This window comes from Saccostrea cucullata, unplaced genomic scaffold, assembly GCF_032062105.1.
Source record: "Saccostrea cucullata isolate Sc308-1 unplaced genomic scaffold, CSIRO_AGI_Scuc_v1 ctg542, whole genome shotgun sequence".
Lineage (NCBI taxonomy): Eukaryota > Metazoa > Mollusca > Bivalvia > Ostreida > Ostreidae > Saccostrea > Saccostrea cuccullata.
In genome coordinates this window covers 213,591-282,623 of record NW_026926534.1, presented here as the reverse complement: position 1 = coordinate 282,623, position 69,033 = coordinate 213,591, and the positions used below count along the sequence as shown (strand labels likewise).

General features: G+C 33.7%; 4 protein-coding genes across 4 annotated transcripts; 3 read left to right on the top strand and 1 right to left on the bottom strand.

The window, feature by feature from the left end:
• Positions 1-218: 218 nt before the first annotated feature.
• Positions 219-1,852, top strand: LOC134271962 (mucin-2-like; the record flags this gene model as incomplete). The annotated part of the gene is made up of 1 exon (XM_062754198.1): positions 219-1,852. A coding segment is annotated over one exon (1,634 nt), but the record flags the coding sequence as incomplete, so codon positions are not given.
• A 9,379-nt stretch (positions 1,853-11,231) lies between these two features.
• Positions 11,232-13,315, top strand: LOC134271958 (mucin-2-like). The gene is made up of 4 exons (XM_062754193.1): positions 11,232-11,304; positions 11,701-11,907; positions 12,495-12,656; positions 12,762-13,315. Exons 1-4 carry the CDS (start codon positions 11,244-11,246, stop codon positions 13,313-13,315), a joined length of 984 nt encoding a protein of 327 aa, XP_062610177.1. The 5' UTR covers positions 11,232-11,243.
• Positions 13,316-23,377: 10,062 nt separating this feature from the next.
• LOC134271959 (uncharacterized) lies at positions 23,378-30,321 on the top strand. Its single transcript, XM_062754194.1, has 8 exons — positions 23,378-23,513; positions 25,641-25,693; positions 26,065-26,114; positions 26,280-26,372; positions 26,696-26,863; positions 26,984-27,105; positions 27,894-28,095; positions 29,189-30,321. The coding sequence occupies exons 1-8, from the start codon at positions 23,454-23,456 to the stop codon at positions 29,317-29,319; spliced, it is 879 nt and encodes a 292-aa protein (XP_062610178.1). The 5' UTR covers positions 23,378-23,453; the 3' UTR covers positions 29,320-30,321.
• Positions 30,322-30,674: 353 nt separating this feature from the next.
• LOC134271961 (uncharacterized) lies at positions 30,675-35,837 on the bottom strand. The gene is made up of 2 exons (XM_062754197.1): positions 35,519-35,837; positions 30,675-32,471 (listed from the first exon to the last, which is right to left on the bottom strand). The coding sequence occupies exons 1-2, from the start codon at positions 35,835-35,837 to the stop codon at positions 30,769-30,771; spliced, it is 2,022 nt and encodes a 673-aa protein (XP_062610181.1). The 3' UTR covers positions 30,675-30,768.
• Between the last annotated feature and the right edge of the window lie 33,196 nt (positions 35,838-69,033).

Genomic DNA, 69,033 nt, shown 5'->3' with positions numbered 1-69,033 from the left:
GGTAAGATTTTCTTTCATTCATACAAATCGTAGAACTGTGTCAATATTAACTGGTATATGGATTATGCTGATCTAAGGTAAGGGCTACATGTGTCGATCAATTATTTATAAAGAGAGAGAAAAGAAATAAAATAACATTACAATATATTGTTTTAGAAATATAATTAGTCTTACCGAAAAAGCTCCAACTAAGTGCAGATACTGATTTTTTTTTCCAGAAACAACAACATTTATAACACCTTTGGATGCAATCACAACTTCGTATGCAGCAGCAGGTGAAACATCACCGGAAATAACATTCAGTGCTCAAAACACAGTCTCCATCATTGATTCTACCAATGAGTCAAGTAAAGAAGTAACATATCCACCAACTAACCCCTCTACTGAGACAAGTAAAGATGTAGCATATCCACCGACTAACCCCTCTACTGAGACAAGTAAAGATGTAACATATCCACCGACTAACCCCTCTACTGACTCAAGTATAGATGTATCATATCCACCGACTAACCCCTCTACTGAGACAAGTAAAGATGTATCATATCCACCGACTAACCCCTCTACTGAGACAAGTAAAGATGTAACATATCCACCAACAAACCCCTCTACTGAGACAAGTATAGATGTAACATATCCATCAACTAACCCCTCTACTGATCCAAGTATAGATGAAACATTAGAACCAACTAACCCCACTACTGAGACAAGTATAGATGTAACATATCCAACTACTAACCCCTCTACTGAGCCAAGTAAAGATGTATCATATCCACCAACTAACCCCTCTACTGAGACAAGTGGAGATGTAACATATCCCCCGACTAACCCCTCTACTGAAACAATTAAGGATGAATCATATCCACCAACTAACCCCACTACTGAGACAAGTATAGATGTAACATATCCAACTACTAACCCCTCTACTGAGACAAGTATAGATGTAACATATCCCCCAACTAACCCCTCTACTGACTCAATTATAGATGTTACATATCCACCAACAAACCTCTCTACTGAGACAAGTATAGATATCAGATATCTCCCAACTAACCCCCCTACTGAAACAAGTAAGGATGAATCATATCCCCCAACTAACCCCTCTACTGACTCAATTATAGATGTTACATATCCACCAACTAACCCCTCTACTGAGACAAGTGTAGATGTAACATATCCACCTACTAACCCCTCTACTGAGTCAATTATAGATGTAACATATCCACCTACTAACCCCTCTACTGAGACAAGTAAAGATGAATCATATCCCCAAACTAACCCTTCTACTGAAACAAGTAAAGATGTATCATATCCACCAACTAACCCCTCTACTGAGACAAGTGTAGATGTAACATATCCACCGACTAACCCCTCTACTGAGTCAAGTATAGATGTAACATATCCACCAACTAACCCCACTTCTGACTCAAGTATAGATGTATCATATCCACCAACTAACCCCACTACTGACTCAAGTATAGATGTAACATATCCACCAACTAACCCCACTACTGACTCAAGTATAGATGTATCATATCCACCAACTAATCCCTCTACTGAGACAAATAAAGATGAATCATATCCCCCAACTAACCCCTCTACTGAGCTAAGTACAGATGAATCATATCCACCTACTTACCCCTCTACTGAGCCAAGTAAAGATGAATCATATCCACCTACTTACGCCTCTTCTGAGACAAGTAAAGATGTATCGTATCCACCAACTAACCCCACTACTGAGACAAGTAAAGATGTAACATATCAACCAACTAACCCCACTACTGAGACAAGTAAAGATGTATCATATCTACCAACTAACCCTGCTACGCAGCGAAGTAAAGGTATGATATTTTGAACAAGTAGCCTTTCAATTACTATTAAGTAGTATAGATGTTACAGTACCGGAAATCAAGTCTATACATTGATTAAATAAAGATGAAATATTTTACTGTGATAAATCGACACATTTCGTATGCTCTTTTTGCCAGCAAATTATGTGTCTAAACGTGTTATTGAGAATTTTTTTATATTAAATTTAATATATAATATAAATTAAACTATAATATATATATATATATATTAAACTCGGAGTTAAACTTTTTTGTATATCCAACTCATCATAATGACATGGAAAATTATTTTAATGTTTATATTGCAATCAGTTTCAGAAAAAAACTTGACAAAATACTATATGCCAAGAACAATTAACATTTATACATGATTCAAGGTCACGCCTGTTTCTGATTTTAGCTGGAAGTCCAATCTTGTCCAGTGTCCAGTGCAGAGGTAAAGCATTGATATTGTGTTATCTTTTTATTGATTAAATATATGGAGATTACGAACAGTAATGTTGTTCAGAAGTCCATATTTAAAAACACAAATCAGGAGGAAAGCAAACACAGACCTCTAAACATCAGAATTTTAGTGGGATCAGGTGCCCTGCGTATAGGAGAAAACGTAAAATGTCTTTGTCTTAATTATTACGACCAAATTTTTGTGTCGGAATACTTTTCAGATGTGGATCACATTGACGTATTTAATGACCACTCTTGGGACATAAAGCTAGAGATGACAAGGGCGTTAGACGGAGACAACATGACCTGCTTTCAGCTACCCCTACAGGATGAACAAACCCCCTTCTTCCTGGTCCGGATATCCGTATCTGAAACCTTTGGGATTAAGGCTATTCCATATGAAATCACCATAACAGGAAATGGACTGTCATGTGATAGGCACTCCATCGCGAGGATGAGTCAGGCAAGATTTTAGGAATACAATACTGCGAAAGCTTAATCTTGTATTATAAAACTTGCTGTAACTCGGGCATCCTAAAGCAAAGCTTTCATTTTTTAATTATTTGTAAAAATGGTATTTCAAATCTAACTTTAAATATGCTTGAAAATAAATTACGCCAAACTAGTATAGTAATTCTTTGATGGATTTTTAATGTTATCAACAGAATTAGAACGTTGAAATTTTTTTTCACAAATGTAGGTCTTCTATCGCGTTGTGGGACAACCAACACAGTTTTGTTCGCTGCTCAGTGATGTTACAATAGCAGGACTTTCTGTCTGCAAGTACTATTGTGCATGTCCTAATCCCATTAGCTGCAGAGAACTAACCATCTACCTGGCAAGTGGTAAGAACCGCGAACCCTGGTCCTTATGTGAAGTGTTTGTGTCTACCTAGTATCCCGAGCCCGATCTCCTACTGAACCGGAAACCCTGGTCCTTATGTGAAGTGTTTGTATCTACCTAGTATCCCGAGCCCGATCTCCTACTGAACCGGGAACCCTGGTCCTTATGTGAAGTGTTTGTATCTACCTAGTATCCCGAGCCCGATCTCCTACTGAACCGGGAACCCTGGTCCTTATGTGAAGTGTTTGCATCCAATCGCTAACTGAACATTTCTTTTACTATAACAGAACGATGCTCCTATTAGAAGAAAACAAATCTCCTACTTCTAAATGAGAACAATTCTTCTACTGAAAAAAAACCAATGTCCCTGCTACTGGTGCTGAAAATTATTTTTTTTTATTTTGACAATCGACGATGTAGTTATACTATAAAACAATACGTGTCTTTTAAAAAACCTCAATGTTTATTAGGTAAATTTTACGGCTTATCTATCTGAATCATTTTCCTCTTTAACTTGGTTGTACACATTTTTGTTACTACATGCAGTTTCTGCCATAATTATCTTTAATGCAACGAATATAGAAAAGAGAAAATTCTGCTTTTTATCAACATGATCATTGTTGAGTAACGGTTTGTATACTACTGTTATTTTTATGGCTTAATTTTACATGATGACATTCTATGTTTATAAAAAAAAATGCATTGGCGGAGGCTGCACTAGTTTTTAAGTATTGAATGAATGTTGTTATTTTCACTCAGATCATGAACCCAAAGCAATTGTAACACATGTACACATTATTTTTGCATTTACCAGTTAACTCTCTCTTAAGGCATGATAGTTTTTATGTGTCTTGTGTATAATGGGTTATCAAAAGTTTCACAATATCTCTTGTACATAACCACAATTCGGAATGAAAAAAAAACTAAGGGTGTCCAAGGTGTGGACAATCCCTAGCTCTGAGACAGTCTTTATTTATTCTTATTCATTTAGCGCTAGATCTGATGTTAATAAAAAAAATATGTATCACGTATATATATTTGACTTTTTATCCGAAAGCATTCCAAGAGCTGGTATTTACATAAATAAAGGGCATAAAAATATGGGACTATCTATCAAGAGTGTTTGTCAAGGGCATTATACGCTTCTAGAAAATTAATGCATCAGTTATAATTAATATGTAAAATAAAAGTCTACATTGGGACGTCAATATAACCAAGCTATTCTTGACATCATTTTATGGCATATACACCTTACAAACACGTCATTTTCCTTTCACTCCTTTCCCCTCACTTCCCCTAATTACTATTTTACTTTCTCCTCCCTTTCCCCATTTCTCAAATCTCTATTAACGTCATAAACGACTCTTACGTCTATTAACCACTCTAGTTTAGAAAGGTGCTAAATTCACATTAAAGATTAAGGAAAAAGCAATTATGAAGAAAGAAATTTAGACAGTATAAATATAAGCAATGACTTCATATTTTGGATGTCTTCGGTCCTTTAACACATCTGGCTGTGCCAACAAATCATCATACCGCGCTAACGTATGAATTCAATGCTTAAAGATAACACATGCGATCCTTGTCACTTCGCGGTAGAAATACAATAGGAATTATATTATTTTCAATACTCTATGAACACCTTCAAGTGCGGTATATATTGTTTTGACCCACTTGAATAAAATAATTACCTTTTTGAATTAACGAAAAAATACAACATCTGTGTGTCAAAAATTAATAGTCATTTTCTTTCCTCACAATGCTTATTTGTGTATTTTAAAGCTTTCCAACGTCACAAACGGCTCTTGCGTCTATTAAGCACAAGAGTTCTGAAAGGCGCTAACGCGCGGTATTCAATTTATCGGCACATCCTGGGGTGGTATAGGACCGACAATATCAAAAAATAAAAAATCAATGTTTAAATATGAAGTGTCTGATTTTTAAATGAATTTTTCCATATTTAAATTTTTATTGTTAATATGCACAATTTTATTTGTTATACATATACAGCTCAACAAACCTTTTAAACTCACATGGTTTTTCGCACAAAATAAAGTCACATTTTTCTTGCAATAAAGCTTAAGATTATTCAGTTTCAGTAGGAGACATAACCCTTATACTATTAAATTGTTTGATGTTAAAGGTGCACATACTTTGAATTAATTATCTTTTATTTTAAAAGTCAATGTTTTAAAAGGAAATTTGTTTATAAATTGTATGATGTTATATTTGTATGATTCTATCATAGGTTTTTACAACTTAATTAATGGAACTTTCTTTGATACTATTTGGTTGAAATGTTCAAATTAACTTCTTAAAGATTAATATTTTTCGTGGTACTTTGCACATTTTCACTACTTGTCTTGGTGTTGTCGAAATTCAGCGCCGAAAAATGACAAAACTGCATAGAGAAAATGTGTAAAAGGATAGAATAATAATGTATTGTTTATCATTTAACAAAGTAAATTGTAAATATCGAATAGAGAATTCTTTTACATTTACGGTTTGAAACTTTTAAATTTTGCGTTGGAAGGTATCTTTCATGATGATGGATTTCAGGAAGTTAACCTGAAAAATGCCATCTTTTAACATGGGAAGCAGTCAAACAGATGAGAAGTACTTCTAGCATCTTGTGCCTTAGTGTTATATTTATGTTCAGAAAATACAGAAGTTACATGAACTGCACTCTTTCTGTATTAAGGCATGGCAAAAGTATGCTTTAAAATGAACGGATACAAAAACGGTTGCATTTGACGAGAGACGTGAAAAAAAAAACATTTAGAAACTCTTATAAGATATCAATTAAGAGCATATAAAAATTCTACCAATTATTATGTGTGAATTATGTTAAAAGTAGTTGGATATGATCAAAATTAAGTTATAAATCATTTTTAAAATATATTTTGTTGTCACATTAGACACTTTTTGCATTATAACAATGTGACCTTAATTTGTGCAAAAAACCATGTGAGTTTAAAAAGTTTGTTGAGCTGTATATCTGAAACATTGCAGAGTGAAACATACAACTAAAAATAAAAGAGATAGTCATTGAGTCAAATGCTGACTTACGTTTTTCATATTAATTGCTAGTCCATTATTTATACACTGAGTTACGACGGATTTTTTCTGCTAATTCCTGATCATGACAAGAAGCACACGGCGGGTGTGACCGGTCAGCATAGGATGCTCACTCCTCCATGGCACCTGAGCCCACCTCTGATGTCTCGGAGGTCCGTGTTTGTTCTGCTCATATTTTGTATTGTTTTATGGACTTTGATGTTGAATACTGTTCGTTATCTCCATATCTTTCTTTCACATGTATCAATGATTTATCTATTAAACAATCAAATTTTGGGGGTTTTTTTTCGGGGTTTGCAAAAATGCCCCTTGTAATGTGTATAAATTCTATAATGTATATGTTATTCAGCTTACTGATAAATATGGTTTTACTGGTTATGTTTCATAAATTATGCAATCCCCTTTTTTCTGTGTAATTTTAACTCGACAATAGCGAGGACTTTCCAGATAGGAACAGTATGAACGAGGCTTCCACTGACACTATTGACACGAATGTAAGGAAGACTTGCAGGTAAGGTTAATATGAGCTTTTTCAGTCTAGATTTTCTGTGTCTGTTTTCTGGTTGAGATGGGAGAAATGTCAGTCAAATCTTATCAGGGATAAATTTTCAGAATCCCATTTGAAATATTTCTATGTCCAATTTTTAAACCATTTCGACGTCTATCAATATTTTTAATTCCAAAATTTTAAAGAAGGCAAATGAAAAATGTTTGCTGAATATTTCAGCTGATTGAATCATTGTCGTAGAGAGATCAGATATAGTTTTTGGTCCCGTTCGATAATTTATCACCATGTGCCTCAAATTTTTATCTTTACTCGGTACTCATGGCAATTGAGCAGTGATTGAGGGTTCTTAATCATGCCATGTCTGTCGTGACACGGGGCCTCGGGCTTTAAGGTCTCATCCACAGCTTTCACTTTAAGAGCAGTTGCTTCCTCAATTTTATAGACTTTGGTCAGTCACTGTCGGGGATTATATGCAAAATCATCCAAACTTGAAGAAAGCGCTCCATCAATTAGCTTCTTAGGTGAGTCGCAGCCCTTATTTAAACTCACGAGCGTCCTTTGAAACACAAAAGATAAAATGATAAAATCAAAAGAAATGGCCAAAAAATGGCAAGATGATAAGCATGTTTTTTTTGTGTTTGACAAAATGTTAAGACTTTGAGACAGAGAGATTTTGATTTTCTTTATCCCAATGTACGATAAAAAATGCTAGAATATACCTGTATCAAGTAACAACTTGATGATGTCAGTTTGTTTTTCCTATCAGTAGGCTTTTTAATATGTGTGACATTCTATGTTACTGTGCTATTACTAATTTTCGTCGGGGGAGGGGGATTTCGTGGTTTTCAAGGTATGATGAGACCCAAAAATGTATGTCCACCACGAAATGCAATTTTACACATATGTAAGAACTGAACAATTCTTCAACAACGAAATCAAATCCCCATTTCCCAATATATTTTCCTCAAACCATGAAAATTTCCCCATCGAAAATTTAAGTCTTTTTACCAATATACATGTAAAATGAAAAAAAAAATAATGTGATGAAATACCCCAATATGGAGATAACGAACAGCATTCGTGCTCAAAAGTCAATATTTACATTTACCAATGTCTTTCCTTATATGACAATATGAATTAAATTGACATTCAGTTTTCAGTGAGATGCAGTAGGGAAAATCGCACGAGACAATTGGAAAGTCTTGACTGTGACGTCATATGACGACGTACACGTGCGTTATATTGCATTTCAGTAACAAGTCCAAATAGCGCTTATTTTTCATTGTAACCGGAAAAAAAGTGAAATATAAATATAAGAAATAAAATATAATTTTTTAGAGTTTCATTGGGGTAGGTCATGAAATCGGGCGTTATAGAATTTGATCACGCGACCGACTTCATGTCATATCCCAATGACACTCACATGGACTTTGATATGAATATTGTTTGTTATCTCCATATCCTTTAATGTAACCCACAGGTATGATGAAATGTTAGAAATTAAGTCAGAAACAACTTGATTTTCTTTTGATACTAAATGTATATAGTAATTGTTATGTCCCTCCATCTGTCCGTCTATCCGTTACGTTTTGGGGTACCCATCTTTTTTTCCATAACTCCTCTCATACCACTGAATGAAATTAGATGAAACTTTCACTGAATATTTATTACATATTGCCATTATGCACCTTCTATTTAACTTTTTGATCCGACACATATTTTTGATATCCCACAGCAAAACTTTAACACTGCCTTTATAATTCTATGAGAGGCGGGGGTATCATTTAGTGAGCTCATTCCTCACAGTACCTATAACTTAATGACTGTTTATAACATATTACAATTTGTTGAATGAAATGCCTCTATGACAAGGAAAATAAAACGGTTTTCCTTATGTCAGAAGAATACGATAAAAATTCAGTGTATTTTTTCTGCAAACGTTACATGATGCTGCATCATAATATAATAAAATGAAAGCGAGTCATTGTGTGTAAAACATTAAGACGACAAGATGGAATGTACTCTAGTTGAATCAAGAAAATAAATGATAACGAAAATCGAGCGAGTTAAACGTTTTAAAAAAATTAAAAATGTCTCAAGAATAAATGAAAAATATATTTACATCCCAAGATGCAGGATCGAGTTCAGAAAAGAGAATTCGCTATATTTTTTTTTTCCTGTTCTGTGAACATTTCTATATCAATTCAAAATAAACAGTGGAATGATCAAGTTAAAAACATAATGTTTACAATAGGAAATGGATAGAAGGTTATTGATTTTTTTAACAAATGCAATGATAGGTTTGACTTCTCAAAATTCTTTTTTTTATAATTAGTTATTAATGATGCCTCAGTAACATTGTAGGATTCAAAACAAATAAATTTTGTGATATGAAATGCCCACATGAGCATTTTATCATATATAATGCAGTGAAAATCGACACTAGTGAGTAAAGAATAAAAGGATATAATGACCAATATTAAAGATAAAAACTCCATTAAACAGTACAAATTAGGAGTAGAACAAACACGGACGACCAAAACATCAGAGGTGGGATCTGGTGCCCTGGAGGAGTGAGCATCCCCTGCCCATCGGTCACACCAGCCGAGTGCACCCTGTCATGATATAAAAAAAAGAAGAAAAACCGTCGATGATTTAGTATGTAAATAATGGAATAACAATTTGTACGAAGAACGTCCTTTATGCCAAACGTACTCTGCAACAATACAGTCTAGGTGTGGTGAAAATCTTATGTGAATGCTTAACCATTCCAAGGAACTTCTCATAAAAATTTGATATCATAAAATGTTACCAAAATAATGATATTGAAAAACTTTGGTACATTTTATCTTAAGCAGGTGAAGAAGTTATAAGGACAACTTTCTATAAGAAATTGAACAATATCTAATATATGTAAGTCAATCATACTATTAAATATGATACGAGATACGTTTTTAATGAGAAGAGAAAATCATTATTTTGCTTTTGAGGTCATAGAATTAAAAGCCAAAATAAAATGAAATGTAATTATATTTTCAACAAAATGAGTCTTTATTGAAAATCAATCACTGGTTGATAGGCAGATATTGACCAAAAATACATTTATTCTGAATATTTCATTTCAGTGGCATTTGTTGCTAAACAAGTTTATTCAGTCTATTGATTTCTGCAAAATATGTTTGAAAATTATCAAACATGCTCTTTAAAACTGTTAAATACTCAAAAAGTTCTAAATTTATGCATTGAAATTTAAACAGATGGGAGAATCTAAATGAATGAGATGTGTTACACATTTGCCATTTCATGAAATTTAAAGGTAACAATAGGGGTAAGGAAAATGGCACACAGAGACTTCTAAAATAGAGAGAGGTAGGATCAAATTTAATAATAAACATGGAAACTTTAATTTTTCAATTGTCAGCTTCCCTTATCTTGCAATACTGCACCCTACATACCTGTTGATGGATCTTATAGATTGTTAGTCTATGATTTAAACACTGAATCAACAGCGGATTTTTCCAATCATGACAAGGAATACAAGGAGAGTGTGCCCGGTTGGCAAGGGATGCTCACTCCTCCATGGCACCTGATCCTTCCTCTGATGTTGTGGAGGTCCTTGTTTGATCTGCACTTGTCATTTATTGTTTCTGTGGACTTTGATATTGAATACTGTTCGTTATCTCCATAACCTTCATCCAAATTAATTCGATAGGAAAGTGCATATAAACAGTTTCTAAAAGGTTGTAATCTTTTGACAAACATGTTTATGAAACAAGACTATGAACAGTATTGCTGAAATCTTAAATTTTATGATTTTCTTAAATTATATGGTCGATACAATGAACATTTTGTAAAACAAGCGTCAGACAGCATTCGATTTATAGATTGCATTTGCTAACATGATTATTTTATTGACGATAGACGTTCCCTTTTAAATGAGGTTGAAATATAATATAGAAACGGTTCTTTGTGCTTGCATTAGCAAACACATAACACAATTTTGTTGAGTGATGCATATTTATATTTTATGTGAATTCTTTTCTTTTGAGCACTTTTGTAAGTAACAGTAAGAATGTAAAATAAATAAAAAGCAGCTAAAATGTTCCAGATTAGGTAAACGGTTATGCGACTCTACTACAAAATACTTATGATTCAAGGATATAAATTTTGGTTTGTCATTTGAAAATAAGGAGCGGAACTTGGATATGCTTAATCTCTAATATTCTTACAATTTTTCATAAAGTCAGATGCTGATTGACGTTTTTCATAGTAATTGTTGAGCTATTCCTTACCCAATGAATTGTTGACCCATTTTTACCATTATTTCCCAGTCAGGACAAGGTGTAACCCATCGACAGGGGACGCTCTCTCCTCCATTACACATCATCACACCCTTGCTGTTTAGAGGTCCGAATTTGTTCTGCTCCTGATTTGTAGTAATAATGGACCTATATATCATACTTATATTTATCTCTGATATGAATTATCTTTTCAAGATCTCCCCTTTTTTGTCTCTTTTAGGGATGCAGCATTACCTGAAAGAAAACAGAAGGATACTGTTGATTATCTTATTAACTATTCATGGTAAATTTATTGTTAATTTCTATTCATAAGCAAACATAAATTAATCGTTCGTTTATAAGTTACGTCTGAATTTTTTCTTAATCATAATTTGATTGACATAGTTTTAGAAATGAAAGATTTCTTCTATACTTGCCTCAAATTTTTCTATGCACATCGATATTTTTTTCTTATCTAATTCTTTTTACTCCAAATATTTGTCAATTGATTTTCAAAGCAAAACCAGTTTTAGGCATCCTTAGATGAATAATTCCTCGAAATATGGTCTATATAGGGTACATGTACAATGCCTGTTAAAGGAAGGTTCTCAAAACAAGACCATTTATTGCAAACATGTTCTATAATTGCTTTATTTCTCTATATCAAAATGGAGTTATTTTTACTGATTTCTAAAAATAGATATACAGGCGCAGGACCCCTGTTTAGATGGAAACCACGGCACTCCATCTTCCTTGGAGAAGCGAAGCCCTCTGTACGTTATGGATTCATCGCCGATCTGTGACCGGTATATCCTAGAGGGTTGGTACGGGGCGAGGGGATACAATATGTCTACATCTCCTCCTGCTCTTACATATTGTGGCACACTGTATCCAGTCTGGTTAAATGGTAGGTGTTAGAATTCATATATCTAAACACATGTACTAACTAGTATTTACAAAGCGAATATATATTTGAAAAATGCATACTAAATGGCAGTGAAAGGATGCACATATATTGCACTACTTTCATTTAATTAAAAATGTCCCTTTTCAATTAATCTTTAACAAGAGTAACGCTTTCAGTACACTAATAAACTATATGGACATAACAAAAAGTATCCAAGTTCAAAAGTCAAATAAAAACAAATAGAAGCAGAGCAAATACGGACTTCCAAAACATCAAAGGTGAAACATCCTCTTCCAATCGGCCACACCCGTCGTTTTCTCCTTGTCATGATCGGAAAATAATGAAAAAAAATCCATCATGAATTCAGCGTGTATATAATGGCCTAACGATTAGTATGAAAAAATGTCAGTCAGCAACTAAGTTAAAAAAATTGTATCTTTATGTTTAACCTTTTTTACATTCATAATAATTGCACAAGATTTAAAAAAATGTCCTAATTGAACAATAATGGCACAATTTCTCACAATTATTCCTTATATCATCGTGCATCATGAATGCATGAAGTAAAATATTACTTGTTATATAAGATCAGCCACCCAGTGAAGGACAAACTGGATTGCTATCTGCCTGTCAGGTTGGATTTAGCGCTAACTGTGACAGAAGTTACAACATTGAAGTGAAGAACTGTGGGGAGTTCCTCGTCTACAAATTAAAGCCAGTGGATTTATGTAATTCTGCATATTGTTTTGGTATGTGCCTCAGTTGAACATTGTTTTCTTGTTGGAGTGATAATTTCCAGCGTTACACTCAACTACGGGCAGTATTTATATACACAAATTATAATATTTTTACAGAAACGCCAACGGTTATAACATCTTCGGTTGCAATCACAACTTTTAATGCAGCAGCAAGTGAAACTTCACCGGAAGTAACATTCAGTACTCACAACATAGCATCTACCAGAGTTTCTACAACTGCGTCAAGTAAAGATATATCATATCCACCGAATAACCCCTCTACTGAGACAAGTAAAGATGAAACATATCCACCGACTAACCCCTCTACTGAGACAAGCATAGATGTAACATATCCACCGACTAACCCCTCTACTGCCTCAAGTATAGATGTATCATATCCACCAACTAACCCCTCTACTGAGACAAGTATAGATGTAACATATCCACCGACTAACCCCTCTACTGCTTCAAGTATAGATGTATCATATCCACTAACTAACCCCTCTACTAAGACAAGTATAGATGTAACATATCCACCGACTAACCCCTCTACTGAGTCAATTATAGATGTAACATATCCACCGACTAACCCCTCTACTGTGACAAGTAAAGATGTTACTTATATACCAACTAAATCTACTACCGAGCAAAGTAAAGGTATAATATTTTAACCAAGTAGCCTTTCAATTACTATTAAGTAGTATAGCTGTTACAGAACCTGAAATTAAGTCTACACATTAATCAAATGAAAATTTTAATCTGATAAATCTACAATTATCTTATGCTCTTGTTTCAGAAAATTATACTTCTTAACTCGTTATTGGATTTATTCGAAAATTAAAAATGCAGAATTAAATTGTTAATCATTCACTCTGAGTATAAGCTTTCTTTGTATATCAAACTCATCATAATGGCATGGAACTCAATTTTAATGTTTACATAGCAATAAGCTTAAGAGAAAAAATGAAACAAAACACTGTTAGACAAGAACAATTAACATTTAAAAATGATTTAAAGACTCACCTGTATCTCATTTTAGACGGAAGTCCAGTCTTGTCCAGCGTACAGTGCAAAGGTAGAGCAATGAAATTATGTTATCGTTTAATAAATGATAAATAGATGATTACATTTTCAACAGTGAAATACTGTAATTTATCCATTGCATAAAAGTGTGATATCCTGTCACAGATTTACCTTCCCATAACGAAGAGTTGTAAAAATATTCCTTCGACTGTTATAATATATATATATATATATATATATATAGAGAGAGAGAGAGAGAGAGAGAGAGAGTAAATAAACCATTCTGGCAGATAATAATACTGCCATTTACCCCAATACATGTTGCTAAAATCTATGTTTACAATGTTTTCCATCTCGCATCATTTAGCTATGACGTCTCAACCGCTCAACTATGACATCATGTAACCTATGACTATATATAGAGCTTATATAAGGCCTACAAAAAGACAAATAGCGACTCATGAGACAAGATTTCTTTTTATATTTTCACTCGTGCTTCGCACTCGTGAAAATATCAAAAAAAAACCTGTCCCACTCGCGAAATGTATTCCATATTCAACAACATTGTACAAAACATTAAATATCCTCTATGTATTCAAGCTCAGAAGTCCATATCAAACAGCACAAATTTGAATCAGAACAAACACGGACTTCCAAATGACTAGAGATGGGATCAGGTGTCATACATAGAAGATTAAACTATGCCATGCATAGAGGAAGAAACATTATAGAAGATTAAACTTTGCCTTAATTATCACGACCAAATGTTTTTTCAGTCGAAACAGTATGAAAAATCCGTCGTCAATTCAGTGTATAAATAATGGACTCAGATTTTTATTGCAGGTGTCAATCATATTAATATATTTAATGACCAATCTGGGGACATGAAGCTAAAGATGACAAGAGCGTTAGACGGAGACAACATGACCTGCTTTCAGCTACCCCTCCAGGATGACCAAACGCCCTTCTTCCTGGTCTGGATATCCGTACCTGAAACCTTTGGGATTAAGGCTATCCCATATGACATTACCATAACAGGAAACGGACTATCATGTGATAGACAATCCATAGAGAGAATGAGTCAGGCAAGATTTTATGCATGAAGTACTGTCTGTAACTTAAGCACTGTACAGCAAAGCTTTCAAATTTTATATTCTTTTTTAAAAATATGAATTCAAATCTAAATCTTACTTTTATTATCATTTGTTTGACAAATTCTTAGTGTTTTCAACGGAATAAGAACGCCATTTTAATTTTTGTTTAACAAGTGTAGGTCTCCTATCGCGTTCTGGGACAACCAACGCAGTTTTGTTCGCTGCTCAGTGAAGTAACAATATCAGGACTTTCTGTCTGCAAGTACTATTGTGCATGTGCGAATCCCATTAGCTGCAGAGAAGTAACAATCTACCTGGCAAGTGGGAAGAACCGGGAACCCTGGTCCTTATGTGAAGTGTTTGTATCTACCTAGTATCCCGAGCCCGATCTCCTACTGAACCGAGAACAGTGGTCCTTATGCGAGGTGTTTGCATTCAATCGATAACTGTACATTGCTTTTCCTGAAACAGAACAGTGCTCCTATTGGAAGATTACAATTCTCCTACTTCTGAATTAGAACAATTCTTTTGCGGAAACAAAACTATGCCCGAGTAACTGGTGATGAAATTCTTTTTATACTTATTATTTTGAAAATCGACGTATGTAGTTACCTCATAAAACATGTAAAACAAAACGCATCTTTCAAAAAACCAATTTAACTCGTTTATTCGGTATATTGATACACACAAATGATTAAGTGTGCAAAAAAACATAGTCAAAAGTATTATCTAAATAGAAATAGAAATTATAAATTATTGATCTCAAAAGATCAGTTTGTAATTGAAATGGTTGTTTTAGCTAAGAAAAATAAATCGTTCAGTTTTATGTTACCAGAATAAAGACCGAGAAATAAAATTTTTATTTGCATATTTACTTAAATTAAAATTTTCTATATCAGAAAACTTTATTTAAAAAATATTTTCTATCATGTTCTATGTTCAATTTATGACAAGTCGATATATACGGTCTTTTTCTTTTTATCCAAAAGCATTCCAAGAACTGGAATATACTTGAATAAAGGATATAAAAATATAGGACCATCTATCAAGAATGTATGTCAACGACATTTAATGCTAAGAGAAAATGCATCACTTAATTAATATGTAAAATAATTGTCTACATTGGGACGTCAATAATAACGTTATATTATAAAACAAAACGCTTCTTAACAAAAACCATGTTTATTTGATAAATAGATCCACACAAATTAAAAAGGTTTATCCATGCATATTTACAGCTCATTTATCTGAATTATTTCCCTCCTTAACTTTGCTGTGTATATTTTTTTGGTGCATGTAGTTTCTGTAGTTATAATCTATAATGTAACGATTCCGCGAAATCAAATGTCCTACTTTGTATGACCCATTGAATAACAATCTGAAAACTTTAATCGTTTTCACGGCTTGAAATTTTAATGATGACATTCTATTCTTATAAAGAGATCCCTGGAGGAGGCTGCTATATTTTATGAGTAACTCTTATATTCTAAGTTTTGAATAAATGTTGCAAATTTCACTATAATTATGAAACCAAGGTAATTCTAACATATCAACACATTATTTTTGCATTTACGAGGTTTTCCCTGAAGGCATGTTAGTTTTTTTTGTGTGTGTTGTATATAATGGGTGATCAAAAGTTTCAAAATATCTTTTGAACATAAGCACCATTTGGCATGAAATATAAACTAAGTGTGTCAAATGTGAGGACAACCCCTCGCTCTGAATAATTCAATATTTTAACGAATTTATCACGCATAAGTTCTGGTTTAAATAAAAAAAAATGCTTTTGTTTCTGATTGAGAATATCAATTTATATTATGAAGGCCAGGTCTTTAAATAATTTGTCGGAAACTTATGGTCAATACAAATACCATCCATCATAAACTCAAATGCTGACTGACGTCCTTCTATTATATTGTTTGTCATTTTTACATACTAAATATTCAATGAATTTTTCCATTTTCTACGATCATGACAGGATCCACAAGCCTGTTACTGATAGGTCAGAAGGGGATGCTTACCCTCACATGGCACCTGATTCCACCTCTGATGTTTTAGAGGTCCGTGTTTGATTTGCTTTGAATTTCCTTTGTTTGAATGGTGTTTTAGTTGGCATAGTGCTTGTTATTTCTATACTCAATTTCAAAGTGTAAGAATTATGATTTTGTTTTTAATTTTCGTTAAGAATGAATAATATTGGAGGATTGATCTTCTTTTGTAGGCATCCAATCTTTTTAGTTCACATTGTTAACAGTATTATAATACTGTTATAGATTATATGATTTGGAAATACGATGTAATATTTTGTAGAGAGAGAGAGAGAGAGAGAGAGAGAGAGAGAGAGAGAGAGAGAGAGAGAGAGAGAGAGAGAGAGAGAGAGAGAGAGAGAGAGAGAGTGGAGAGAGAGAGAGAGAGAGAGAGAGAGAGAGAGAGAGAGAGAGAGAAATTCTGACTTATTGATCTCAAAAGATCAGTTTGTAATTGAAATGGTTGTTTTAGTTCAGAAATATGAATCGTTCTGTTTTATGTTACTGGAAGAAAGACCGAGAAATAAAATTTTTATTTGCATGTTTACTGAAATTCAATTTTATTATGTCAGGTAACTTTATAATATTATATTTTTTTTCTGTCTCGTAAAACGTATCTATATCTTGTTCTATGTTCAACTTATGATAAGTCGATATATATGGTCTTTTTTTCTTTTATCCGAAAGCATTCCAAGAACTAGTATTTACCTAAATAAAGGGCATAAAAATATGGGACTATCAATCAAGAATGTGTGTCAAGGTCATTTCTCGCTACGAGGAAATGCATCAGTTAATTAATTTGTAAAATAAAAGCCTACATTGAACGTCAATATAACCAAGCTATTCTTGACACTATTTATTGGCTATACAAATTCATTAACCTGTAAAAGCATATGAACCACCAGCATTTTCGATTACATCAATATAGGTGCGAGAACTCCTTTACCTTGTGGCTGTAGCTTATTCCCCACTGCATTTTATTAAAAATTGATATTAAATATCAACAAAATGAGGCATTTTTAATATTTGAGGACTAAATTAAATAGCAACCCAAATTATACTGAATAATCTGGGTTGGGACAGTATAGTTATAGCAGTATAGTTTGGGTTGCTATTAAATTCATTCCTTATAATTTAATTTTCAATCATTAAGGAGGAATGCCACACCAACTTTTTATTTTATAGATCTCTGAGTCAACCTTTTTAAACAATGGTTTCAGCAGTGAAAGGTCGACATTAGCTCTTAATTATTTTATATTATTTTTTGTATTTTTTCAAAGAAAATGAAAAAAATTATTTACATCCAAATTACATGCTTTCTTGTAAAAATTTTGCTGTAAATGAATGCATCACATGAATACCAAATAAAATATGTAAAGAAAGTCTGGTTAGACTTTTTAATTTTTTTATAAAAAATATCTATGAAAATAAAACACATAATTTGTTAATAATTTTTAAATTTGTGGTTAAAATCTTCTAAAAACCAGCCACAACTGGGGAGAATATGTTCATTAATCATATTTATAAAAGAAATTGAAACGAAATAGCAAAATTTTAGAGAAATTTTTTTTTTTTTAATTTTGGCCAATCTCGATCAAAATTAAACCGATCCCGACCATAATTGTACAATTATTGGAAATAAATAACATTTTCCTAAGAACACTAGTCTGATTAGGTGTTATAAGAGTTAAAACATTACAGAACTTGACAATAAAACAGATTTCTTCATTGTAAATACATGAAGAGGCAATAAATTAGCATTTTATTCATTTTGTGTTAATTTTGATCGGGATCAGTTTATTTTTGATCGGGTTAGGTCCAAATATTAAAAAAATTAATTTTTCTAAAATTTCTCATTTCGTTTCAATTTCTTTTAAAAATATGATTAACAAACATGTTCTCCTTAGTTGTGACTAGTTTTATGGTGTTTTTAACCATAGGTTTAAAAAATATTCACAACTAATTTGTTTTATTTTCATAAATAATTTTTTATAAAAAAAAATTTTAAAGTCTAACCAGACTTTCTTTACATATTTTATAAGGGATTCATGTGATGCATTCATTTACAGCAAATTTTTTACAAGAAAGCATCTAATTCGGATGTAAATAATTTTTTTTCATTTTCTTTGATAAAATACAAAAATTCATATAAAATAATTTAGAGCTAATATTGGCCTTTCAATGCTGAAACCATTGTTTAAAAAGGAGGGCTCAAAGATCTATAAAATAAAAAATTGGTGTGGCATTCTACCTTAAGTATATGAAACAGGACAATGTCTACCTTAAAAACGACTTCAAATTGTTCATATTAAAAAAAGTTGCGTCAAGCGGATTGATACGTTTTTAAAGTAAGTCATCGTGATGTAGGCAAAGCAGATAATACAATTTAGATGAATTTTTTATCCGATTAAATGACGCGTTACAAACAAAATTAATTTATTGGTATTTGTAATATATCTGTGCAGTATTAACGCCTGTCGTGGATAAGTTTAAATACATGTATGACAATATTCAAGCGTTACTATTTGCTCATTGGGGTACTTAGTGAGGCTTATAAATGAAGAAAGACAACGAGTTTTTCTTAATAATTCATGATTTATCACTTTATACGAAAATGGGCACATCTTATATTATTAGAACCCCTCTGTCCATCCGAGTATATTTTAACACAAACAGACGTTTTGTATTGAAGGCTTGCAGTCGAGTATTATTTGTATTACAAATTCAGAATTCAATAAAACTACAGGATGTTGAACATTTTTTTCTAAAATGTTGGTACATGTAGAATTATGTTATACATGTTTTATTTGCTTTATTATGAGGGCAAGCGCTGATTACAATCAATTTTGAAACCGATCCAGTCTACTGTCCTTTCTGACATAATTCATTTTATCAAATAAATTCTGCAATATAACTACTTTTTATCAACAACCTTACTAAAAGTCGGAATTTCGTGAATGAAATACAAGGAGATAACGAACAGTTCTTATGGTCAATATTATTGCCTTATTAATAAATGTTACCTACATGTATCATTGGTTCGTATTTTTACCATGTTCTATAGTAAATACAAAATTTGATTACGGAATGTTCCGTCTACTAGATTCATGCGTGGAGCTCACGGCAGGTATAACCAGTCAACAGGAATCCTTAATCCTCTAAGACACCTGATTCCACCCTTGGGATTTCATCATTTCCTGTTTTTGCTCTTTCCATCAATTTGTATTCTTTGGAGATTTTGAAGATCGATCAGTATTTGTCATCTTCATTTTTATGCCATCGAAGGATCCGGGAGGTATTTTATTTTTCGTCCTGTATGTCTGTTTGTAAACCTAGCTCAAACCTATTGCGCTGTCAAGGATACGTTTATACTAAGCTAGTCTACGTCCCATTCCAGAATTGTGTTACCATCGGGAGCATAGTGTTATTATTCATATTTGTTGTGAGAGGACAGGGTGTTTTCGTTGAATACAGAAATTTGTTGTCAATTCAAATGTTCCGTCTTCCGTCAACACTGTTTATAAATGATCATGAATAATTATAATGCAGACTGACGATTTTCATACTAAATTTTAGATCACCGGCAATGGTGACGTCTCCATAACATTGAAATATTCTGGAGAGGGACGTTAAACAGTATACAATCAATCAATCACATTGAGTTGTCGCTAGAATTTCCAATACTGTGAAATCACTTATTTTCGTGGCGGTTTAATTTTCGTTGTTTTCGGGGTTTGAAGAGTCCTAGGAATTTATTACTACCACGAAGGGTACAATTTCGATCACTATACTGCAAAATAATTCTTTCGCCACCAATTTTAATCCCCATTTTTTTCTCAAACCACGAAAATATTACTCCTCGAAAATACGTTATTATACTGTACTTGTCGATCATTGCAAGAAGTACATAGTGGGTGAGGCCGATCGGCAGAGGATGCTCACTTCTCTATGACACCCGATCCCGCCTCTGATTTGTATGAATCTAACCCTAACCCTAACCCCGAGTATGAGATTTGTATCGTCTACGTTTGCTATGCCACTGATTTGTATTGTTTAAATGAATTTTCCGACCGAATACAGCTTGTGCATTTAAAAACCATAATTTCGTAAGTTCTATAGACGATACAATGACGTCAGCAAATAATATTTATTTTTGAGTCAAATGCTGGCTGACGTTTTTCATACTAATTATTAGCCTTATATTTATACAGTGAATCGTGGGTTTTTTTTTAAAGCTATTTCCCGATCATGACAAGGAGCACATGGTCAATGTGACTGGTCGACAGGGGATGCTCACTCCTTTATGGCACATTATCGCACCCCTGATATTTCTGAAGTCCATATTTACTGTGCTCCTTTTTTGTATTATTTTATGGACTTTTGACTTTAAATATTGTATGTTACCTCCAGATGTTTCCTCTGCATATATTTATCCTTTTATTGTGCATTTAAGAGCCTTGTGATTTTATTCAGTCATGAAGAAAGTCATTATAATGAAAAATGTCTTAAAATCAATATTAAAGATGAAATTAAATCTCCATATACTTAATTATCCACTTTTTTCGTTATTTAAAGCAATATGAGCTGCAACTTTGATGTCGGAATTTTTTGTTGCAAAATTGTATAGAACTACATGTATTTCAATGACAGAAAAAAATAATGTCAATAAACTACTCCTGTTCATATTTACGATGCAAGAACTATTTATAGGCTTCGATTGAATCAAAATTACATTATTGTCGTCCTGTACAATAAAGAATTCTTATATAAAACTGTATATTGTATTTTATAAAGAAGTCGTTCTTCTCATTTATTTTAGCCCAATTGATCACAAACGTTTAAGTTACATACAAATTAATCATAATAACATATTTTAGCATCAAAATAAAATTTTCAAAAATGCAGCTCATATTGCTTTAAGCAATGAATCACTATGACTTGAAAGATATAGTCTCATTACTGCAACGGTGTGTACAAACAAATTGAGTAACGAACGTTAGCGCGTTGTGAAAATTTGTTTGCACACATGTACACCGTTTCAGTTATGAAACTATTATCTTTCAAACAATAATGTATTGCTTATATTTACTTTTTTCATCTCTCTGCATTGACTGCAAATGTGATTTGGATTTTAAAATCCCAGTAGTATACTTCCTGTAAGCTACTATTTAATCAGGAGGCAACCCGACAGCTTCAGCTCAATTTGATTTTTTTTTTTTTTTTTTTTTTTTTGCTTATGACATTGAATTTGTTCGGCGTTCAACGATTAGGACGCCAAAATAAATGTATGCTGTATCCTTTTGACACCTTTTCCATGTTATGGTGTTTTGAATGTAATATTTTCATTTCACTTTAGATGAAAAACACACGTGTAATGTAAATATATATTAATATAATGGTTTAAAATGTATAGAATAAAACGGAATTAGCGTTTAATTCTAATCCTGAATTAAACTTACTGGGTTTTTTTTTTAGCTCTACTGGTCAGAGACCAGAAGAGCTTATGCGATAGTAATGCATCCGGCGTCCGTCCGTCTGTCCGTCTGTCTGTCTGTCTGTAAACAATTTTTCAAAATGCTACTCCTCCTACAGTTTTGGTCTGATTTCAACATAACTTGGCAAACAAGTAGACTACACTAAGATACATAATTCTGTGTATCGGTTTTTGATTTCGAAAAACGGTGTTGCCATGGTCACTAAAAATAGAAATTTCTGTGAAATTCTTTCAAAATGCTACCCCTCCTTCAGTTTTGGTCTGATGTCAATATAACTTGGCACACAAGTAGACTACACTAAGATACATAATTCTGTGTATCTGTTTTTGATTTCGAAGAACTGTGTTGCCGAGGTTACTAAATATAGAAATTTCTGTGAAATTCTTTCAAAATGCCACTCCTCCTATAGTTTTGATCTGATTTCAATATAACTTGGCACACAAGTAGACTTTACTTAGATACATAATTCTTAGTATCGGTTTTTGATTTCGATGAATGGTGTTGCCGTTGTCACTTAAAATAGACATTCCTGTGAAATTCTTTTAAAATGCTACGTCTACTACAGATTTGATATGATTTCAATTTAACTTGGTACAGAGTAGACTACTTTAAGGTACTTAATTCTGTGTATCGGTTTTTTGATTAAGATGAATGGTGTTGCCGTGGTTACTAAAAAATACAAAAAGTACAAACCAGTAGATCTTCAGTCTCGACAGAGACTTCTGGTTTTTCAAAAAAAATATCGAAATATAAATGAATTTTATAGCTTTTTCGTGTATAAAATTTTAAGTATATTGTATAATTTTTAGAATTCCTCAAAATGATTAAACAATCGTTTAATATGCAGTGAACTGTAGTTTGTGACGAAACTTTAATTATTAAAAAGGCCACTTAAAAGGTAACGTATTTAAATACAACTCACGTGTTTTATATTTTCTAAAATCTCCAGGTAAACAACACCGAGCAATGGTAAGTAGGACATCTCTAGAATTCTGACAGAGTTTTGACAATCGTGTGAAAAATATGCAACATAACAATGCATGTGGCGGCAAAAATAGGGGAATGCATGTAAACATAATAAACTTTAAAAGGTGAATAATTTTTACAATGATGTTTTGTGGATGAATCTGAATCTTTACAGAATTCTTTTCTTTTGATATTTGTCTTAAGATGGACGTCTGGTTACTCTGTGGATTCGCTGTTCTGGCCTCACTGAGTCTCAGCATTCAGGTATGTATTACGTTTTATCCCATGTTTACCCCTTTATCCCGTGGATATGACTCATTGGATAAATTTTTCATATCCCACACTTAAGTGCAGTTATGACGTCACAATGGTTTTTGCGTTAGCGTGATGAAGTAAAATATAGCGGAGTCCCTTATAAAAACAGTGTAAAACATCAGTTGTGAAGTATTAAACATGGGATAAAAAGAATCTCCCATGATTTGTAGTTGGATATGATTTTTATCCAACTCGTTGTGTGTTTTTATCCCCTCGCCAAGGCTCGGGGATAAAAATCACACAACTCGTTGGATAAAAATCATATCCAACTACAAATCATGGGAGATCCTATATATATATATATCAAGCTTTGTTTAAAAAGGGACAAACTATTTATTAAAACTTTGATGAATACAGGATATCAACAGTTATGTTTGAAGTCATCAAGAGCGATACATGTACACATATTTTGTGTGCAAATGTTGCCTATCACTATCTCAAATGCTTACTTACAATTTTAATAGTAATTAATAGGCCATTATTTACATCTGAGATTTTTGATACCTATATCCGTTTACCCAGGAGCATACGTGGGGTGTGATTGGAATACATTGGATAATTACGCTTTTTTGCATCTGATCTCATTTTTCATGTGTTTAGACCCTCCTGTTTTATTTTTTAAAATTGGCTTTAAAAATGATAATTATTTTTTATCTCTATTCGTCATTTTTAAAGATATTACATTTTTTATCTTTGTCCAACAAAATAAAAAGATATTATTTCTGTTTAATAGAATTTAAAAGAATATGTCATGTTTAGCAAAATTTTGAAAATTAAGTTAAAGACTAAAGTCAAAAGTTTGAATAAGCATCAGATACATTTAATAAATGTCATTTATATAACTATATTTTAATTTGACATTTTCAGTCAGTCGGTTAAATATGTTTAAATGCTTCCATTTTTTACCTTTTACAGCAATGTACCAAGTATTCTAATTTATGTATTATTACTTTTGCATAGCAAAAATGAAAGGTCGAAGAAAAATAGGCAACGTCGTCCTAAATCTTAAAGAAATGACATCTTCTAAAAAAAAATCAGAAAGTTTCGCAACGTTAAGATTTAATTGGAGTTTCTCTGACAATGATTAAATACATGAAAAAAAGGACATCTTGATACCATATGAATTTCAGTTTTTTATTTGTAAACATATAATATATTTGCACGGAAAATTAATAAAATATCAATTTCCCAGACAACTGTCTGGCATTTTCTTGACTCTACTGTCGATATATCGATATGATGAACCGTTTAGTACGTTACACATATTGCTGGGTCGTAGGTTGTCGGATTTTATACTTATTGCAACGCACTTGCCTTTATGTTTATTTAAAAACCGATTTTTCTGTCTGCCTGATCAATATTCTAAAATGATGTACATTATTGACAAAACAATTGATGAAACAAGAGTATCAGCAGTCTCGTTAAAAGTCATAATTTTGTTAGTTCTATGGTCGATACAATGACCTTGTCAGCAAATACAATTTATCATTGAGTCAAATGCGTCTGATGTTTTTCATACTAATAGTTAGTCCATTATATATACACGGAATTGGCGATGGATTTTTCCATTATTTCCCGATCATGACAAGAAGCGCACGGCGGGTGTGACCGGTCGGCAGGGGATGCTCACTCCTCCATGGCATCTGATCCAACCACTGATGTTTTGGAGGTTTTTGTTTGATTTGCTCCTATTTTATATTGATCTGTAATACTATTCGTTTTCTCCATTTGTTTTATGTACAACTCACGAGGAATGCCTAATCAAAACATGACATATTTATTCCACTTAGGCATACAATCCCATTTCCAGTGTTTCTAGAGGTCACGGTTAAATGACCTGTTGCCCTATATAACATTAAATATTTACTATCAGTAATAATTTTTTTTTAAATGTTGCGAAAATGATATTTTTCAGAACTCTTTGGACATATGTTGCAAGGAATTTGATGAAAAAATTAATATTTTTTTATTTATTTTTTTTTTACAATACTTACATTTACAGATTATTCGTCTTAAAAAGTAAATGATATCATAAGAGAAATAACAATAAACAACCAACCTTAATCAATGTTACAGGCTAAAACCTGGGTATTTGCAGTAAGTGGAAATAGAAGACCGTGGAATTTTATGTAAGTAAACATAAACTTGTATATATTTTATATATATTCTAAGATAATTAATAAGAATGAATCATTTTTGTATAATCTATATGGCGTTCAAAATAATTTGATTGTTTGAAATATATTTTTAATGTGCTTAAATAGTTAGCCAAGCCTGTAATCTGCAAATAAATGTTGCATTTTTTATTTTGCACTCTTAAATTATTTTTCTGTTGGTTGCCTACCAGAGATCATTCAACTCAATTAGGCTCTTTTAATGAAAGAGGTTGCACATGTGTCTAATTACATAATAAATCAAATGCAGCAATCCTGACACAAAATTTCTAAATATATATAATAAATTGCGAATAATTCATTTCTTTTTTATTTCCTTTAAAAAGTGACAGTGATGGGATATTAAAAGGCGCGGATCTGGACCTGGTGCAGGCAGGTAAGTCAAAGGTTTTAGTATCATATACAATTTCGAAAAATTCATGTCTATCCTGACAAAATATTTATATTCTTATATAAATATATAAAATATTATTTGAATAAAATCATTTGCCTTGGCATAAAACAATCCTAAAAAGTCTTTGACTCAATCCTTTTTTTTCAGTATGTGACATTGCCGATCAGAAATGTGCGATGACTGTAGCTCCTATCGGTGCATGTGTAGAAACACTAGAAGGTCGATTTTTTCCAGGCGAGGGTAAGAAGCTAAGGAATGAAATTTGGAATAAGGAAATACAAAAAACCTCTACGACTCACCTTAAAACTACATGTACCTCAACAAAGAGAACATTAAGTTAATATTATATATTTTTTTTTAATTTCTGAATTTTTTTTAAAGTGTTGCTTGCTATAAAAACAAATCAATCACACAGAAGAACTCGTCCTGGAAAAGAAAAATGTCAACTGCTTGGATTTTGTGAATCAGATGTTCGATATATTTTTTTTAAAAAATCTGTTGACAACAAAATTCTAAGAAATGCCCAACATATGTCTTTTTAAAAGTCTAATTACATTTGCCAGGTTTAATGGAACGATGGTTTGATGCATGTACTGGATATGTAAGTTCAGTGGAGCGTGTCAATGCGTTACAGTTTACTGATCCTATACGAATTACCACCTCCACATTCACGGTTCTAAAGGGAAACCCCAGGAATTTTCATCCACGAAATTTACAGAGCGCAGTAATAGGTCAGTAAGACTTTTACCTGATTGGTTTAATAGGAAAGAAGATGCTTATCCTTCTAAAAAACAAAATATGCTTAAAACGGTATGAATTTGTCCAAATTTAACAACGATTATTTGTTTTAGTGCATCTGAATGGAGCTTTTACAAATGAGCAGTGTGCTGTTAGGATCGGGCTCGGGAAGCCTAAACAGGTTGTGGTTGCTTCCGGAATAGCAGAAGCCAAAGAACTGCTGCGAAACTATACTGTAAGTTCAAGTACCGCAGTCAGGTTTGTCATTCACATTTACTTTATTTTGGAAAAGTATTTTTGAAAAATACAAAGAAATTAAATCAATAAGACAAAAAGGAAAAATTAAAGAGTCAAAAATTATTTAACAAATTTCTTCGATGAATACATTTAATTTAAAACGTTAGGAGAGATGAAATTAAAAAAAAAATGCAGCTCATGCTTTGCAGTTTAAGAAAAAACAGTTTTCAAAACACTATGTATTAATTTGAATTTTCAAATGATCTAAGAAATTTTGTGAGTTAGAATCCTTGGATGAGTAGGTACTAAGGTTTGTTCGGATGAAGGTCTGATAACAAGGGCTTTAAAATTAAATTAGCAAAAGTAACATTGTTGTTTTGGGGAAAATAACGTGGATAAAATCTAAAAGTCCTAATTTTGTTTCATTTATAAGACGGAGTAATTACTTATTAAATTAAACAAGAGAATATTATCTAAGGGAGCCGATTGATGTTTCATTGCGTTTAAACTACTTTAAGAAAATCCCTAGAATATTGACTTCAGTGTACATTACAAGTTTAAGGAATATTTAATGTCTGATTATTTCGAGTAACATCTCAAAATCTCAATCCCAATCTCAAAAGGGACCCTAAAAACAGCAGACAAGGAAAGATAAACTAAAACATTTTTCCGAAAAACTTTTTGTTGGACAAGAATATATTATATTATTGTGTTAAATGTCACTTGCTTTAATTGCTACACACAAATTACTCATGTCTTTAATCTGACATCAATGTTTGTGTTAAGGCAGACGCCCTGTTTTCCCTGCGGACTCGTTTTGACGATTTGGAGGTTCTCCCAGGGAGGTATAAATGTGACGTCAGCGGTGTGGGAATGATGGTCAAGAAGGAGAGTGACCTCCCTTTTTGGTGGAATCCCGCCTTCCAAAAATATTATCTGTCTGGAAAATACAACGACGACTGTGAAAAAATTACACAAAGATACGGCGGTAAGACTTTAAAGGGGCATGGACACCTGCAATGTTGCACAGTTTCAACTGAATTTTTCAATCAATTTTAATATTTAAAAGTTCTAAGTAAGGCATCATCAAATGATTAGCAAAAATTTGAACATCATTTGTTGATTAACAAATGAGATACAGATTTTAAAGTTCTTCATATTGTAAATAAGACCCGTGCCTTGTTTTTGTTCACATATAAAAATATATTATTCATAACAGAATAAAATTCGGCAGATCAATAGAAACTGTCGATTTGTATTTAAAATGACCTTTTTATTGAAATTATCTACTTTGAACGACCACATATTATTATATACACTTATTCAAACAAAAAACATGACACGGACCTTGTTTACATAACAAACGTTTGGAACTCTAAATCTGTCTTATATCTTGCCAACTGACATTCGATTTTTTATGATAATTAGAAAGACCCTCATAAATATTTGTAAAAATGGACAAATAAAGTTTCAACTTTATGTTGAAATTGTGCCCATGCCCGTTTAAGGACAGATGATACAAACAAACTCTTGTCCTAGAATTTGACAATAACAACTTGCTTCATGTTTAAATGAGCAAAATGAATAAATTTCACCGCGTAGTTTTAATTTTTTTATTCAAATTTGCACAAAAATTGAATTTGAAGTGAAAAGTATTTGTATAGATTAATAAGGATGGTTTCAGAAGGGCAGACTTTTGAACATCACAGAGAGTTGACAATTTCTTTATATTCTAGAAAGTTATTATTTACATTATTTGCAATGAAATTAGGCCAAATCAATGAAATTAAATGTCACCATGTTCTTAATTCAACAAAGAACTGAAGACTAACATCTTATATTGTAGCATTATAAATACAAAATTTGAAGAAAAAATAATAAAATTATTAATTTCAAATGTAGTATTTAAAAGAAAATACATGTATTTTGAATGAATATAATAACATTTTCCTGAAGGATATTGTATATGTAATATTTTAGAACATACGAAATACGTATAAGAATTCGTATAAGAAAAAAAACGGCATGAACAAGGTCAGGAAAATCAAGTTTTATTTTAAGCAAACATTTTCTTTTGACAGCGGACGATTCAGAAACGTGTGTTCCTCGTGAACTACAGGCGAACTCTGCAGGCCACAAGCCTACGATCTACTCCCCTGGCTATTTCTTCATACTCTGTCTGAAAACTCTTGTTATTTTCTTGCTTTGTTGAAGTATAGGTTAATACAAATGTAACCAAATTCTTTAATAGCGGATGCATAGTATTTTCGTATACATTCTGTAAGTACATGTGTATATGAGTAAGTAATTTTTGCTATACATACCTTTTTCATATATTCTTGGGTAAAGTCTTTTTGCATGTTTTCAGGTTTTATATGGAAAGGATGTTAGATATCTTCATAACTGATACAGCTTGATGTAAATGTAAACTGAGTCTGTGTATATATGATTATATATTTATATATTAACTTCACCTGACCCTATGATAGAAATATAAAGGTTGGTTTTATATAGATATATCGGTATGCTTGCCAGTTTGTATTTTTCGTTGCGTGTTTTCAATATTTCTTATATATTTTTGAATAATTTTTTATATGTTTGATTTTGTCTACTTTGTGGGAAATGAGTACCAAATGTTCTTAATAAAAAAAACACAAAAAGAATTGAAATACAATGTTGGTGTAACCAAATCAAATTAATTAATTTTCAAACAGGAAAATACCTGTTTTTAATTTTAATAATAAATTGCATAGAAGGGCCACTGAGTAGTGCCAACCGGAAATGTGGTCATTACAGGAAGTACTAGAAAATGCTTTGTCTTATGCATTATCTGTCAACAAAATGTTTATAATATGAGTTTTATACCTTTAATATCGCTTAAAACAAATATTTACTAGAAAGGTATATCATATCCATGAAATATTAAATTACTATGAGTTTTTTTTTTCTTTTTAAATTTTTCTTTCATTTTTTTATGCTAAAGTATGGAAGGATAAAGAGGAAATATGAAGTTTTCTTTATGAGATTATCCTCTGCCTTTGACACAGTTGCGTTGTCCAATTGTAAGTCGTTTTCATGCTTAAATATAAAATTGTTTATATGTCATTTCATATATACGCTGTATTATTCGTTCTTGACATTTGGGGGATTTATATATCCATGTATTAAATAGACATGCATGTACATACGATTTCTTAACAAAACATTTATTATACCAAAGATAAAGTGAATTTACAATCGATCGTTTGTTTTTGTTTTTAACTCCTCCTCGATTTTTTCCGAGATCTTTAACGAAGTATATTAATGACAAACAAGCTCATAAATAAGAATATCAGCAGTCTCGATTAAAATAATCATATCGTAAGTTCTACGGTCGATACAATGACATTGTCATCATGTACATTTTATCACGGAGTTAATTGCAGAATTACATTTATCACACCAATTGTTTGACTATTATTTACACACTGAATTGTCGATGGCTTTTTCCGTTATTTTTCCAATAATAACAAGGAATAAACGGCGGGTTTAAACAGAGATGCTCGCTCCTCCATGGCACCTGATCCTACCACTAAGGTCCGTGTTTGCTCTGACCAAATTTGTTTTTTAATCATTTTCAAAATTGTTCTTGCATCTTACTTCTTTGGGAAATGTTCTTTACTCAGATATGCTTAACTTCATGTCTGCTAATGTGTCTGTAAACACATATGCTGTTGTTGTTGATTGATCCTACCCAAAGAAGATGAGTTATATCATCATAATCGAGACTACATGGTTTGTTTATCCCGTCTTCTTGTGTCAGTATCACTGACAGAAAGTTACCATCTTTGTCGATCATCTGAACCGTGTTAGAGAATTGATCACAAATAAGAATATGTGACAGCGCATCTGTACATACTCCGTACGGTGATATTATTACTCCTAGTTCAGGACCTGTGTAGGAGAAGCGATGTCTTCCTCCGTAGTCTACCACCACTACGGCACGACGGAGAAAGTCAGACACAATAATATCTCCATTCCAGTTCTCTGTTATGTATCTAGGAAAACTGTATATTTCGTGACCATTGCTGTTGTGTTGTATTGTCTGTATGTGTTGGATAGTGTGGCTATACCGCACTACTTTCCCTCCTTGAAATGTGTCAGTATTCCACATCCCAACCAGAAGATCTCCATTGGAAGCGGAGCAGTAAACACACTGTGGTTCCCAAGATTCGGTTTTCTTTATTAATGTCTTGGATCTGTTATCTTTAGATATTTTGATAATGTGATGATTTTTGCCTATATAAATAAGGTCAGAGGTCATGCTCACTGTGTGTACTCCCCAATAACTACTTATATCTGGCACATGACATAGTATGTCTCCTACTATGTTTGTTAGGTTAAGGTTGTTAATATCATTAATCCATATTTGGCCTGATGTCTTTATGGTGATATGTTTTACACAACTAACACCTTTTGCTGTCAAAGATCTTTGCAATACTAGGGAAGACATCGGTTTTAGCAGATATTTATTATTTACTTGTCTTTTTCCCGTCCCCACCATTTCTGTTCCTTTTATCATTTGGAAACTACTCATCAGAGTTATAATCAGATCCTCGAAATTGATTTCCTTCGTCAGTATAGGCAGGACATGCTGGGTAAGTCTGGGAGTGTTCCTTCTCTTGGAGACACAGAATTTCTTAATAAATAATAAGAATTTTACAGGTCTCCTTTCTGACTGCTCAGACCTGTATTGATATTTCTCCATTATGGCAAGATACGCGTTTATGTTCCACATTACGATTTGTAACCTTTGAGGGTAACTCCTATTTCTGATTTGAGCATCATTTATTTCTATGTTAATGATGCTCTTCAGTCTCTGGGCTCTCTTTAAAATCCATGATTGACGGTTGTACACTTCCGAGTGCCAGGTTTTCATATCAGATTTGATTCCTACTAGGAGACACAAGCTTTTATATATAGTTTCACTTCTGATGTTGTGAATAATTTGTCTGTATGTAAAGCGATTCATCTTATACGCTGTTCCAATGTCCATTAATGCGTGGTTTACGTGTCCTCTACATTTAAAACAGAAAGGAAGTTTACACGAGTAACAGAAAAATATGTAGATGCTTTCTGGATGTTTTACACAGGTCTCTTGACTGTAGATGTATTTGTATTTCTCGCGGTAAATAACAACATCATGATTTTTGGTATCTAGATCAATGACGTGTCTCTCTTTACACAGTAGACACAGGTCATATTCACACGTGTTGCAGTAAAATTCTGTGTCCCCTTGACATTGGAAACACTGTCGTTCTTTACACTGGGTGCTGAATTTCAGTGTGTCCATGTTGTTAGCATTCACAAACGTGATGAACAAAGCTAAATAAAAGTATCATGTATAATATTTATAAAGTATGAAAGTAATTCAATAAACCATTTCATACGATCTTTTAGAGTGAAAGCATCTTGAAAAGATTATCATGATATTTCAAATTAAATTACAATAACTTTGATATTGGTATTATGAACATGGTGAAAACGAACAGTAGTCCAACTCAAAAGTTAACTGAAACAATACAAAACAAAAAAAAAAGAGCAAAGACGGACCTCTGACAAGATCAGAGATGGGATCAGGTGCCACGGAGAAGTAAGAATCACTTGTAGACATGATACAGCTACCGTTTGTCAAACTTAGAAATTAGAACAAACAGGCACCTCCAACGAGAGGGGGTAAGGTGGAGGAGTAGGTAAATCCTGTCGACTGGTCACAGTTGACCTGTGTTCCTTGTCATGATAGGGAAATCACGGGAAAATCATCATCAATTCAGTGTGTAAATAATGGTTTAACAATTAATTTTCAGTCAGCATTTGACTTAACGATAGGTTTTAGTGTTGAACGTCTCCATTGTGTGGACCATAAAACTTGCAAAATGATTTTTTTCTCCTCATTTTGAGATGAATTGATATTTATTTTAATTCTACTTTATTAATTTTGGCCTGACTGGTAAAACAACAAAAAAGGCTGGTTAATTTTATACAAAAAGGATAAAACCTTCAACAATAATTACAAAGGAGATTGGAAAAATTCAGATGGTATTCCTATTACTATTTCTATCGGTGTATAATATTAAAGCGAGGATATACATGTATAAAGCTTGAATTTAAATGCATGAGACAAAAACAGTATTATTTGAAATACAAAACATACATGAGCCTACAACTATTAATGAATAATTCAAACATTATATCTCTCCCACCCTTTTTTATTAATTCATCATACAGATTGACACATACTTTGTGATTCATGGAAATTATAAATGGCTGCAAATGACTGAATTTAGTCTGTTTTTAATAAGAGTCATTAGTTATACATACCTGTAAACCTAATATGAGTTCAACCATCTAAATTCCACACATTTGAACATGTTTTTGTCTCAGTTATGAACGCAAATCTCAAGCTAAATAATATCTATCTATTTAAATATATTCCTATTGCCTATTGTTGACGATGATTACTGGGTACAATGGAATATACAGAGCACTCAGGGTGCGCATAGAAGAGACTGTATATAATATTGGCAAATATTCCGAATAGTAAACAAAAAGTTAAAGGAAAAGAAAGACAAAAATAATGCATCGTCGATTTAAAAGGACTTGGATCGAATGAAAAAATAAAGCATTAGTTAAAGTTTTATTTGTGTACTGGAGGCTCGTGAATCAGGTTTTGAATTGTGATATTTCTATTAGCTTTAACATTTTTCACGATTCTATATAAAATATTATATGACGTGCATTCAAAAGTTTAATTAGTAAGTTGTCCCTCAAATCAAAACACATCAAGTTTCCGTGGTTAAAATCTCAAGGTAGCATGTCAGAATCGTTTTCCGGCAAAATGCGTCGCTGCGTGAACCTCTGAAAGTGAAAATAATCGAAGGAAAATTAGAGACTTTCCAATGGCGTTAAACAACACAAAATATTTTGTAAGGGAACAAGTATGAGTATCAATTTATTACAGTTTCACTTTTTTATGAAAGTCTACAAATTAAGGAACTTGTAATTTACTCTGTACTGCTTTCTTCTCATACTGATTTTAAAAATCATATATTTTTGTTATACCCTTCTAAATATCATTCTATATATTTATTACTTATAAAAAGTCCAACAAAAGAACTGTTTATTACATCGGTCTAACAATTTCACTATTGACCGGTCTTACATAAGAATTGTTAGACCGCAACGTCACTCGTCTGTTACGTCACAAGTAATTAATCATCGTTCAATATCGGCGACGCGAAAATAGCCGAGGTTAAGAGCTACAAGAGTCGTTGCTAACAGCCAGGTAAGGAAGAAGGGAAGAGGATGTTTTGTGTTAAATAATTTTTGTGATACAATTAATATATAATTGATTTTGTTCTTTCTCAGCTTAATGTTTTATATTTACTGAAGAAGCCATAATTTTCCATGTAAATATGATGATATAGCGTGTATTGATTTAATTGATCAATCTTAATTGAGCAGTGAAGGGTATAACAAAACAGTTATAGACTGGGATTCGGGCAACATATGATTTGTTGGACCTGAAGGTGAAAATGTTGCCTTTGGCCTGCGGCCTCAAACATTTTTTTAGGTCCAACATATATATGTTATATACCCAGTCAATAACTGTATAATATAACATGTATAAAGCCGGGCAACATTTGACTTAATCATAGATTGTTTTTGCTTTCAAAGTCAGTGTAGGGCCCATAGAATTTACGAAATTTTGACCAACCAGTTTGTCCATAACTAACCTCTTTTTAGAAATTATTCATACATGTGCGTATAGCATGTCCTTGCTAATCGAATCGTCTGAGATATATAAACTCCGTAAGCAGGCGATGAAGCTTTTTTCCTGCATATGTGAGAGAAGTTGACGATTGAAAAGTTAAAGTCTTTACGTTTATTATTACACTTTGTAGTAAGATAACTATCAACGTTTTTTCTAAAAAAAAATATCTAAGTTTGAAACAGATGTTTCAGCCTCTAATGAATGTTTAATTTTAAACTTACATAAGTTTATTTTGTCGACACTAGAATATACTTAGTAAAAAAACATTGTTAATTGACGATACGTTGTCGACATCTGAATGCACACCAAGCGTTTTCTTTATTTCATGTGAAAGATTTTGAACACATCTTGCTTCATATGAATACAATAACAGATCTTTTTTTAAAGGGGCGCAATTAGTACCCATTGGAATTCCAATCGAATTTTGGAAGACCTAGTCTTCAAAAATCATGCAGATATTGTCAACCAGAAACTTTAGCAACATTTTTAATATCAGCGTCAGAGCATCTGCATACTCAGATTGTTTTTCAACAATTAATGTATATTTGTATATATATATATAAATATAAAATTAACCTTTTTAATAAGAATGGCATACCTGTGAAGGATGTTTGTCTCTCTATAAATCTGTAAACACCCACTGTGTTGTTTTTACACGATCCCACACAGAGGAGGTGATACTTGTCATCATAACTTACACCTCTTGGTCCATTTAACCCTTGTTGTTGTGTGTGTAACTGTAACATGAAGTTGCCGTCTTTATCAATCATCTGTAATGTCTCATCATCACAAATTAAAATGTTCGACAGCGCACCTGTGCGGATTCCACGTGGCGTTAGATTTGATCCAGATGGAGGACCTGTATAGGTGAAGCGATATCTCCCTGTACGATCTGTCACAACTACAGCTCCTGACATATAATCTGTCACAATGCAGGGGCGTAGTATCCGGGGGGGCCAGGGGGGGCCTGGCCCCCCCACTTTTTTTCCCAACTTTACTTACACTATAGGAAATGTTAATTGAAAGCGTGGTTGGCCCCCTCCACTTTTAGAAATGTACCGAAAATGTAGTATAAGAATTGGTACTAAAAGTAGTTGAAACTGGATTTTACCTACCCCCCTCCCCCCCCCCCCCCCCCCACGAAATAGGATTTTCGACTTTGGGCAACTTTTACCTTTTTTTTTTTCTTCTTTTTTTATCCTTGTCAACTTGTTCAGGTAAGTAAAAAAAAAATTTCTCTGCCTGCCCCCCCCCCCACTTTCAAAAACGATGCTACGCCACTGCAATGATATCACCATTGCGGTTCTCTGTGATGTAGCTAGGTACATAAAATATTTCCTCGCCTCTGTAGCTGTTTTCTATTGTCAGTATGTATTGTCCTGATTCGTTATATCGTACAATCTTTAATTTATCTGTTTCACAATTATATATCCCTACCAGTAAATCTCCATTAGAGGGGGTGCAGTATACACACCAGGGAATATTTCGTTCTTTTTTCGAGATCAATGTACATTCTGTTCTGTTATCTTTAGAAAGTTTCTTTATTTTAAATTCCCTGTCTATATAAATAAGATCGCAGGTATTATTTGTTGTGTGTACGCCGAACCCAATAATTATATCTGTCAAATGATGTAGTGTATCACGTCTGGTGTTTGTCAAAATGAGATTGTTTTCTTCATCACAGACCCAGACCTGATCTGATGTCACAAATGAAATGTGTCTTACATTACTAACCCCTGTTATTCTAACGGATTTGTGTAATATGGGTGTAGAATTCAGTTTCAGCATATATTCATTTTTAACTTGTCTATTTCCTATCTCTAGGATTTGGATTTCTTTCAATAATTCCATCACATTTTCTACTTTGATTTCCTTGGTTAAGGAAAGGAAGACATTTTGAGTAAGATTTATAGATCTAGTGTCTTTTTTCCTGTGAACACGGGTTTTCCTTAGGAAATAAAGGAATTTAATTGGTATGTTGGCTGACTGTTCAGTGTTCACAATTCTCTATGCGGGCAAGGTGTCTCTTCATTTTTCTCCTCTGTTTTTGTATTCTATGAATCATTATGATATGTTTGTGTATTATTTTAATATTACATATCTCCATGTCCATCAGATATTTCAGTCTTTTGGCTTTTTAGACATCTCTGATTTACGATGAGAGATTTCTCTGTGACAAGTTTCTCTATCAGCTTTGATTCCTGTTAGGAAAAAATAACTGTTATAAAGAATATCACTTCTGATGTTACAGATGACTTCTCTGTGTTGCTGATGGTTTGTTTTGTATGCTGTTCTAATGTCCAGTATTTGGTGTTTTCTGTGTTCTGTACATTTGAAACATACAGGCAAATCACATGACTTGCAGAACATTTCATATATTTTGTCTTGATGTTTCACACAAGTCTCTTGTTTTGGGATGTATTCATATATCTCGCGGTAAATGACAACATCGTGGTTTATGGTATCAAGGTCAATAACATGCCTCTCTTTACACTGGAGACACGGGTCATGTATACACGTATTACAGTAGTATTCTGTGCCTTCATTACATTGAGAACACTGTCGTACTTTACAGTGGATGTTGAATCTTAGCGGGTATATGATATGAAGGTTATCCGTCATAAGCAGCACAATATCCTTTCTAGTCAGGATGAAAGTATCTTCAAAATAAATTTTTAAGAAAACATGTGTCTTCTTTTTCGCAGAATTTTATAGAATTTTTGTTCAGGTTTCTCCACAAATTATCAGTTTATATTATAATATTAATAAGCATCACTTTTAAAAAGTTATTAATTTTTAAAATTGGTTGGTATTTCAGTGTAAACTGACTAGACCAGATTACATATACTCGAATAATTTGGCCAAAAATAAGAGTCATTCCTTATGATTTAATGTAAAAAACAATTAAAAAAAAACTGTAAGTGTAAGATCAGATTTACCTTAAATAATACAACCGTAGTAACGGAAGTGATGAGAAGGGGGGAGGTAAAAACTGATACATACATCTAGTCTAGTTGCCATATTGTTTGTTCACATTTGGTAAGATCGAGTTACTATTTGAAGTTGAAGGTGTATTTATTAAATTTGCACTCTTCCATGAATCCCAAGGACTGGATATGAGGGGATTACATGGATACAAATGATTCAAATCGTTGTCAAGGGGTATGTTTCCATACCAAACTAGGTTATACAGAAATGATGTGTGTTCCTTTTTGGAGTATAGAATACAAACAAAATGAAATTATTTATCAAAAAACATTTTTTTTTCACCAGCATATCCGGTTTTTATCTACCAGTTGATTCGATATGCAAGAGAATAGTTTTCGTACGAACAATTTCTGAAACAAGGCAAACTATTGACAAGCAAATTGATGAGACAAGGTCTCAACAGTCTCTTTTTGAGTTAATTCTATGAATCCATACAATGACCTTGACAGCAAATACAAGTTGAATCTATCATTAAATTGAATGATGAATGACGTTTTTACTTTTTGTTTGGTCATTACTTCAGCAATATTAAAATTCCAATGTCTTTGTCCGAGATAAAATTACAAATGATAAATGTACTTTATTTTCCCATCAGTGTATTGGTTCATCAATAGGCGCGGTTAAAAAAAATCACGTGCAGGGCGGGACAAACAGCTACACAGAAGCAGGGCTTGGAGCACGTGGATTGGCGGAATCAAAAGCATGTAAATATAAGGAATAGCTGTCAGATTTTTCAATTCAATTTTTCTATTTCATGAACGATGATCAATCGATTGGCTTGTGTGATAATTTTATGCATAAACGGCTTCGTTAATGATAATGAATTATCTACGGATTTTTTTTTTATTTGCCCAATTATAATAATGAGCAGAAGGATGGCCTTTCTCTTTCATGGCACCTTATTTTTACTTTTGATGTTTTAGTGGTGCTGGATGCTGTGTTCCCGATTTGTACTTGTTACAATGGACTTCGGAGCTTGACTACTGATTGTGAAGCCCTTATTTCCGAAGCACTAAACCAATTAACATTTCAGTCACATACTTTGAAGAAACTGAAATAAGTTTTTATTAAACTGATATCAAAATAACTCATTTTAAATCAAATTTATTAATATAGAAACGTTTATTTAAAAATCCTTGGTATCAAACTTTCTTGACGAGTAATCTCTTATGTTATATGTACTTTGGACCCAAAAGCACTGGTAAGATTCTACATGAAATATATGGAGACAACGAACAGTAATCGAGATTTTAAAAATCCATTAAACATAAAATAAAGCAAAATCGGACCTATAAGCATCAGAAGTGGGATAAGGCGCCATGGAGTAGTAAGCATCCCTAGTCAATCGGTGACAACCGATGTGTTCTCCTTTGCATGGTTGGGAAATAAGTTTTTTCATACAGAGTCAGACCAGTATATCTGTTACTAGTATTTACAAATTATTATGCTTTAAAATTGTAAAGGTACGTGGTCCTTTTATACAGAAGATCTTACGACTTTTAAATTAAAAAAAAAATGACACCTCTGTAATTTCTGTTTCATGAATATATTATTTTTTTTTCTAAAATAATATAAGACTTTTGTGACATAACTCATCTTAGATAATTGCTGGAGAATAGATTATTTGTGAACTGGTTACTTTTCTTCGGTCAGACGATGATCTTGTCGTGAGTTCTATTTTTTAAGATTGGGATGTTGCTTTCAGCTTACTGTTCTCTCTTTCCTAACAAACAAAATATCATCTCAGATGCGTTTATAAGACTCTCGAGCTCTCAAATGCGATTCCAAAGAAGGTGGAAATAATTGTTGTCGTAGGTATAATTGAGGACCCTATCAGGTTATCAACATGTATTTTACGTATTATCATCAATCTGATTAAAATCAGGCCTGGGGGCCATAAAAGTTAGACGAGCTCACTTTTGGTCTCACTCTGATTTTTACAAAAAGGAATATATAGTGGAAAAGTGAGGCTGAGATCAAAAGTGAGCTCGTCTAACTTTTATGGCCCCCAGGCCAGATCTTTGTTACGCTCCGAAATTCTGATAGGCTTTGTACAGCGACTATCAGAATTTCGGAGCGTAACAAAGATCTGATTTTAATCAGATTGGTATTATCATAGAATCATAAGTACAATATACATACATTTATCATCTAACACATAAACATTAAAATAAATAAATAATGATTGATACAAAATTTGTCACCTACAAAAAAAATTAGGATTTGGAAAATTTGTTCTAGTCACTGTTTTCATGGTAGTAAAGATATCAATACAATAGTTTGTCAGAATTGAGCCCACGAATCTACTAGTACCCCATAGACGGCGCACACCAGCTTCCCTTACTTTTGGAGCTATATTGAAATTTATGCAGTATCAACACCACCCACCATAACTTGTCTACGAAGCTCAAAAATAAAATTATTTTGATTCTACTTAAATTGCATCACTTTAGTGGCTAAAAATGACATATACAGTAGTATAGCATGTTGCTAACGTCACAATATGACTAACGTCAAAATGTATCATTCTGTTCGACGCAGCATTATAATTTTTGATTGACCGATTGATTGTATACTGTTTAACGTCCCTCTCCAGAATATTTCACTGATATGGAGACGTCACCATTGCCGGTGAAGGGCTGCAAATTTAGGCTTATGCTCGGCACTTACGACCTTTGAGCAGGGAGGGATCTTTATCGTGCCACACCTGCTGTGACACTGGGCCTCGGTTTATACGGTCTCATCCGAAGGACCGCCCCATTTAGTCGCCTTTTACGACAAGCAAGGGGGTACTGAGGACCTATTCTAACCCGGATCCCCACGGGGTTATAATTTTGAAAGATTAGGCAGAATAGCAGCCGTTCTATGAGGCAGAATTGTTTTCAATTTTACAATGCACATTAGATAATTAATTACGTTTGCAATTACAGCTATACATTTTATTACATGTAGTAATTAGTAAATTCACCTAATAATGTATACTTTTCTTAAGAAAGGTCCATAATTCGTTAGATCCGGTTTTAATTTTGAACACCTATTTTGAGATTCTGGTGATCAATTTCTATCAAAATGGTTTTTTTCATAACTGTTGATAATACAAGTACGATGTTTGTAAGAAAAGTTCGCTGACACATTTTTTCGGCATATAATTGTGTACTTTAAATAATGACGTATGTCTAAGTAAAGTACTATCCTTTGTTTAGTAGAATGTAAAAAAAAATCAAGTTTTTTTCCAAAATAATGATACTATACATTGATTTTGTGCAGTGGTAGGATTCACGGAGCAATCGCTTTATGTATTTTGATGTTAAGTGATGTAATAATCTGATTCTCAGGCTTTTTTTCAATGGAATTTGTTCCGTGTAATTTTATTGAAAAAGCAGTACGTCTGAATGGTCTGATCATGGTAATATCACTGTTGTTCTATTTCCGAAAACTAAACAGTACACCAACTCCGGGTTTTCCACAAATCATTTTTAAGTTTCGTTTTAAAATGGATGTCAGAAAATCAATATTGACATTACAATTTGTTCGTTTCCTTTTCCATCTGTCCGAATAAGGAAGCCACCACTTGTTTGAGTCAGATTAAACCTTGTTTTCGCCGGAAACCAGAAAGTGTGGACAGGATAGAGGGAATCAAATATAACTATAAAAATCATAAATCATAATAATAAAAGTGGTCAATTGGATCACAGTAAGCATATATTAATTTGTAGCAAAAAGTGTTAGAAGAAATGTTTACCACTGATGCACATGTAACACTAAGAGTTGCTGTTAAAGCCATTGTTTCGGTAGACTTCGACAGTTTACAAGTTTTAAAATCACACAATGTGAAACTAACATCGGTTAAGGGTAATTCGAAACACTGAAATATATCTATCTAACCCTAATTCTAAAAAAGTAGAAACGAAAGTTGTTACGTTTATTTGTTGACAACACGATACAGTATTGGCGTTACAAATATCAGCGGGCAATTGTAAGAAGACCTGAAAGTATTTAAATGGTATGTGTCGTATAATGCATTTATTTATGACCACGGGTTTCTTAAGAAACTTTTTTTCAAAATGCATCGATGTTTTTTAACATGTTGCAAACCCCAGTGAAGTATGGTTTTAGAAAAACTTGTAAAGATATAATATTGCCTTGAAATTTACAACATTTTAAGTTGTTAGTAGTTAAAGGCAATGTATTACTACATATTACAATATTTCTTCCATTTCACTACTTCAGTCAAATTTCGGTTGTTTCCGTCCTTCAATATTTCCTGTATTTAGGTGTCCTAACAATATTTTAATTGTGCTAGTCGTTGTTAACTAAATTGTATTCCTAACTGAAAACGTCTAGGATAAATTTTATATTATGTTTATTTTCTACTTCACTTCAATCACCCGCAAAAAAATTCTTTTCTGATCTATAATAAAATCAAGAACATAAAGAATAAGGATTTTTAAGCCTCTTTCTTTACGTCTCTCTAAGATATTAACAGAAGTGAAGGAGAAACTTCAAGAGTACTGTGCAACAATATATTCAAGAAGTGATGTAAATCAGATGTGGATACTTAAAAGCTCCAAGGAACTTTTGGACAATTTGAAATCACAAGATTTCACCAAAATCAACAGCTTGAAAACTTACGACTTTTCTCTTCATACACAACCATTCCTAACGATAAACTCAAGTCCAGGCTTTTTGATATCATTGAGAGCTGATTTTTCAATAAAATGGAACTCGTAAATTTACTTACATGTACCTTGTCATTGGTCATTTGCAAAAGTATTTTGTTTAAAACATTCTTGGTTGTACACACAAGTACTCTGAAGTTGACATCAAAAAGATGCTTGAGTTTCAGATTGACAATATCTATGTCATTTTGAGACCAGGTCTTCCAACAATCTGTTGGAATTTCCTTGGGTACAAATCTCCCCCCGTTATTAGCAGACCAATTTTGGATTCATTTGAAACAGAATTTGTGCAAAATTTAATGTGTGAAAAGAAGAAAACACTTTCTGTGGTCTTCAACTCGACATTTAGATATATATTAGATATATTGACGTCCTGTCAATTAACAATGGTCATTTCTGTTCTTATGTCAATACGACATATCTGGTGAGATTGAAATAAAAGATACCACCGACACATCTGTTTCATTATTTGGATATTTCACTTGAAAACGACGTTAATGATAATCTAACAACCAAACTCTAAACGTGATTCTATGGTCAACTTCCCCCACTTGTCCAGAAATATACCTTCAACACCTGCATACGGAGTTTATATCTCTCAGTTGATTCGATACGCAAGAGCATGCTCTACGTATGAACAATTCCTAAAACGAGGTAGATTATTGACAAACAAGTTGATGAAACAAGAATTTCAGTCATCATTTTGTAAGTTCTATGGTCGATACAATGACCTTTTCAGCAAGTACAATTTCTTATTGAAGTCAAATGCTGACTAATGTTTTTTATACTAATGTTAGTCCATAATTTATACACTGAATTGAGAACGGATTTTCCCGTTATTTCGCTAACATTACAGGGAACATACGGGCAAGAGATGTCCTCTGTCTAACTTTTTTCCAATGATAAGACCTTTGTTTTTACAGTTAAATTAGCTGAAGTTTAACCGTTTCCTAGGGGGTTAAGGCAGGTGTAACCAGTCAGCAGAGGATGCGTTATCCTCCGAGGCACCTGATCCCACCTCTGGAATTTCCAGGGTCCGTGTTTTAGGCCCTATTCACACGTTTGTGATTTTTTTTTTTTTTTTTTTTTTGTTAATTGATCGCAGTTCATTTTCACCTTTTTCATATTTGTGTGCAAACCAGAAGGAGTGGCGGAATAAATAGGACAAATGGAGATGAACTCCACTAAGATAAATGTGTCAGTATCAAAAATAAAAATCTTTTCAAATATTTCACAAGTCTCCATAGTTAGTGTAGCCTGCAAAATGTTTTGCTATAGTAATTTAGTAAACATTAAGTTGTATGAAAAAATTTCCCAAAATATATAACATAAATGTCAGTAAACATCACGTGTATGCTTCCATGACTCTTTTTGGAACAGTATTCTATATTAACTTTTTTGTTTCATTAATTGTCTAGCCTTAAAATAATTTAAAGGTTATCATTATTTTTTTGTGAAACATCATAAATTGGGTTTTTATTAGAGTTCTCTTTCTTTGCCCAGATTATCTTTACTTGAGCTCTCGAAATGCACTACTAGTATGCTTGTCACATCTTTAAAATCACATTGTTCATATTGGTGATATTGTGTTTTACAATTAAGGACCGATGAAACAAACAATTTTTTTTTTCTTTGAAAGAGACTTAATATCATCTCACAGATTGAGAGAAGTGGATAATTATTACATTTTTTTCCCTTAGACTTGGGAAATGAAATAGAATTGGAAAATGTTAGTTAATACTTCAACAAAATGACAAATATGGACAAATCATTCTCATTATATTAAAATTTTACAGATGAAAACAAATTTCAGAATATGTTAGCTTAGTGCTAAAAGTGCAATATGAACTTTTCAAAAAATATACCAAGCCAGGTTAATTTAACGAGGAAACGCAAAGTTATCTCCTTTTCTAAACCTGGGACATGATTTTAAGTCCTCAAAAGAAAAAAAATATTGTATCATTTGTCCTTAATACAATTTTTATATAATTCATTGAATTCAACCTTTATCCACAGGGACGTAGCATCGTTTTGAAAGTGGAGGTTCAGTCAGACAAAAAACAATTTTATCTAAACAAAGGACAATTATCCTTATTTGACTGATGCAATAAAAAGTGTGGGGCGGGGGGGGGGGGGGGGACTCTACTGAATATTTTTAAAGTAAAAGTTATGTTTGGAAAAAGCCCCCCCACCCCCGCCATGTTTAATGCCTGATTCAATACCCAAACAAATGCTGAAATTGAAAGCGATTGAGAACAAGCTTTCAGATGCTTGAAGTCTTCTTTTTTTTAAGATTATTTTGTATTCGAATTTTTGGTAAATGTCAGTGGTGAACATGCATGTTTCTTTCTTTGCAAACTTATTTTGATTTCTTTTCTTTTCTTTTTTTTTTTTTTTTTTTTTTTTGTCATTTGAAAAGCGCGTATAAATCAATATAAGTCATTAAACGTTAGATGTGGTGTATTTGAGAAGTGATTGATACATCATATTGCATTATACACCTAATATTTTTTAATCAATTGACTGATTTCTAGTCATTTCAAATCTGCTTTTTTTTTAGTACCGAACATTTCATTTTCTGATATAAACATGTCAGAATGTATTATAGTATTTATGTCATTATAATTATAATTATATATTACTCTACAGAAACTTATATTTGATGTCATGGCAAGACTCGTTTACTTCCAAACGACTGTGTGTGGATGGGTGTGTGAGTGTAATTCTGTATTTTTTTAACTTGATTTCTGTATGTAATACAATGGATAACAATAAAAATAAATATTCCCAAATGACTTTCTTTTTCCTATCGATAAAAATTAGTTCATACGAAAGCCTATTAGGATCAATATAGAGAGAAAAAAATTTTAAAAGGCGTTATAACGCGAAAAAACGCGTTACTACGCCTTTCCATTCCAAAAGGCGTTATAACGCCTTTTTAAGAGGCGTTATTACGCCTTTCTAAAAGGCGTTATTACGCCTTTCCATTCTAGAAGGCGTTGTTACGCCTTTCCAAAAGGCGTTATTACGCCTTTCTAATAGGCGTTATAACGCCTTTCCAAAAGGCGTTATTACGCCTTTCTAATAGGCGTTATAACGCCTTTCTAATAGGCGTAATAACGCCTTTCTAAAAGGCGTTATTATGCATTTCCAAAAATGATACCCCCCCCCCCACACACACACACACTCTACTGGCCAAATTCGTGAGGGAACTTCTCGGTAAAACTTTATTTAAATGCAATAATTTGCCACAGTTTTTCATACTGCAACAAAATGTTCAGGAACCAAGAGCTTTTCTTGCCATGTATTAACATTTTTGTCATTTGAAGATATTTTTCTCTCTTCTTGGAAAAAAGCAACTATTTGCATGGGTATAATGAACAATTGAAATTAATGACCCTTGGTAGAGGTGTGTCTGGTATGAAAGAAGGACTTAGTTGGTTCAACATTGAAAATATTTGACACATTTAAAAATCTTTTTCCTGGAAATCTAATTGCTATCTGTTTAAATTATTCTTTGAGAAATTAGTCCTATATCTAATTGTAAGATTCATGTCCCAAAGGTACGATTTCTGCACCCCCCCCCCCCTCGGTTGGTTTAAATATGTTTAGTTATGTATTGAAAGTAAAAGGCGTAATAACGCCTTTTGGAAAGGCGTAATAATGCCTTTTAAAAAGGCGTAATAACGCCTTTTAGAAAGGCGTATTAACGCCTTTTAGAAAGGCGTAATAACGCCTTTTAAAAAGGCGTAATAACGCCTTTTGGAAAGGCGTAATAATGCCTTTTAAAAAGGCGTAATAACGCCTTTTGGAAAGGCGTAATAACGCCTTGGAAAGGCGTAATAACGCCTTCTAGAATGGAAAGGCGTAATAACGCCTTTTAAAAAGGCGTAATAACGCCTTTTCAAATGGAAAGGCGTAATAACGCCTTTTCAAAAGGCGTTATAATGCCTTTTTTCGCGTTATTACGCCCTTTCGAAAGGCGTTATAACGCCTTTTAATTTTTTTTTCTCTCTAGATTGATCCTAATAGGATTTCGTAAGTTCATAAACATAAACTGAAGAGAAAATAAATAGACCAGCTACATAACATATTTAGATCCATGGCAAGGAGATGTGAAAATTTAAGAAGTTTCTATATCGCTAAATAAAGGAAATTTATACTAGTTAAAAAAATAAATCTGCTGACCAACGATAAAACTTATTTTTATTAGAACACTTCATTAACATGTACACATTAATTATTTGTACTGTCATTTCTTCGTCTGACATTGTCACAGACACTTTACCTGAAGAGTTCAATAGACCTCACACTAACTGGAACCGACTGGTACAAAAATTTAATGATAATGAGTACCAATTATTTAAACAGAAGAGCACGTGTCGTGCAAAGCTCATAAAGATATAACCGAAACACTTATCAAAATTGTATTTTGGACTTTGAGAAAATTAAATCATAAAAAATGTATGTAGTGAGTTTATCTAGTTTATGTTCAAATGTTTCTCCGAGACAATGGTGAAGAACAATACAGATTACAAAGAACAGACAACAGAATTCTTTATTCATATGCACATTAGGGTTATACATGCAAATAATAATTTTTAAATAAAAATCAACGAGCCTTCAGAAATAAAAACGAAATATGATAGGATGTATCTTAAATAAAATCTATATAGTGTTACTTTCAAATTGTAATTATTTCATTTGATTTTAGCATAGAATTAAGTTTCTCAGGGATAGTAAAGTGAGTTTTTCTGTTATTTAATTTTTTTTTAATACATTGATTTTGTTGCACGTTGTACTCCATAATAGAATTCAAAATTCAATATATTCTCCTTTTTGGATGTCTCTTAACATCCGAATTTATTTAAACATAAACAAGACCAAGGACCACTTTTACAAAAGAACTTACACCTAAGACAAAAATTTAACTCTGCTCCTAACTTTCTTATTAAACTGATCATCAATTGAAATTGGTTTGAAACTCGATTTTTTTAAAAGATTTTAACAAGTTATTTCTATGCTAGCAATTTCAAGCAGAATCATTAAATTTTTTCTATCAACTTAACGTTCTTGGTCTTAGTCTTAAGCTCTTTCGTAAAACAGACCATATGTACAGAGTTTTTGATACTGTATTGTGAAGTGCGTCGTTGATATTGGATTTTTTTCTGCACGTTGTTTTTACAATAAATACAAAAAATTGATGAAAATCAGACTTTGAGAAAAGCTCTTTTCAGGATGATTATCACGTGACATTTAAAATAACTAATAAGACAAAAACATATTAATTTAATCTTAATAAGTTGAAAACTAGCACATCAATAATTTATTTTCTGTCTATGGTAGTTTATTATCATGAACTTTACTTTAGAATTCTTTTACTATTTATAATTTAAAAGTTAAATCTACTGGTGGGATAAAATCTTATTCAAAAGATTTGACTGTTAAAACAAAACATTTATTATATGAAAATTCATGAATTTCTAAACGTACCGCCAGGTACAATTTCGGCGATAACACCTTCTAGTTTGAACTGACTGCCCTTAGTTTGGAGTTCCTTGATTGTTTTGGACCAGACAACAGATAGAATCAGGGAAACCTGAGGTCATTGTCCGCGATCTGCCTTTGTCGTCTGCACTTCATCTAAAACCCCCCAAAAAGGTCACGCCCTCGGTCACAGCAACACGTGTTTGTATCAAAGTCATCAGAGCGTTTGTAGTAATGAGGACTGTCTCCTCTAAAAAAAAAAAACAGAGTGAGTTTTTTAACTTCAATCTTTGAATTTAAGTAAAACACCCTCTTGGTTAGGGAGGGTCAGACACTTGACCGCGGGAATTAGGACGCGTCAATCTCGGGTTCGAGATGACGGGCTGTCACTTGGTCAGTGGGGAAAGAGGGGTCAAGTGGCGATCGATGTCCGGCGAAACAGGGGCTGTTCTAATTATAGCCCCTCACCCAGTGACTTCTTTTCTCAACATTTTTGTAACTTTACATACAAAGGAAGCATAAAGGCTTAAGAGACGTACGTTATATTACTACATGTATATCAATTATTCAATTAAAACGTGGAGGGAACTTTTTTTTTTTTAAATGTTGCATATGGAAATAGTTGACTAATTTTATTGATTAAGATTGAATTTCTTATTCATGGACTACTATATCTAAATATCATTTCCCTTGTTTTTACCTTTTCAAGGTTGGATAAGATGAATGAAATTTTGAGAGGGCTATTGTATCCTTACGATTGAGCAAGATTAAGATTTTTATTACCATTTTAAGTCACAAGTAACTTAAAATTTTATAGTTTATTCTTGACATCTTGTACTTTTAAGTGCGACTAAATAAAAAATGCAAAGTAAGTTATTGTTATCCTGCAGCACTGTACATCATTTCTTGCTTAATGTCAAGCAAATGAAATTGAAAAACCTGTATTATTGACTTATTGTTTAGCATTTAAAATTATAAAGCTAAAATACCTGTAACATTTTCTTCACAATGAATAAGGACTGAAATCAAAATTGTCCCCCTTTACAAATTCAGAAAGACAGAAGAGAAAGAGAGAGGAGAAAGAGACAGATAGGGAAAAAGGAGAGAGAGGAAAGTAGGGGAAAGAGAGAAAAGAGAGAGAGGGTCGCTGTCGTTTATAATTATAGGATTCCGATACAGCTTAAGAAGTCAAAGCTGACGGAGGTTGAAGACATGCGATCTCTCGGGTTCAGATTAAGACGTTCACCCTTCCGCTTATTTCACGGTCGGGCTCGCGCTCCTTAAGAAACTAACTATCGATCCTGGAGAAATTGAATTGCTACTGGAGGTGAGTGTTCCTTCACATACGGGTCCTTAAACTCTGTGTCGAGTCAAATGGAGGACAAGCAGCAACCGACAACTTCTCTGACCACTGCTTAGGTATCCGCTGTCAATTTTATCTGACCACTGCTTAGGTATCCGCTGTCAATTTTATCTGACCACTGCTTAGGTATCCGCTGTCAATTTTATCTGACCACTACCTCAGCCCTGTAGACACTACACATGATAGCTGTCAATTTTATCTGACCACTGCTTAAGTATCTGCTGTCTATTTTATATAATTATCTCACCACTGCTTTGATATCGGCGGTCAATTTTATACAATTATCTGGCCAGTGCTTTGTTATCCGCTGTCAATTTATATGTAATTATCTGACCAGTGCTTTGATATCCGCTGTCAATTCTATCTGACCACTGCTTCGATGTCCGCTGTCAATTTTATCTGACTACTGCTGAGTTATCCGCTGTCAATTTTATATAATTATCTGACCACTGCTTAGGTATCTGCTGTCAATTTTATATAATTATCTCACCACTGCTTTGATATCCGCTGTCAATTTTATATAATTATCTCACCACTGCTTTGATATCCGCTGTCAATTTTATAAAATTATCTGACCACTTATATTCGCTGTCAATTTTATATAATTATCTCACCACTACTTTGATATCCGCTGTCAATTTTACATAATTATCTGACCACTGCTTCGATGTCCGCTGTCAATTTTATCTGACTACTGATTTGATATCCGCTGTCAATTTTATATGATTATCTCACCACTGCTTTGATATCCGCTGTCAATTTTATATAATTATCTGATCACTTCTTTGATATCCGCTGTCAATTTTATATAATTATCTCACCACTGCTTTGATATCCGCTGTCAATTTTATATAATTATCTGACCACTGCTTTGATATCCGCTGTCAATTTTGTAAAATTATCTGACCACTGCTTTGATATCCGCTGTCAATTTTATAAAATTATCTCACCACTGCTTTGATATCCGCTGTCAATTTTATATAATTATCTCACCACTGCTTTGATATCTGCTGTCAATTTTATATAATTATCTGACCACTGCTTTGATATCTGCTGTCAATTTTATATAATTATCTGACCTCTGCTTCGATGTCCGCTGTCAATTTTTTCTGACTACTGCTTTGCTATCCGCTGTCAATTTTATATAATTATCTGACCACTGCTTTGATATCCGCTGTTAATTTTATATAATTATCCCACCAATGCTTTGATATCCGCTGTCAATATTATATAATTATCTCACCACTGCTTTGATATCCGCTGTTTTATCTGCCTATTGCCACAGCCCTGTACAGTCTATCAGTCTGTAGCTACTTCTCTAACCATTAACATTTGACCATTAATTAAATCAAAGTCAGACTCCATTAAGTGATGACCAATAAAAGCTGACCACTGTGTACCACTGCTGTAGTGACCACTATCAGTCTGTCTACAGTCTGTCAGTCTATCAGTCTATCTCTCAGTCTACAGTCTATCAATATGTCTACAGTCTATCATTATGTCTATCAGTCTATCAATATGTCTATCAGTCTGTCTACAGTCTCTCAATATGTCTATCAGTCTGTATACAGTCTATCAGTATGTCTACAGTCTATCAATATGTCTATCAGTATGTCTCCAGTTTATCAGTATGTCTAGACTACAGTGTATCAGTCTGTTTACAGTGTATCAGTCTGTCTACAGTCTATCAGTCTGTCTACAGACTATCAGTATGTCTACAGTCTATCAGTCTGTCTATAGTCTGTCAGTATTTCTAAAGTCTATCAATATCAATATGTCTATCAGTATGTCTACAGTTTATCAGTATGTCTACAGTGTATCAGTCTGTCTACAGTCTATCAGTCTGTCTACAGTCTATCAGTATGTCTACAGTCTATCAGTATGTCTACAGTCTATCAATCTGTCTACAGTCTATCAGTATGTCTACAGTCTATCAGTATGTCTACAGTCTATCAGTCTGTCTACAGTCTATCAGTCTGTCTACAATGTATCAGTCTGTCTACAGTCTATCAGTCTGTCTACAGTCTATCAGTATGTCTACAGGGTATCAATATGTCTACTGTCTATCAGTACCTACAGTCTATCAGTCTGTCTACAGTTTATCAGTATTTCTACAGTCTGTCAGTATGTCTACAGTCTATCAGTATGTCCAGTCTATTAGTCTGTGTACAGTCTATCAGTCTGTCAACTATCTATCAGTATGTCAACAGTCTCTCAGTCTGTCTACAGTCTATCAGTATGTCTACAGTCTATCAGTATATGTATTAGTCTACAGTCTATCTCTCAGTCTATCACTATGCCTACAGTCTATCACTATGCCTACAGTCTATCACAGTCTACAGTTTATCAGTCTACAGTCTATCAGTATGTCTACAGTCTATCAGTATGTCTACAGTCTATCAGTCTGTCTACAGTCTATCAGTTTGTCTACAGTCTATCAGTATGTCTACAGTCTATCAGTATGTCTACAGTCTATCAGTCTGTCTACTCTCTATCAGTATGTCCACAGTCTATCAGTATGTCTACAGTCTATCAGTATATCAGTCTACAGTTTAACAGTGTCTACAGTCTATCAGTCTGTCTACAGTCTATCAGATTAGTCTGTCCACAGTCTATCAGTCTGTCTACAGTCTGTCTACAGTCTATCAGTATGTCTACAGTCTATCAGTATGTCTACAGTCTGTCAGGATGCCTTCAGTTTATCAGTATGTCTACAGTCTATCAGTCTGTCTACAGTCTATCAGTATGTCTACAGTCTATCAGTATGTCTACAGTTTATCAGTATGACTACAGTCTATCAATCAGTCTGTCTATCAGTCTGTCAGTATATCAGTCTACAGTCTATCAGTATGTCTATAGTTTATCAGTATGTCTATCAGTATGTCTACAGTTTATAGTCAGTCTGTCTGTCTATCAGTATGTCTACAGTCTATCAGTCTGTCTACAGTCTATCAGTCTGTCTACAGTCTATCAGTCTGTCTACAGTCTATCAGTATGTCTACAGTCCATCAGTATGCCTACAGTGTATCAATGTATCTACAGTGTATCAATGTGTCTACAGTCTATCAGTATGTCTACAGTCCATCAGTATGCCTACAGTCCATCAGTATGCCTACAGTGTATCAATGTATCTACAGTGTATCAATGTGTCTACAGTCTATCAGTCTGTCTACAGTCTATCAGTATGTCTACAGTCTATCAGTATGTCTACAGTCTATCAGTATGTCTACAGTCTATCAGTATGTCTACAGTCTATCAATCTGTTTATCAGTATGTCTACAGTGTATCAGTCTGTCTTCTGTAGATCACTTTGTCTACAGTCTATCAGTCTGTCTACTAGTCTATCAGTATGTCTACTATCTATCAGTATGTCCACAGTCTATCAGTATGTCTACAGTGTATCAGTTTTTCTATAGTCTATCAGTCTGTCTACAGTATATCAGTATGTCTACAGTCTATCAGTATGTCTACAGTCTGTCAGTATGCCTACAGTTTATCAGTATGTCTACAGTCTGTCAGTATGCCTACAGTTTATCAGTCTGCCTACAGTCTATCAGTCTGTCTACAGTTTATCAGTATGTTACTGTCTATCAGTATGTCTATAGTTTATTAGTATGTCTACAGTCTCTCAGTATGTCTACAGTCTTTCAGTCTGTCTACAGTCTATCAGTATGTCTATCAGTCTATCAGTGTCTCTACTGTCTATCAATATGTCTAAGGTCTATCAGTCTGTCTACAGTCTATCAGTATGCCTACAGACTATCAGTATGTTTTCAGTCTATCAGTATGTCTACAGTGTATCAGTCTGTCTATTGTCTATCAGTATGTCTACAGTCTATCAGTTTGTCTACAGTTTATCAGTCTGTCTATAGTTTATCAGTATGTCTACAGTTTATCAGTATGACTACAGTCTATCAGTCTGTCTACAGTCTATCACTATGCCTACAGTCTATAACTATGCCTACAGTCTATCACTATGCCTACATTTTATCAGTATGTCTACAGTGTATCAGTCTGTCTTCTGTAGATCACTATATGTACAGTCTTTCAGTCTGTCTACAGTCTATCTGTATGTCTATCAGTCTATCAGTGTATCTACTATCTATCAGTATGTCTACAGTCTATCAGTATGTCTACAGTGTATTAGTCTGTCTACTGTCTATCAGTATGTCTACAGTCTCTCAGTATGTCTACAGTCTATCACTATGCCTACAGTCTATCACTATGCCTACAGTCTATCACTATGTCTACAGTTTATCAGTATGTCTACAGTTTATCAGTATGACTACAGTCTATCAGTTTGTCTACAGTCTATCAGTATGTCTACTATCTATCAGTTTGTCTACAGTCTATCAGTATGTCTACAGTTTATCAGTCTGTCTACAGTTTATCAGTCTGTCTACAGTTTATCAGTATGTCTACAGTTTATCAGTATGTCTACAGTCTATCAGTCTGCCTACAGTCTGTCAGTATGTCTACTATCTATCAGTATGTCTACAGTCTATCAGTATGTCTACAGTCTATCAGTCTGCCTACAGTCTATCAGTATGTCTGCAGTTTCTCAGTATGCTTACAGCCTTTCGGTCTGTCTACAGTCTATCAGTCTGTCTACTATCTTTCAGTATGCTTACAGTCTATCAGTATGTCTACAGTTTCTCAGTCTTTCTTAAGTCTATCAGTATGTCTACAGTCTATCAGTCTGTCTAGAGTTAATCAGCATGTCTACAGTTTAACAGTCTGTCTACAGTCTATCAGTCTGTCTACAGTATATCAGTATGTCTACTGTCTATCAGTATGTCTATAGTTCATCAGTATGTCTACAGTCTGTCAGACTGTCTACTGTCTATCACTATGTTTATAGTCTTTCAGTCTGTCTACAGTCTATCAGTATGTTTATCAGTCTATCAGTGTGTCTACTGTCTATCAGTATGTCTACAGTCTATCAGTATGTCTACAGTTTCTCAGTCTGTCTTAAGTCTATCAGTATGTCTACAGTCTGTCAGGATGCCTTCAGTTTATCAGTATGCCTACAGTTTATCAGTCAGTCTACAGTCTATCAGTCTGTCTACAGTATATCAGTATGTCTACAGTCTATCAGTATGTCTATAGTTTATCAGTATGTCTACAGTCTGTCAGTCTGTCTACTGTCTATCACTATGTTTATAGTCTTTCAGTCTGTCTACAGTCTATCAGTATGTCTATCAGTCTATCAGTGTGTCTACTGTCTATCAGTATGTCTACAGTCTATCAGTCTGTCTACAGTCTATCAGTATGCCTACAGACTATCAGTATGTCTTTAGTCTATCAGTATGTCTACAGTTTATCAGTCTGTCTATTGTCTATCAGTATGTCTACAGTCCATCAGTTTGTCTACAGTTTATCAGTCTGTCTACAGTTCATCAGTATGTCTACAGTTTATCAGTATGACTACAGTCTATCAGTATGACTACAGTCTATCAGTATGTCTACAGTCTATCAGTCTGTCTACAGTCTATCAGCATGTCTACATTCTATCAGTATGTCTACAGTCTATCAGTCTGTCTACAGTCTATCACTATGCCTACAGTCTATCACTATGCCTACAGTTTATCAGTATGTCTACAGTGTATCAGTCTGTCTTCTGTAGATCACTTTGTGTACAGTCTTTCAGTCTGTCTAAAGTCTATCAGTATGTCTATCAGTCTATCAGTGTATCTACTATCTATCAGTATGTCTACAGTCTATCAGTATGTCTACAGTGTATTAGTCTGTCTACTGTCTATCAGTATGTCTACAGTCTACAGTATGTCTACAGTCTATCAGTATGTCTACAGTTTATCAGTATGACTACAGTCTATCAGTTTGTCTACAGTCTATTAGTATTCTACAGTCTATCAGTCTGTCTACAGTTTATCAGTCTGTCTACAGTCTATCAGTTTGTCTACAGTCTCTCAGTACTTCAACAGTCTATCAGTTTGTCTACAATCTATCAGTCTGTCTACAGTCTGTCAGTATGTCTACAGTCTATCAGTCTTTCAGTTTGTCTACAGTCTAAGATAAGATAATATTTATTTAAAATCGGATACATCAACAAAAACATAAGTATCTGACTCTCTAGTAAGTGCGGCCGTAGTAATGTAGGAGTTTATCTCTATTTCTCACCACAGCTTTCTGAATTCTTACAAATGTTAGTCGGCTTTGACAAGCAATGCACACTAAAATTTAGTGCTTAGAATTCATTTGCCCTGCATAATGTTTTCTAATCTAGCACCTATGACCTTGACACTTTCTATTATACATATGTTCATACGATAAATTCAGGAAGGTAATGTTCATTTTGTTGAGCAATGTTTTGTAAGATTTTCATGGTAAAGCGGTACAAGTCCCCCCGCAGCTAATTAACTTGAAGTCCTTAATTTCACTACAGTCAGAGCCTTGAGGGTTTGAACCACATCTTCTTCCTCAAATCACATCCTTAGCCTAATTTTAGCCTCATTTCAGCACTTACGGTATCTTCCTGTGCAAACTGGAACCAACTCATCCCCTTTTCGACTGCAATTTTGAAGCCATACATTGTAACATAAAAAAGCTGCTAGGGTGTGCATGTGTCTCAAAAAACAAACAAAGTCCCAAGAATAAGATATTTTTGTGGATATATAAATAAGTTTGTTTTATAACCAGTAGAAAATATCATTTCAAGGTCTGACATAAAAAGCTGGGAGGGTGTGCATTTGTCTCAAAAATCAAGTCCCAAGAATAAGATTTAATTGTGGATGAATAAATTTGTTTTATAACCTATAGAAAATATGCATTTCAAATTTTAACTTGTATTTCGTACACAGTAGTTAGTCCCTAAGGTTATATATATAATTCATGATGGTTCATTTAAGTAGACCTTGATTGATGATTTTTTCTATTTCATTTATTGCAAAAGTCATTCAGGTATCCTTTGCTCTGCACCAAAACAATCTCATTTGACCTCTCGTAGTATTGTAAAATCACGTGACCAAAACAGTTCTGGCATTCGTTTGATGTTTCTTTAAATGGCTGTGAACTCCTGAAACCTGCATCTAATTTGCACTCAAATGAATCAAGCAGATTTTTACTACGAGTTTAAGAATGTCGGTGAAAAGGTTATAGAGCTCGGGCACTGACCGGATGAATGACCGAAAAAAGTAGTCCCGGCTCTTGGCTCCGCCCACCTGTTTATTTTTCATCCAGTCAATGAGTTTTGGCATTTCGGCGGGAAATTCAAACCCCGCCCCCTTATGAATAATGTCACATCGGATCATATCGGGGTCATTGACCTTCTGAAAAGCCGTTTAACTGATGTTAGATTTTTAGAACACTTTGCGTTTTGGTGAGAAAATATTAATTGCATGCTATACTTCCGTACTGATTGTGTAAACTCCAAAACTCAGCCTTATGAGGATGCTTTGTTTCAGAGAAAATATCATCAGGTTTTATGTTATTGATATTGATACACAATAAATTCATTTTTCTTCAAAAAAAGAGAGAGATAACTTGATTGCAAAGTTTGCCCTCTAAACCTATTTAAACTTTCCTATTCTATTTCCGGTAATGTATCTCGTAATACTTGAATGATTGAAAACAAAACGATAGAAAGAAACTTTTGAAACAAACAAAAAAAAAAGAAAATCTCTTGCATTAAAAATGATTAAGTGATATACATGTAAAACAGCGAAATTGGAGAGAAACCCGATCAAAGAAATAAATTTACATTTCAACGAGTTGCTTGCTTCGACCTTTTATCTTACCTTTACGAAGCTGGAGAACTTTATGTAATACTGTCGCTATCAGCATCCAAGGTTTAAGTTATTAGTGCAGTTTCCTTACTTAAAACTTTTATGTCCTGCATTGATCTGAAATGCATGGAAGATGCTTTTAATGTGTTTCATTGTAAGACCGCTGAACATTAACTGCCAAAATTGAAAATATGCAGCTTACGTCATTTCCATCTGTTATACTGTAGTAGTCAAAACATTTAATGATAGCCAATGGAATGGGCGGGTACAATTCGACACGGACGTCGGAGAAAACATTTGGATTGAAATTCTAATTTGAAATGCATGTTCAATCCACCTAAGCTAGTCTAGAAGGCACTGTTTTATTGATTCACCCTAAACAAATAAATCCAATTTTGTTATAGAATACACTTTATCTCAGTAAGAATTTCTGTCAAGTGTTTTAACAGTTTAAAGAAACATAAAGAGACAAATATTTGATTTCTGTTTGGTATACGTGCATGTGTGTTGGGAGGACAATCTTGCAAATAAAAAAAGTATTTAAACATTTTCAGGGAAGACAAAAAAGTTTTTGTCATTCTAGAAATAAATTTATTCTGTCCTGTGAAGAAGTGATCTGTCCCGTCAATGTTTGACAACCCCCCCCCCCCTCGTTTTAGAATCAAATAGCCGTCCACTGAAAAAAATAATCGATGTCTTCTATGAGGTTTACATGTCTTTAAAATGCTCATATAAATATGAATTTCAATTAATATTGTGTTTAACATTTTGGGAATTGATATTATTTCTCTTCTGAGTGAATAAATAAAACCGTGCCCTTTAGTAGATGAGGTGGATTGAAAATGCATTTCAAACTAGGGCTAATTGTAACGGGAACCGTTACAGATGTTCCCCAAACGCTCCCCAACTCTCTTTTGGTGCCATATTCCCTGTAAGCTTCATTAAATAAGACCAAGAAGAAGAAGAAGAAACAGAAGAAAAACAATATTTTCCCTAATTCCGTTTGGGGAACATAATAAGAATTTCAATCCAAATGTTTTCTCGGACGTCCATGTTCATGGCAAATTGTTCCCACCCATTTCATTGACATCGCAGTCAAGGGTCTCAGCTAAAAATGAGAGAAATGTTTTGAAGCAGGTTTCAGTTTTTGGAGCACGTCTCATAGTCCTACATAGACCCGACTTACATGGACACAAATGTGAAATAAAAAAGCTCCATCACCAAGTGTTTATAAGTTATGTCAATAATATTTCAAAGATAGGTCAACATCCAGGGTTGTGATAGAAAAGTCAATATTAAGGATGACCAGGGGAAAGTCTTGTCCCAAGAAGTACATCTTTGATAAATGAGAGTCCAAGCACCAACTAGCACAAGGCATAGCCCAGGTTAAAATTTCTCAAGAGCAAATCAAGAAAGGTCAAAGAGACAAAAATGGGGTTTGTATACCGGTACCTCTCATGCTCTACGTATGAACAATTTCTAAAATGAGGCAAGTTATTGACAAACAATTTGATGCAACAAGATTTCAACAGTCTGGTTTTAAAATACATTTTGTACGCTCTATGGTTGATAATGTGAACATGTCAACGAATACAATCTATCATTTAGTTTGTTTGTTGTTTAACGTCCCTCTCGAGCATTTTTCACTCATATGGAGACGCCACCACTTGCCGGTGAAGAGCTGCAATTTTTGTCCTATTCTGGGTACTCAGGGCTGTTGAGCTTATTTAATATTTATGTGCCAGCACCTACATATATCTTTCATCCGACCGGCATACGGAGGGGATTCAAACCTGTCATCATCAACTCCATATACCGCGTCCTGCTCGCGTCCTTGCATCTCTCCGGCTGAATTTCCTCTGCAACTGACCACATGTTTTAGTTTCGCTTTTACAACTCTGTATATGATAAGTATCATAGTGACACCTACATGTTGCACATCGTTTTTTTTCAGCAAGCACTCTGCTACACGGCAAATATGTCCTATGATTTTTCCTATCATTTTCTACATAAAATATCACATTGAACAGGGGATATGTCAGTTTTTTTAAATTAATTTGAGCGGGTCATTATTACGAAACTATCCTCTGTTATCTTAATGTTAACTTAATTTCTGAGGATAAGACAGTCGTAAACTATTCCAGTATAGATTTTACAAAAATCAACAGCTTAAAGAAAACTTACGACTTTTCAACTTTATACACCACCATTCCCCCCGATAAATTAAAGTCCATGCTTTTCGATATCATTTGACAGCTGCTTTTTCAATAAAAATGGAACTCGAAAATTTAAATACCTTAATTGTCTTTGGTCATTTGCAAAATTATTTTGTTAAAAAGCATTCTGATTGTACACACAAGTACTCTGAAGTCGACATCAAAAAGATGCTTGAGTTTCTGATTGACAATATCTATGTTTTTTTTTTTTTTTGTTTTTTTTTTGTTTTTTTTTTCAGTTGTGTAGGATGTGTGACGCTTACGCGTCGCCGGTAAAACTCAGTTTGCGACCGTTAAGGTAAGTCACTCGTCAGCTTTTTAGAAAAGTTCACGCAGAAGCTCTTACTTCAAAACTACTTATTAAAATTTAATTTTTATAACATATTTAAATTCAACAACGTAAATTTTTTAACATTCAATGAAAAAACTTAACAAATCTACAAAGAAGCAAGATTTATTAGGGACTATTTCTTTTGGTGGAAGGATATTTAGCAGAAAATTCTGCAAATCTGCACATTTATAAAATTAAATGTAATGGAAATTTAGCCTCACATACTTTTGCTCGGAGAATTTTCCGTTTTGATATTGCTAAAAATATTTAATATAGGTCTTCATTTATATTTTTAGACTAAGTTTTACACCTTCCCTCAACAAACTTTTCCAAAAAATGAAAATATATTAAAGAAGTCAAGGTAAAATGTACACCATTTTTTGCCTGAAAATCACATATTTTGACAAATATTTCAAAATTAACATCACTGACCCCACCTTTTTCTTTCATTATTTTAAACTACTCGATACTTGTGACTGATCAGCACCCAAGTCGTAAAAAGTTTGATATAAGAAAATTTTTTATTGCCTATTAAGTTTTTTAATACCCCAAATATGTTATTTTTTAGTGCAAAAAGGTCACACAATAATTTACGCGCATTAATTTGCAAGATTTGTTTATTGATAAATATTATTCAAACTATTTTACGTAAAATAAGATTATATTTATAGCCATGCTTACATCTAATCAAATATAATAAGGATTAAAGTAATTGACCAAAGAGATGAAATTTAAGTGCAAAAAGGTCAACTTAAATGTACCGTAGATCAGTAGGATGCATACTGACCCCCTATTTTCTTTGCGATTTTGAGTTACACTTTATGAGTACTTGTCCAAAATTTACTTCTAAAAAAATCCTTGATATAAGAAATTTCAGGAGTGACTTACCTTAAATCAGCATTAACGGTTGCAAATACCAAATTAGAAGATAGGTATTCCCTAATTAACGAGATAGAAAGCTTTTCCTTGTGACGTCATAATAGAGCGACGCAAAAACACAATGCTCCGTGACGCCGGTAAAACTCAGTTTGCGACCGTTAAATCAGCATTAACGGTCGAAAATACCAAATTAGAAGATAGTTATTCCCTAAATATATAGCATAAAAATATTATCCCATATTGTAACATTTTTAAGTTGATATTTTGTTAGTTTAACAAACAAATATGTTTTGCAGTATATGACAGAAAATGATATTAACTTTTATAAAGAATTTGATTCGGACATTTTGCACATTCATAACGGCCATATAGCGTCATCCAATCACTTCCGGTTCATCAAACAGTGGACGTCAGGTGAATTCGATCTCTTCCGGTTCACTAATTACGCGCAGTGCACGGCGGGTGAATTTGATCACTTCCGGTACACTAATCACGTGCAGTGGACGACAAGTAGATATCAGATGTCGTTACTGCCGGCGTTCTTCTCTTATCTGTGGTCTCTTTCATTAATTTACGGTCAGATTAATTACTCAAGGGGACAGTTTTTTTCTGTAATTCCTGTAATATTCTTCATATATCCTACACAACTGACATTTACAGAATACAGCATGCACGTGCACCAGCATGTAGAACCGTGCTGTCGTCCGTGTGGTGTCAATACACCTGTGATTATTCCTGTCTTTCTGATTTGAAGAGCAGGTCATTTCTTTAATGACTGTGAACTATGTCAGCAGACATTTCATAAGAACTAAATTTGTCTGGTAATGTAGAAAAGATCGTTCCATTAAATCTGCTTTTAAACTTATGCATCGTTCTTTTTTTCTATATTTGATTCCATTGCTGCATGGGGAACATAAGTTTTATTATGTTTTAGTCAGTTTCGGCTTCTTTGTCATATTAAATTCCAATGTGTCGATTTTTTTGCAGAAGACAAAACAGAACTGCGGCTCCATGACCTTTCAAAACATTATTTATCAAGAGAAAATTAATTTATCGGTTTTTAATGACCAATATTACCCTGAATGACCAATACAAGTCAATTCCTTATACCACTTAATGCATTATCGGTCGTTTGAAGGAAGTATTTGGACAAGATTGTAATTTCTAGTATGCATGCCCAAGCTGTGACGATGAAAATTTTCGGATGTTCATTCAAGCCATGGTTGGGTGTGATTTATTGAGGGGTGATTGACCATACAGTCGGCTTTACACAGAAATCGGGATGTCTTCGATACTCGACAGCAGAAATACGGGGATTTATTTGACGGCTTTTCTTGTTCGGAGACAAAAGATCAAAGCTATCAGTGGCTACAAATGCTTTGTCGACAAGTCACTTCAGCTTATACAATATGTTACTGTTAATTTCAGGCACTTGTTAGAAATTGAAAACCTTATTATAGTGACATTAACTTTTATTGCAAAAAATACCATATGTTACAAATATTTCTGTCAAAAATGACTGTTCACCAAATTACGTTTTACATTACGTCGCCAGCGTGTCGCATGCGCGGTGGTTGCACGGTAAAAGTCTGAGTGCATAAAGTTCATATCTCTCTTTCTCTTTCTTTCTCTCTCTCTCTCTCTCTCTCTGGTGATTCTACGGCTTTCTGATCTGATTTTTGATAGATGATTATTAACTCACAATGTTAACAAGGACTCTATACCTGACAATAAACTCTGTATGAACCCACCTTTCACACTTCCACCCTTTGTCCCCCGTCGGCCTAATGACAGATTCTGTCCTCATTGACTGTCCACACTTTACACTGTCGTCATCTCCTCAGCTGACTGCTGTATTCTAGATTCCTATTTTTCGTTTACACGAGGACATGTTAACTTTTTTGGTACTTTCTTTCACTGAAAGTGGTGGTGGGGAGGGGGGTATTAATGTGGGTTCGTCAAAGGTCTGTAATTCTTGACTCTGTGTTGCTCCAATCGCATGACAGTTTAATAAGCTTTGACCTTATGCAATGTTTTTTTTTATTTTAAAAATATCAAAATCCTCAATGAAGTAACCGATTAATCAATAGGTCAATGAGTCAAATGTCACAGTCACAATTTTATGTAGTCCGTCTGCGTAACACTAATTCTTTCTTCTCTGGACTAAATTTTGAAACTTTTGAGCTTTCGATTTTTTTTTATTGCGACTCCTCATGATTTTAAAAGAAGAATCTTGTACATGTATAGCTAGGTCAAAAGGAAAGGTCAAAATCAAAATTCAGATATTGTAAAAACTTGTATAATTACATTTTCCAGACGATAACGTTAGATTTGGGGGAGGGGGTTAATCTTTCAAAAGAGGTATATATATATAAGACCCTATTTATATTCAAGTTGAAAAGTCAAAGTTCATGGTCAGAAATGTACTAGTATATAATATTGCATGCATGCATAGTTTATATATGATAGCTTCAGTGTCTGTAAACTTGTGCAATGTTAATCAGATCGTTCATTTCTTTAACCTTAAAAACATTTATTTATCAATCAAAATCATAAATTTTAGGTAAAAAGTTAAAATACCAATGTTGTTCTATTTTTATCCCAATTGCTGGTTCAACGGAGATAGTCGCCATTTTAAAGTTACGTGCAAAAATATAGTTCTTAGCTTTTGATATATTAAAGCAAAAAAATAAAACATTTTATGTGCGACTTGTGTGTCAAAGAACATAGTTCATTAGCGTAAGGATTTTTGTGTGTTATCGTGAGTTCTCTACACATACGTAAAGCAAAGGGAACGGACAGCGACATAATTCACAAATCGGGATCTCACTGTCAGTGTCTTATCATTTATATTGAAAGTTTTAAAATAATTTTTTCATCAGCCTGATTCATGTAAGAAATTCATTCTACTCTGTAAATGAGCCCGGGGGGGGCAACGGAGATGGGGGAGGATATATTCAAACATGTGTGCGATTGTGTGTGATCACAGCCTTGGTGTGTCCATGTTCCATGTTCATTCTTTGCTTATTTATTTCCTCTTCTTCCACTTTTTTGTTTGTCGGGGAGTTCTCTTTTCTCTATAGGTAAACCACTCTTTTTAGGCAAGCACAGTGTGCTGTCCTGCATAATAACATATAGGTTGTACATATGATACACAGTAGCGAATCCAGAAATCTTGAAAAGGGGGGTCAGTTTGGCTTGGGGTAGGCGCACCCGCCAAAAATATTTTTAAAATGTGTATATTTTGGACACAAAATGGGGCGGGACACCCCTCTTTCCCCCTCTAAATCCGCCAGTGGTACACCAAGTTCTTGTAGAGTCTGGAGGAGCTAAGCTATTTGAGTGGGAAGTTTGATACTGTTTTTTTCCGAGCTTGGCGGAATGTTCCGAGAGAATGCGATTATTGCAAATCAGCGCCATACTTGAACAAGCGGCTAATTGGTTCTATCGATCTATTAATTTTTTTGCAATTTCAATCTCACCTCTAAATAGCCAAAGTCAAGTCAAGTTAGTTTTTTTTTCGCCATTTCGAGTGAAGACACCCCCCCCCCCTCACCCTTCCTATGAATAAATGGTCTTATTAAAATAAACCAAAGACTTCAAAAATATATACTTCTGTGTGTAGCATGGAACTGCGTAGCTCACCATTTTGTAATGTTTGTTTGTTTGTTTGTTTGTTTGTTTGTTCGTGATAAGCTTGTTGTTTGCATCTCTATGGAATAACCCGTATACTAAATATTTCATTTGGATAATGAAAATAATCAAAATTAAAATTAAAATAATTTAAAACATTTTATCAACAATATAAAGCGAGCTGTTTGAATGTTGAATTTGTTTTAGATTCAGGTTTTAAAAGACGGACATTTCAGTTCTTTTACTTATTTTTAAGATTTTGTGCTTTTTGTATAATTTTGTAAATAAAAACAATTCAAGTAAATAAACAATAAAAAGACAAAAACAAGAAATTAATGGCACGACTTATAAATCCTCTGAGTATTGTGAATAATAGAAAATACTACAGTATATTTTTTTTTTAGAAAAACACGTTATAAAAATAAACGTCGGAGATAAAAATACTACAACCCCTCCGAGGTGATTTCATTCAGTTTGCCGCCAAGGTCATTCTTACTACGATCAGAGTTCATCGACCGGCAGACGACATCTCCCGCGCGCTCCCCGCGACCCCGGCCATTGATCGGAGGATTATCATCGCGTCAGCTGAGGGGAGTAGCGGTTGGAACTTCTGAATTTTCTATGCTTCACCGCCAACAGCGGGCAAATATCTGCGTTTTTAATAAATAAAAAGGGGATTATGAAAAAAGCAGATACATTTGGGAATAAGGACAAAACAGGGGACGGTTTATCAGATTTGGATGCAGAAAAGGGCTGCTTTGATTAAATGATTCGGTTTTAATACGCACTGCGCAGTCAATGGATGAGGGAAGATGAAGAATGGTTTCTGCCCTTTTGTGTGTGATTTATGATTTTATTCATTGTTTTAGCAGACTTTTTTGCAAGTTCGATAAATTAACATATATATTCAAAGTTTTGCATAACTACAAAGTCCAAATACTGTAAATAAATGAATAAGAAATAAACATAAACAAGAATCAAAATCCATAGAATGTCATGACAAAAACCAAAAAGTCTAATGTTTTCGAAAGATATTTATTTCATTTTACACCAAATAAGGACGCTAATGAATATCGCAAACGAAAAAAAAAGAGAAGTCAGAAGAGGGAAAAAATTCAATGTGGTTCATGTGTATAAGCCTGGAGTGTAAAATCTACTTAATTAGCGGAGGTTCTGAGTGATAATTAATTAGAGGATTTCGAGGCTTCTCTTACATGCCTGGTAATTCCATCTGACGATTTATCTTCCTCCAAGACTCTTGTCAATCACAGAGAACACGGCATCAATCAGGTTACTATTGATCCGCGCGCGAGGGAACGTCAGAGGACGTTATCCCGAAATGACCCCGGGCCCGCGCGTCCGCACGAGGACAAGAATTCCAAAGTCTCGTATGCAAATTAACGCTTGTTGACCTTGCCTGACCTTTTAAGACTCGGGAGGTAAGTTCTCGGGGTGAGCGAGGTCTTCGGTCAGTGTCTTCTTCTGCCCCAGCCTCTTTATGGTGAGGGCGCGAAGAAGAGCGGACCAATCAGAATTCAGCTCTCTCTAACAAGATCAGAGCTGTCGAAATCTAAATATTTCTTAGTGCAATGTATTTTATTTTATCAAAATGTTATTGTTGTTTTCTATATTCGCTGATTATTTATGTATTTTTATCACATATAAATAATTAGATTGATTAAAAGTGAACATTTCATTCAATCTGAATGCAGAGGTTATAAATGCGCAGGAAAAAAAATGTTGAAAATATTAAAGAGGACTGAAATTGGTAGGAAACTGACCATATACCGCAACCAATCTCTCAAATTAATGTACGATCTAGCAACATAGACCAGTGAGGAAGTCTATAATTTTATTTGACTTAAGGCCTGTCTATATTTTCCTATCACTAGAGTTCCCTTAACTCACAGAATAGTTAGGGAAAATTGACAGATCACCTTAAGAGATTTACAAGGCGGCGTCCGGGGACATTTATATTAACCAAGGGACCTGGTCTGGCTGTTTTATACAAAATTAGAAAGGGGACATTTATATTAACTACTTAAAGGTCCTGCATCGTCGGAAACCCACGGTCCTGCAGTTCGATACAAAATGGCTGCGTCTTGTTTGGGAATTTATCATTGTCCCCTTGATTGGGGGAAATAACATATCAAAAGCAAATTTTTAAGAAAAAAATGTAATTTTATTATTAGTCGGTGTGTCATTATTATAAATTTTAGTCTCCGATACAGTGAAATAGTTTACTGTTTTACTGGCATGTAAGATTGAAAGAAAGAGTACGTGACCCTTCTGTATTCAGCCATTTTTTTTTTTTACAATACATGTATATACACTTGCGATGGGGACATGCTAAGTCTGTTGTAACATAGGTAAATAAACCTCTGGTATCTCCATTATTTGTTATCGACGCCTAACTTTGGCTCATTCACGGTTAGCATAAAGCGTTAATATGAAAAGCCACCGACCGTATTGATAAATCTCTCCCCGAACAACACTCATCTAGGGATTTGTACGCTTGAGATGAAATTGACTTGAGAATATAGATATGTATATTTTGCTATTTGCATTCCTTCACAGAGCATTGACCCTTCCGTGTTTATATCACTGGGAGGTGGAAAGTTCGTTTTGTCAAAGACGCTTAAAAAACGAAATCCCGAGCCCGATCGATTTTTTTTTTTGTTGTCAAATGTTGTCGACCTTCAGAATTACAAAGAACTTGTCCTTCTGCTGCTTTATTTCTTCTTGCGAAAAAAAAAATAGAATTGTCTTCTTCAATTACGCTGTCGTAATATCTTAATCTGCATGTTAAATAAAGAGCTAGGAGAAAGAATGGCTTTTCACTGCTTAGTCAAGCGTAGGAGAAATTATCGCACGATTAGTCGTCGATACATAATTCATTTGATGAAACAGAATGAAATCCAATTATAAGATGATAATTCACCTTCACGTGCTTCTTCCAGTTCTAATGCGAATTCTATATCAAATATAAAAATAAAACTCTTAAGTAGTCCCTTACATTAGACGCAGTTCTATTAAACAATTTTTTATACTCAAAGAAAGGTATTGTCACAAGAAATTCACACAAATGTAAAAGCCCTTACACCAACCGTTTGAAATTATGGCCAAGTTTCTCAAAAGTAAGTCAAATTGCAAGGTCAAAAAGTCAAAATTGTGAAATAGACTTTACCACATCATGGTAATTTCCGGGAAATATTTCCCGGAATTACTAATATTTAGCACCCTCATGTCAGAGCATTGAGTGTAGTTCATACGCCCCGTTCGAGAATTTTTCTCAGTTTTGAAGATCTCATCAGAAAGACCAGCAACTTTCACTTTAAGTGAAGAGCACCTGGCCAAGGAGCAGCACGTTGAATTCTGTCGAAGATTTCGTCAAACCTTGTGCTAAATACTCTACGAAAAGATAGACCTGAATACTTTGTCGTAATGTGGATTTAATTGTCTAGAAATATATAAAAGAATCGTATTTAAAACGTTAAAAAGTACCCTTTATCACCTGCGTAATGGTATTTCCCAACTTACTCAATTCTCAAGAGCATTCTCCAAGTACAATCAGTTTTTTAACCGAGGCAGGCTACTGAGAAATAAGTTGCTGTTACAGAGATTTCAACAACTTATTGTAAGTTCAGAATATCGTAAAGAATATAGCCTTTATAATAACCTCGTAAGAAAAAAAAATTACCTAATATTGTGTTGTATTTAAGTGTTAGATGATAAATATATACAATGAAGTTTTCTCTGATGCACCGCTCAACAAGACTACCAGGTAACAGAAATCAAAATCTCGTAATCGTTAACATGGGTGTTATATTTTTTAATGATTTGATTTTTTTAATGATTTGTTTACAAAATATTTTAATAATTATAAAATTTCGAAACAAAAAAAACTGAGACAAAGTTTTGTTAGATAAAAATCCATTCCCATAAAAACAGTGGAATATGTTAGTATTCATGAGGTGCGAGAACTAGGGTCGCCGGTCGCCATCTTTGTTTTTCTTTAAATCTCAGACATCATGGTATTTGGGCTATAATTTGTTACATAGCAGCTAAGCTAGAATAGCACACAAATCAGTCGTGTGCCTTGTAAATCCTCAATGCAGTCAAGAAAAATTTGAACTGTATGTGTAACTGTTAAATGACCTGCTTGCCGACAATTCGTTTCGAGACAAGCCGCGGTGCAATGGGCCGCGGAGACCTCGCCAGTTATCTCGTCGTAATGCGATACTCTGACGAGATTTTGATCACTCAATTAAATAATAAATCACTGGTTGGAACACGGTATTCACTGCAGAAAAACAAAGCGACAGGCGGACGACCTTTACCGACTGCTAGGTTTCCTGATTTAAAATTCAGGAAAAACACGACCTTCAAGGATTTGTTTTGGCGCCTTTTTTATATAATTAGGTCATTGTATTCTTAACGACTGTGTAATTGATAAAAGACAAAAAGTCAATGACTTTTGTGTTCCATAGTAAACACAGTGCGATTTTCTGGTTAAAGAGTGAACCATCAGTCCGGGAGTAAACATGTGAGAAATTCCTATTTATAAATTCAATTTGGAGATAACGAACTGTAATCCAATGAAACAATAAAAATCGGGAGCTGAGAAAATACGGACCTCTTAAATATTGGATGTGGGATCAGGTGCCATGGAGAAGTAACGACCCCTACTAATTTTAACCGAGAACGACCCTAAAATGCAGGAAAGGCATCTACCACTATGTACGTTGATCGGATTGAATTTTTTGTACGTAATTTTGATAACCCAATACAA

Bases quoted from the DNA above. Each gene is read 5' to 3' on its own strand.
- LOC134271958 (XM_062754193.1), top strand. From the start codon at position 11,244: ATGCAGCATTACCTGAAAGAAAACAGAAGGATACTGTTGATTATCTTA. The intron at 11,908-12,494 runs GTAGGTGTTAGA...TTGTTATATAAG, and splicing joins GTATCCAGTCTGGTTAAATG to ATCAGCCACCCAGTGAAGGA. The intron at 12,657-12,761 runs GTATGTGCCTCA...ATATTTTTACAG, and splicing joins TAATTCTGCATATTGTTTTG to AAACGCCAACGGTTATAACA.
- LOC134271959 (XM_062754194.1), top strand. From the start codon at position 23,454: ATGGACGTCTGGTTACTCTGTGGATTCGCTGTTCTGGCCTCACTGAGT. The intron at 25,694-26,064 runs GTAAGTAAACAT...TCCTTTAAAAAG, and splicing joins AGAAGACCGTGGAATTTTAT to TGACAGTGATGGGATATTAA. The intron at 28,096-29,188 runs GTAAGACTTTAA...TTCTTTTGACAG, and splicing joins AATTACACAAAGATACGGCG to CGGACGATTCAGAAACGTGT.
- LOC134271961 (XM_062754197.1), bottom strand. From the start codon at position 35,837: ATGTCAGGAGCTGTAGTTGTGACAGATCGTACAGGGAGATATCGCTTC. The intron at 32,472-35,518 runs GTATGCCATTCT...ACTTTTATTTAG, and splicing joins GAGACAAACATCCTTCACAG to CTTTGTTCATCACGTTTGTG.